General features: G+C 46.7%; 10 non-coding genes across 10 annotated transcripts; 4 read left to right on the forward strand and 6 right to left on the reverse strand.

Moving 5' to 3' along the window:
• Positions 1–33,564: 33,564 nt before the first annotated feature.
• Positions 33,565–33,638, reverse strand: trnat-agu (transfer RNA threonine (anticodon AGU)). Its single transcript has one exon. It is a non-coding gene; the product is annotated as a tRNA-Thr (tRNA).
• Positions 33,639–35,390: 1,752 nt separating this feature from the next.
• On the forward strand, positions 35,391–35,472 carry trnas-uga (transfer RNA serine (anticodon UGA)). The gene has a single exon. It is a non-coding gene; the product is annotated as a tRNA-Ser (tRNA).
• A 1,207-nt stretch (positions 35,473–36,679) lies between these two features.
• Positions 36,680–36,753, reverse strand: trnat-agu (transfer RNA threonine (anticodon AGU)). Its single transcript has one exon. It is a non-coding gene; the product is annotated as a tRNA-Thr (tRNA).
• A 1,959-nt stretch (positions 36,754–38,712) lies between these two features.
• Positions 38,713–38,794, forward strand: trnas-uga (transfer RNA serine (anticodon UGA)). The gene has a single exon. It is a non-coding gene; the product is annotated as a tRNA-Ser (tRNA).
• Positions 38,795–40,000: 1,206 nt separating this feature from the next.
• trnat-agu (transfer RNA threonine (anticodon AGU)) lies at positions 40,001–40,074 on the reverse strand. The gene has a single exon. It is a non-coding gene; the product is annotated as a tRNA-Thr (tRNA).
• Positions 40,075–42,034: 1,960 nt separating this feature from the next.
• On the forward strand, positions 42,035–42,116 carry trnas-uga (transfer RNA serine (anticodon UGA)). The gene has a single exon. It is a non-coding gene; the product is annotated as a tRNA-Ser (tRNA).
• Positions 42,117–43,322: 1,206 nt separating this feature from the next.
• trnat-agu (transfer RNA threonine (anticodon AGU)) lies at positions 43,323–43,396 on the reverse strand. The gene has a single exon. It is a non-coding gene; the product is annotated as a tRNA-Thr (tRNA).
• A 1,948-nt stretch (positions 43,397–45,344) lies between these two features.
• Positions 45,345–45,426, forward strand: trnas-uga (transfer RNA serine (anticodon UGA)). The gene has a single exon. It is a non-coding gene; the product is annotated as a tRNA-Ser (tRNA).
• A 1,206-nt stretch (positions 45,427–46,632) lies between these two features.
• trnat-agu (transfer RNA threonine (anticodon AGU)) lies at positions 46,633–46,706 on the reverse strand. Its single transcript has one exon. It is a non-coding gene; the product is annotated as a tRNA-Thr (tRNA).
• A 3,248-nt stretch (positions 46,707–49,954) lies between these two features.
• Positions 49,955–50,028, reverse strand: trnat-agu (transfer RNA threonine (anticodon AGU)). The gene has a single exon. It is a non-coding gene; the product is annotated as a tRNA-Thr (tRNA).
• Positions 50,029–50,801: the final 773 nt, after the last annotated feature.

Below are 50,801 nucleotides of genomic sequence, written 5' to 3' on the forward strand. Positions count from 1 at the left end.
GCAAACCAATTAATCCCACTCCCCTGCGATTTCAGTATTATTTTTAAAGTATTTATTCAATTACCTTTTGAAAGTTAGTATTGAATCTGCTTCCACTACCCTTTCTGGCAGTGCATTACAGATCATAAAAATCACTGTGTATTAATGTTCCCTCATCTCTACACATAACAGAAGTCTTTCATCCCTTGTGCCATTCTAGTAAATGTCTACTGCAGACTCTCTGAGGCCTTGACATCCTTCCTCACTGTGGTGCCCAGAATTTGCCACAATACTCCAGCTTGTGCCTCAATGGTGTTTTATGAAATTTGAGCATAGATTCCTTGCTTTTGTACTTTATTTCCCTATTTATAAAATCAAGGATCCCGAATGCCGAATACTGTCCTGCTCAATATTTACAACGTTGCCAACCCATCAGCAAACTTTGAAATTTGCTCCCGATACCCAAGTCCAGGTCATTTATATAACAAGAAAAGCGATGGTGATAATACCCACCGCTGTGGGACCCCACTGCAGCGAATGCAGCGCATTGCTGTCCATCCTTGGGAAGTACAATACAATATGGCCCAGCGAAGCCTCCTCATACACCGAGCACAGCGACAGTAATATCCATGGAGATTGAATCCAGGTCACTCGGCCTTCCAGCAACAGTTGGTGAGGGCCGAATGAAATGAAACATTTTGCTTGCCTCAGTGAGGAAATCACTGGATAATGTTGCAGGAATAAAAACAGAAAATGCTGGAAATACTCAGCAGGTCAGGCGGCATCTGTGAACGGAGAAACCGAGTTAACATTTCATCAGAAATGGAAAAAAAGTAGGAAATGGAACAGATTTTTAAGCAAGTGCAGGAGCTGGGAATGGGGGGAGGGAATGAAAGAACAAAACGGAATGTCTGTGTTAGGATAGGAGGCAGGAAAGGGTAAGAGGCATTAAGAGACATTAACCGATATTCAAGGCAAAATGCGATGGTAATGGGGCAGATTAAGAAACAAAAGATGGCACTGGATGAAGTGTAAATGGCGCTGGCAGAAGGAAAGACAGCTGCCATGTTGGAGCAAAGAAAACAAAACACAAATAAACAAAAAAAAAGCGTGGAAAAAACATATATGATCGGGCCACGGTTATGGTCTGAAATTGTTGAACTCTATGTTGAGTCCAGAAGGCTGTAAAGTGCCTAATGGAAAGATGACGTGCTGTTCCTCGAACTTACGTTGAGCTTCAGTGGAACAATGTAAGAGGCCTAGGATGGTGAGGTCTAATTGGGATTGTAGCAGAGAATTAAAGCAACAGGCGACCAGAAGCTCCGGGTCACCCTTACAGACTGAACGCAGGTGTTCCACAAAGTGGTCACCCAATCTGTGTTTCGTCTCCCCAATGTACAGAAGGCTGTTTCGTGAGCATCGAATGCACTAACCTAAATTGCAAGAAGTACAAGTAAATCGCTGTTTCACCTGGAAGGGGTGTTTGGGGCCCTGGACAGTGGGAAGGGGGTAGTATAAGGGCAGGTGTTGCATCTCCTGTGCTTGCACAGAAAGGTCCCAGGTGAAGGGGAAGGGGTGCTGGGGGTGATAGAGGAGTGGATTAGGGTGTCTCGGAGGGAGCGGTCCCTTCGGAATCCTGAAAGGGGAGCTGAGGGGAACATGTGTTTGGTGGTGGGATGAAGCTGGAGGTGGCAGAAATGGTGGAGGATGATCCGTTGAATGTGGAGGCTGGTGGGGTGAAAGGCGAAGAGAAGTGGAACCCTATGGTGGTTGTGGGAGGGAGGGGCAGAGGTGAGGGCAGAAGTGCGGGAGATAGAACGAACACGGTCAAGGGCCATGTCAACCACAGTAGAGGGGAATTCTCGGTTGAGGAAAAAGGAAGACATGTCGGAAGCACTGTTATGGAAGGTGGAATCGGCAGAGCAGATGCGGTGCAGATGGAGAAACTGGGAGAATGGAATAGAGTCCTTACAGGAAGCAGGGTGGGAGGAAGTGTAGTCCAGGTAGCTGTGGGAGTCAGTGGGCTTGTAGTGAATGTTTGTCAATAACCTATCCCCAGAGATGGAGACGGAGAAGTCGAGGAAGGGAAGGGAAGAGTCGGAGATGGACCATGTGAAGGTGAGGGAAGGGTGGAAATTGGAAGCAAAGTGAATAAAATTTTCTAGTTCAGGGCGAGCGCAGGAAACAGCACCAATGCAGTCATCAATGTACTGGAAAAAGAGGTGAGGGAGGGTACCTGAGTAGGATTAGAACAGGAAGTCAGGATGGCCGAGCGTTTTAAGACGTTTAACATAGAAACATAGAAACATAGAAGATAGGAGCAGGAGTAGGCCATTCGGCCCTTCGAGCCTGCTCCGCCATTCAATGAGATCATGGCTGATCATCCAAATTCAGTACCCTGTCCCTGCCTTCTCCCCATATCCCTTGATCCTTTTAGCCTTAAGAAATATATCCAACTCTCTCTTGAATATATTTAATGAACTGGCCTCCACCGCCCTCTGTGGCAGAGAATTCCACAGGTTCACCACTCTCTGGGTGAAAAAATTCCTCCGCATTTCAGTCCTAAATGGCTTACCCCTTATCCTTGGACTATGACCACTGTTTCTGGACTCCCCAGCCATCATAAACATCCTTCCTGTATCTCGTCTGTCCAGGCCTGACAGAATTGTATAGGGTTCCATGAGATCCCCTCTCAATCTTCTAAGCTCCAGTGAGTATAAGCCCAATCGACACAATCTCTCCTCATACGTCATTCCTGCCATCCCAGGTATCAGCCTGGTGAATCTTCGCTGCACTCCTTCCATGGCAAGAACGTCCTTCCTCAGGTAAGGCGATCAAAACTGCACACAATACTCAAGGTGCGGTCTCACCAAGGCCCTGTACAACTGCAGCAAGACATCCTTGTTCCTGTACTCGAACCCTCTTGCTACGAAGGCCAACATACCATTTGCCTTCTTAACCGCCTGCGGACAACCGTAGCAGTCCGTGTGGTGAAGGCACTCCCACAGTGTTATTCGGGAGGATGTTCCAGGATTTTGACCCAGCGACAATGAAGGATTGGTGCTACATTTCCAACTGAGGATGGTGTGTGTCTTGGAGGGGAACTTGAAAGTGATGGTGTTCCCATGCTGTTGCTGTCCTTGTCCTTCTAGGTGGGAGAGTTCACGGGTTTGAGGGGTGCTGCCGAAGAAGCCTTGGTGAGTTGCTGCAGTGAATCTTGCAGATGGTACACACTGCAGCCACGGTACACCGGTGGTGGAGGGAGTGAATGTATAAGGTGGTAAATGGGGTGCCAGTCAACCTGGCTGCTTTGTACTGTTGTCGAGCTTCTTCATTGTTGTTGGAGGTGCACTCATCCAGGCAAGTGGAGAGTATACCCTCACACACATGACTTGTGCCTTGTAGATGGTGGAAAGGCTTTAGGGAGTGAGGATGTGCGACATTCGCCACAGAATACCTAGACTCTGACCTGCTCTTGTAGCCACAATGTTCAGCGGTTCCCAGACACGGCTCAGGCCGGGGACAGCAGCGGCTGGATTAGAGAGCGGGGATCCTGCGCTGTTGTTGAGGTGGTCCGGCTGCTGCTGCCTCCGCCTCTCGCACTCCGAGAGCCCGGGCGGCGGTCCACACCGATCTCCCTTCTCTGGACCCTGTGTCTCTTGCAAACTGTGGACCTAGTGGTGGAACGGCCGCGTATCTGCATTTGCAGTAAAATGCTGTTTGTTTGAATCACTGCGGGATCACTGAGCTTTCATAGTGTTTGGTCCTCAGTTTATATCAGAGAAGCGTTTGAAGTATTTAATGTCCAGTTTTGGGGCAATAATTATTTTCAGAATTAAATGCGCTTTTTCTGTTACTTTTGATTAAACTCTCAGTTTTTCTGTTCGAGAGTGTTTTTTAAATTTTATATCGGAACAATGTTTAAAGGATGTGATGCGCTCACTTATTGTAGAATAACACTCTTTCCCACTTGATAGAGTTTACTGATGCGGTAACAGAGAGGGTTGATGAGGGCAATGCGGTTGACGTGGTGTACATGAACTTCCAAAAGGCGTTTGACTATGTGTCACATAATAGGCTTGCCAACAAAGTTAAAGCCCATGGAATAAAAGGGACAGTGGCAGCATGAATACGAAATTGGCTAAGTGCAGGAAACAGAGAGTTGAGGTGAACTGTTGTTTATCGGACTTGAGGAAGGTGTACAGTGGTGTTCCCCTGGGGTCGGTTCGAGGACCACTGCTTTTCTTGATATATATTAATGACTTGGGCGTGGGTGTTCAGGTCACAATTTCAAAAGTTGCAGCTGATGCAAAACATGGAAGTATAGTGAACAGTGAGGAGGATAGTGATAGAGTTCAAGAGGTCATAGATAGGCTGGGGGAATAGGCGGACACGTGGCAGGTGAAATTTAACATTGAAAATTGCGATTGATACATTTTGGTAGAAATAATGAGGAGAGGAAATGTAAACTAAAGGGTACAATCCTAAAGGGAGTGCATGAACAGAGAGACCAGTGGGTGTATGTGCACAAATCGTTGAAGGTGGCAGGGCAGGTGGAGAAAGCAGTTGAAAAAAACTTACAGGATCCCGGGCTTCCTAAATAGAGGTATAGTGTACAAAAGCGTGGAAATTATGATGCTCCTGTATAAAACACTGGTTCTGCGCCAACTGGAGTATTGTGTCCAATTGTGGGCACCACAATTTAGGAAGGATGTGAAGGCCTTAGTAATGGTACAGAAAAAGATTTACAAGAATGATTCCAGGGATGGAGAGACTTCAGTTACGTGGATAGTCTGGCGAAGCTGAGGTTGTTCTCTTTGGAGCAGAGAAGATTGAGTGGAGATTTGATAAAGGTGTTCAACATCATGAAGGTCTGGACAGAGTAGATAGAGAGACACTGTTCCCATTGCCAGAAATGTCGAGAACCAGAGGGCACATAAGATTGGCAAAAGAACCAAAGGCGACATAAGAACAAACTTTTTTTATGCAGCGAGTTGTTAGGATGTGGAATGCACTGCCTGAAAAGTTGGTGGAGGCAGATTCCATCACAGCTTTCAAAAGGGAATTGGATAAGTAACTGAAGGAAAAAAATGCCGGGCTCCGGGGAAAGGGCGGGAGCATGGGAGTAGCTGAAGTGCTCTTGCTGAGAGCCGGCACGGGCTCGATGTGCCGAATGGCCTTCTTCCGCGCTGTAACCATTCCAGTCTATGATTCTGTGAAAGGCGCTATACATATTCAAGTTGTTGTTGTATTACGGTTTGTTATAATATTCGTAACATGCAAAATCCAAACTTTACAAAATTAAATCCACACAAAATGCCACGGGGAATTTATTTTGAATAACATCCATTGCACCTTGCAACACATCTTTACATTTATGTGTCTTTCCTCCGTTTGCTGATAAACGTTTATCTTGCGGCCTGTTCTCGTTAATGGTCACAAGCAGGAACAGATAGACACAGCGTGTCTGACCGCCCCGAGATGTGCCAAAGGCATCATAGAGTCATAACGGCACAGCAGGAGGCCAATCGGCTCATAGAGTTGGTGCCGGCTCTCTGTAGAGCAATCCAGTCCATCCCATTCCCCCACTCTATCCCCGTAGCCTGCAAGTTAATTTCCCTCAGGTGCCTATCCAGTCTCCCATTGAAAACGTTGAGTATCTCTGCTTCCACCGCTTGTGCCGGCAGCGAATTCCAGGTCATCACCACTCGTTGCATAAAAAAGTTTTCCGCTTCTACTGATAGTTTGTCAGCTTCTACCTGCTTAGTAAACACCAATACAAAGTACTCATTGAGTATTCTAGCCTTGCCCTGCGCCTCTAAGCATACATCACCTTCTATTTCCCTAACAGGCCCCACCCCTCCTCTTACTACCGGCATACTGTGTACATGCCGGTAGAAGATTTTTGAGTTCCCTTTTATGTTAACCGCCATTCTACTCTCATGTTCTCTTTGCCAATCTCATTTCCATCTTCAGTTCCCCTCTCAACTTATTGTATTTGTTCTGGCTCTCCGTTGCAGAATTCACCTGTCACACATCATAAACCCTCTTTTCTGTTTCATCATCTTCTCTATCTCCCTCTTCATCCAAGGGGCCCTTGCTTCGGTTCCCTTACCCTTCCCTCTTGTTGGAATGTATCTAGCTTGTACTTGGAAAATTTCCTCCTTAAAGATCACCCATTGTTCCATTACAGATTTTCCTGTCTGTCTTTGGTTCCATTTTATCCTGGCTGGATCCTTTCGCATCCCATTGAAGTTAACCCAATTCCACTTTAGAAAATCCACTCTAGATTGTTCCTTGCTCCTCTCCATTGCTAATCTAGATCTTATGATCCGATGATCACTCATACCCAAGTGTCCTCCCACAGACACTTGGTCGACCTGCTCCATTTCATTCCCCAGCACCAGATCCAGAAATGCTTCCCTCCTAATTGAGCCAAGAACATATTGGTCAAGGAAATTCTCCTGAACACGTTTCAGAAATTCCTCCCCCTCCTTTCCCTTTACCCTAGCATTATCCCAATCGGTATTTGGGTAATTAACGCCCCCCAATATCACCACTTTATAGCTCTATAGCATCAGTTTAGGACAAATGCATCAAATCAAATGTTCACCCGTCACAGAGAGAAATAAAAACAGAGAAAAGGGTAGAAGGAGATAGGGAAACAAATCTAAATACAGAAAATATAAATATTTCCCATCCTTGATTTCTCTCTATTACAACCCAATACTCCAGTGGCGGATAAATAACTTCAGTGTACATTGCTCAGTTCGAGAATCGGAACAAAGAAAAAGACACAAAATAACTAAAAATGTCCGAAACCAGGGACCTTAGGGTATTCAGTCGAACGCTCTCCCAATTGAGGTATTCTGGCCCCTCGGTAATGAAGCTTTGTGTCAATCTTTCAGAAGAAAATCTAACCCCGGGTGGACGCCGCTCATTCCTCACTCCGGGGGAATGGGACCCGACCAGATCTCGGAGCTCAGGTAATGTTAATGATCTGCTGAAGCATTTATAAACACAGAAAACTGACACACCAGTGGAGACCTCACAGTGTTGGGCACGGAGTGGAATACACTGAAGTTTTTTTTGGAGCATTTACAGAGCACACTAACCCCGAGCTGCAGGGGAAATTATATGAAGTTCAATGTTCAGCAGCGAGATGCTGGAGAGATAAGAGTCCCGAATCAGGGAGAAATTTTCTGATACCGCTGCTGAATTTCATTTATGTCAAACACTCCCTGAACTCACTGCAGGAATTCAGAGCTGGGGACCGCCTGTGAAATCAGCCTAATAAATAAAATAATACACTCGCCCAACGTGGGGCTCGGACCCACGACCCTGAGATTAAGACTCTCATGCACTACCGACTGAGCAAGCCGGGCCAACACACTATTTCACACTCTCTGCCTGTTATTGCAGAGCGGCAGCTGTTGGCTCCGCCCCAGGGGCCCGTCTTGATCTACAAACCATGAACCAGCTTCCTCTCAATTCCCAGGTTTATCAGTAAACTGACCCACACAAGCCCGAGAGAGCGATGGATTCCTCTCATTGATCGACAATAAAACTCAGATTTTCTGCTCTTTTCACCTTCCAAACATTCACATCCATTTTGCTCAGTATTTATTTCGCTTTCCTTTTTATGCTGTTTCTGCTTTTCTTTGTAAACATTTCATTGTAATTATTTATGAGAGGGAAGAAATGAACAGAAGAGATTTACTGGAATGGTTCCAGGGATGAGGGACTTCAGTTATGTGGAGAGACTGGAGAAGGTGGGGTTGTTTAGAGCAGAGACGGCTACGAGGAGATTTGACAGAGGTGTTCAAAATCATGAACGATTTTGAAATCGTAAATAAGGAGAAACTGTTTCCAGTGGCAGAATGGTCGGTAACCAGAAACTACAAATTGAATCTCATTGGCAATAGAACCAGAGGTGACATAACGGACCATTGCTTCATACGGCGAGTTGTTGTGATCTGGAATGCACTGTCTGAAAGGATGGTGGAAGCAGATTCAATAATAACTTTCAAAAGGAAATTGGATTAATACTGGAAGGGAAATATTTACATGGCAATAGAAAAATATCAGGGTATTGGAACTAATGGAGAGTTCCAACAAAGTGGCAGCACAGGCGCGATGGAAAGTCCCAGGCTTCATTTCTGCCTGCACTGAGATCGATTATCTCACCCAGTGTGCTGCCGGGCTCCACAGAATGTAGGAAGGGCCGATGTTCCTACACGGGCCTGTGCTTCATCAGCTGATCTCACCCGGCATCATATTGAGCCGCACAAAGCAGGATGGGCCCAGGATTCATCATCGGCCTGTGGTGTGTTAGATCATCTCATGATGTGTGCTACTGAGCCATCCAATTCAGTAAACTCTCTGTATACATCCCCGGTTTGTGCTGAGTTAGCATATATCACCCGCTGTGGTACCGAGCCCCAAACAGACCAGGATAGGCCCAGGATCATTCCACGGCTTGTGGTGCGTTCGCTGATCTTATTTGGTGAGTTACTGAGCCTAAAGAAGAGGAAAGATCCAGGCTTCATCTCTGGTCTAAGCTGAATTCACTGACCTCATCTGCTGTCTGGGCCTGTGTTGGGCAACTGTCCGAGTAGTAGGTCATGGTCTGTGCAGGAGTTGTTCAGGTCTTTGTAGAAGCTACCTGGGCCTGTGTAAGATATTACTGGGTTTGTGCTGGAGCTACCTGGGTCTGTGTAACAGCTGTATGTGTCAGGGTAGGAGCTGTCTGGGCCTGTATGTTGTATTTGAGTCTGTGTAAGAGCGCTTTATTTCAGGGTGGGAGCTGTCTGTGCCGGAGTAGGAGCTGTCAGGTTCTGTATATTATATCTGGGTCTGTGTAAGAGCTGTCTGTGTCAGGGCAGGAGCTGTCTGGTCTGTATGTTATATCTGTGTCTCTGTAAGTGATGTCTGTGTCAGGGTAGGAGCTGTCTGGGTCTGTATGTTATATTTGGGTCTATGTAAGAGCTGTCTGTGTCAGGGAAGGAGCTGTCTGGTCTGTATGTTATATCTAGGTCTGTGTAAGCGCTGTCTGTGTCAGGGTAGGAGCTGTCTGTGACTGTGCGTTATATCTGAGTCTGTGTACGAGCTGTCTCTGTCAGGGGAGGAGCTGTCTGGCTCTGTATCTTTTATCTGAATCAGTGTAATTTCTTTCTAGGTTTGTGTAGAAACAACCAGGGCTTATGAAGAAGCTGGTGAAAGGCAGTCAACCAGCAACATTAACTGTTTCTCTCTCCACAGATGCTGCAAGACCTGCTCAGTATATCCAGCATTTACTGCTTTTATTTCAGATTTCCAGCATCAGCAGCATTTTGCTTTGGTTTTTTTAAGAAGATGTCTGGGTCTGTGTAGGAATGTCTGGGTCTGTGCAGGAGCTGTCTGGATTTTTGTATGAATGTCTGGGTCTGTGTAGAAGCTGTCTGGGTCTGTGTAGGAATATCTGGGCCCGTGTAGGAACATTCTGTGCCTTTCTTGGAACTGTCCGTTCCCTGCAGGAAATGTCCATGGCTGTATATGGGGCTCATGTATAGATGCTGGCTGTGTTATTGTAGGAATTGTCTGGGTCTATGTAGGAGCGAATGAATCAGTGCAGGATTTCTTGGATCTGTACAGATACTCCCTGAATCGGGGTAGGAGCTATCTGTGTCTGCGTAGGAACGTCTGTGCCATTGATGGTGCGCCCTCACAGGCACAGGCTTTCCTAGACGGGCCCAGACAGCTCCTACCCTGACACAGGGAGCACCAGCAAAGGCACAGACTTTCCTAGACGGACACAGGCAGCTCCTACCCTGACACATGAAGTACCACCACAGGCAGACTTTCCTACACGGACCCAGGCAGCTCCTACCCTGACACATGAAGCACCACCACAGGCACAGACTTTCCTACACGGACCCAGGCAGCTCCTACCCTGACACATGAAGCACCACCACAGGCACAGACTTTCCTACACGGACGCAGGCAGCTCCTACCCTGACACATGAAGCACCACCACAGGCACAGACTTTCCTACATGGAAAGATAGGAGCTGACTGGGTCTACACAGGAAAGTCTGTGCTTGTGCTGGTGCTCTCTGTGTCGGGGTAGGAGCTGCCTGTGTCCGTCTAGGACGTGGGTTAGTGCAAATATTCCGGATCAAAGGCAATCTCTACGGCCTACACTTTCTATCAACGAGTTTTTTTCTGGAAGTTGAATGCGATATTCAACCAGTTCTGGATTTTCATCTCACTGAAGTAGATAAATGAACGAAAGACTTGAATTTATTGGGCGCCTTTTCCCACCACCGGACGTCCCAAGCACTTTACAGCCAATGAAGTACTGTTGTACATCACTGTTGTAATTTAGGAAACATGGTAGCCAATTTGCACACATCGAGCTCCCACAAACAGCAATGTGATAATGACCAGATCATCTGCTATTTTTTGTTATGTTGATTGAGGTATAAAAATTGGCCAGAATGATTGATGTCCCAGGTTTATTCAGTATACAGACAGTCATTAAGATAAATAATGATTGAGCCTGGGAAGGACACCGTTTTCACACCTACCCACAATGATCACAAGCTCCTTGAGGAAGGCCATTCAGCCCATTCTAATACAGCCCTCCAGAGCAACTGTAGTCTTCACCTCATTGCTTAATCCAGTTTTCTCCAAAATCATTCAGTGGTTTTCACCACCACCGCTCTGCTGGAGTCCATTCTAAGAGTTGATCATTCTCCTGATATCAGTCCTAAAAAAGTTCCCTTTCACTTTTGAGGCAGTTTCTCCTTGTTATTTCTCCCACAATGTAAGCTGGTATTCCACACGAGTTACTTTCTTGTAGGTCGCTGCAATACCAAATCGCAGATGCCTCCGTTCTAGGCTGAAAATTTCGATTATAACTCCCAGCGAGTAGGGTTAAAATCTTTCCACCCGTGTATGTTTGTTCTACAGTATCCAGGTGTGTCTGGTACTGCTGCTGCCTCCTCTGGCCGCTGTGCAGTATTTTACAACCTTGTACTGCTGCTCCCTCCACTGGCCGGTGTGCAGCATTGCACCACCTGCTCCCTCTGCTGGCTGCTGCGCAGTATTGCTGTGTACGGTTGAACCTGGTACAACTTCGACCTCCTCTGCTTCTAGCTGTGCCAGAACTGGGCGAGGAGAATGGAGGGTGGAGTTGCTTCCTGAGAAGCGACCCTACAGAATAGGAGTGAAAGATGATTTCTTGATCCAGTCTGTTGACAGCTAATGTAGGGTAATGTTATCTGAGAAGGAAGAGAACAGGATTCACGACCTTAGAGCGCGAGTAGTCCTTTCAACCTTCTACCTGCTCCGACATTACATTAGATCATGGCTGATCTGCACCACACCTACATATAACTTGATCCCCTTTCCTAACAACAACGCGTCGATCTCAGTCTTGGTAGCAACAATTGACCCTCAGCATCCACGGACTTATCGGGGAGAGAGTTCCCGATTCCTACAAACCTTTATGTGAAAAGATGCTATCGGATTTGACTTTTGAATGGACTGGCTGTAGTTTTAAGTTTTTCCCCTTTGTACTTTTTTCCTCGTCAGAGGAAGTTGTTTAACTCTATCTACACTATTAAACCTTTTAATACTTAAAACACCATGATCTGATCACACATCAGTCTTCTAAATTCAAGAGAACAGAAGCCAAATTAATCATCATAATGGAACCCTGTACGCCTCGGTATTAATCTGGTAAATCTGCGCTGCACCATTCCAAGGCCAATATATCCTTCCTGCGTACGGTACCCAGAAGAGAACACAACCAACTTGACGATTCCAATGGACGCCTGGCCGGCCTTCTACGTTCTATCCTTCGGAAAACTCAAGTAACTCTGCCTGCCCGTTTCCTTACTCACACCAAGTCCCGTCCAGCCATCACCCCTGCGCTTACTGACCTGGATTGGCATGGCAACAATTTCTGTGTGAATAACTGGGAGAATCGGACATTTTCGGCTCGTGGGAGGCTATTGAAACCCGGAGCGAACCAGGACTTTTTCATTTTGAGTCTAACTTTAGAAAAAAACATAATCGCTGAATGGCAGCTTATGATCAATTATGATTATGGAGCCTGACATTGCTGGGAAATAATGATGCATTAAAGGCGTGCGTCATTATTAATACATAAATGTGCCAGCAAGCACGAGGCGAGATGTGTTGCGCTGCACTATAAACTGATGGTTTTTCACTACAAATGGGAACATATTGCACGTGTCCGTGATTTGTACATGAGACCTCTCACATATCAATCAGTGAAACCCCATAGCGAGAATCACACCACCAAAACAACGAGCCGCTGGCACCGTAGTCGTTCAGCCATTATAGAATTTCTCTGCCACCAACACCCCATCAGCCGGCCTTTCAGACAGCTTGTGTCCATTTCATCTCGGTTTCTGTTCGGGGAAATTCCTCTCTGACCCATCTAGGTGAGCGGAATTAGCCCAGGAAATCACCCTGGCCCTGTATTCCTCGCAGGACCGAGCTGTTGTACGAGGTGAATCTGCCCCAGTCAGAAACAGGTCCAGCTCTCGCTTGAAGAAATTCAGCGAATCGGTGTCCGCTGCCCGAGCCGGCAGATTGTTCCAGAGTTCCACTATTCTCTGGGAAAGGAACCACCTCCAGACATCTGATCAAGATCTGGCCTTATACAACTTAAAATTGTCACACTGGTCCTCCCTCAAATATTTAATTGGAACGAATTGTGAACTGGAACTAAAGCTACTCTTCATCATCTTATAAACATCGATCAGATCAACCCTCAGTCTAGGCTTCTGTAAAGTGTCGACACGCAACTCGTTCAGCCGATCTTGACAACTAAACTGCTTTATACTGGGAATTAGTCTAGTGGTTTTCCTCTGCACACTTTCCAAAACAGGTTGGCCTTTACCTCAAGAGGGCTGGAATACTAAAGAGGAGGATGATATTCTCCAGTTTACAAAGTTCTAGGTGGCCCACATCTGGAGTATTGTGTTCTGTTCTGGGCACAGCATGCAGGAAGGATATATTGGCCTTGGAGTTGTGCAGCGCAGATTTCCCAGATTAACACCGAGACTTACAGCGTTAAATTATGAGGATTGATTGTATAAAGCTGCCTTTTGTTCACGTGAGTTTAAAAGATTGAGGGGTGATCGGATTGTGGTGTTTAACATGTTAAATGGATTAATAGGGTACATGGAGATCAACTATTTCCTCTGGTTGTGGAATCAAAGACAAGGGTCATAACCTCAAAATTAGAGCCGGGCCATTTAGACATTAAATCCGAAAGCAACTTCTCTCTCATAGGTTTTAGAAATCCAGAACTCCCTATCCGAAAAGGCTTTGGATGCTGGGGGTCAATTGTTGCTTCCAAGACTGAGATCTGTCGGGGTTGGGGAGCCACGGGGCCGTATAAATACGAGGCCGTGCTCTCCGGGCGAGGTAGGTTCTGGACCCAAGTGCAGAAACCAGACAAAAGACAAATATACAGTACTTTGTTTGAACTTTACTAAATTCACACATAACCAGATTAACACAAGAGACACAGCAATATACATAAGAACTAGAGACAAGAGAACTCGAGACAGAAACATAAAAACTAGAGACAAGTTACAAGACAGCTAGTCAAGATAGGAACTCAGGACAGCTTCCATGAGGAAGCCCACTTGTCTATACTGAGCTTGCGACAAGCTACCACAAGGGGCAACCGGCTTGCTGAGGCTAAACTCCAGACAAGCTACCCCAAGGGTAATCGGCTTACCAATGCAAAGCTCAAGACAAGATCCCAACGGCTCCCACATAGCAACACGCTAGTCCAAACAGCACCTTACCAAGACAAGCAGCTCAACAGAACAAGACTTAAATACATCTTAAATCCAGAGACAAGAACACAGACTTAGATACATAGCTCGAGAGAACTAGAACACAGACTTAGGTACATAGCTCGAGAGAACTAGAACACAGACTTAGATACATAACTCGAGAGAACTATGGCACAGACTTAGATACATAACTCGAGAGAACTAGAACACAGACTTAGATACATAGCTCAAGAGAACTATGGCAGCCAGCTTGTGAAGGCAAGCTGCCATAGAGGAAAGGCTAGTCACACAGAGAACCTAGTCAAGACAAGGAACATTGTCAAGACTAACTCCCTGGTTCACCCTAGTGAGGACTGAGCAAAGAGTGAAATAACAACAGAACTTATATACCAAGAAAACCAGGTGCCACCCATAAACAGCTAACAGGCTGTTTAAAAACTAACACAGGGTTAGGAACAATTAACACCAGAGACTAGGACAATTAACAAAGGAACAAAACAAGTGAAGGCGCCATCTAGAGGTTACAAAAAGGAACTGACTGGCACCCTCACAGATCTACACGGTGTTGCTGGGAAGGGAATCAAGTTATATGGAGGAAAAGAAGAAAAATGGAAGAGAACTGCAGATAGCCAATTTCTTATCCAAGCTGTCACCGACCCACCTATTCCACGAGCCTCAATTTTGTCAACTAGCCTTCTATATGGTACTTTGTCAATTGCCTTCTGTAAATCAATGTAGACAACATCCATTGCATTCCCTTCACCAATCCTCCCTGTTACTTCATCAAAAAATTCAATTAGATTACGCAAACACGATCTGCCCTTTACAAATCCGTGTTGGCTCTCCTTAATTAGCTTAAACCTCTCCATGTGCCCGTTAATTTTAGACTGGATTATTGTTTCTAAAGCTTTACCCGCCACTGATGTTAAAGTGGCCGGCCTGTAGTTGTTAAGCTTGTCCTTAGACTTTTTCTTGAACAATGCTGCCACATTTGCCAATATCCAATCCTCTGGCACTTCCACCGCATCTAGGGAAGATTGTAAAATTATGGCAAGCACTTCCGCTAGCTCCTCCCCCAATTCCCTTAGCAACCTGGCATGCAGGCCATCTGGACCAGGCGACTTATCCACTGTAAGAAGACCCAGCCTATCTAGTACATCCTGTTTATCAATTTTCACCCCTTCCATTGCTTGTACCTTTTCCACTTCTACTGATATTTTGTCAGCATCGACCTCCTTAGCAAACACAGATACAAATGACTCATTGAGTATTCTAGCCTTGCCCTGCGCCTCTAAGCATATATCACCTTCATTGTCCCTAATAGGCCCCACCGTGCCTCTTACTACCCGCTTACTGTTCACATTCTGGTAGAAGAATTTTGGGTTTCGCTTTTATGTTAACCGCCATTCTACTCTCATATTCTCTCTTTGCCAACCTTATTTTCATCTTCATTTCCCCTCTCAACTTATTGTATTTGGTCTGGTTCACCGTTGAAGAATTCACCTGACATTCATCATACACACTCTTTTTTTGTTTCATCATCTTCTCTATCTCCTTCATCATCCAAGGAGCCCTTGCTTTGGTTCCCTTACCCTTCCCTCTTGTTGGAATGTATCTAACCTGTATTTGGAACATCTCCTCCTTAAAGTTCACCCATTGTTCCGTTACAGCTTTACTGTTATCCTTTGGTTCAATTTTAATCTGGCTGGATCCTTTCGCTTCCCATTGAAGTTTGCCCTATTCCAATTTAGAAGTTCCACTCTAGATTGTTCCTTGCTCCTCTCCATTGCTAATCTAAATCTTATGATACAATGATCACTCCTACACAATTGTTCTCCCACAGACACTTGGTCGACCTGGCACACCTCATTCTCCAGCATCAGATCCAACAAAGCCTCCTTCCTACTTGGGCCAAGAACATATTGGTCAAGGAAATTCTCCTGAACGCATTTCAGAACTTCCTCCTCCTCCTTTCCCTTTACTCTGGCATTATTCCAATCGATATTTGGGTAATTAAAGTCCCCCAATATCACCACTCTATAGCTCTTGCATATCTCTGCAACTTCCCTGCAGATTTGCTCCTCTGCCTCCCTCTCACTATTTGGGGGCCTGTAGAATAACACCAATACCGTGATCACACCTATTTTGCTTCTCAACTCTAACCAAATGGATTCTGTCCCTGGCCCCTCAAGAACATCTTCCCTTTCCAACACTACAATGTCTTCCTTAATCAGCACTGTCACCCCATCTCCCATTTTTCCTTCCATATTATTTCTGAACACCTTGTCTCCTTGAATATTAAATGCCAAGTCCTTACCGTTTTTAAGCCATGTTTCGGTTGTTGCCGCAACATCATTTTGCCACACGACTAATTGTGCTTGCATTCACCAACCTTATTCACCACACTTTGTGCTTTTATGTACATGCATTCTAAACCAATTTTTAACTTTTTCGTAGTCTTGCTTAGTCGGCTCCTATCTAAAATTGTACTTCTTCCTCCTCTAGTACTACTTTCATCTCTAGGACTATCCAACACACTCAATTTTTATGCACCTTATTCCTCTTTTGTACTCTTATATTCTGGTGCCCATCCCTCTGCCAAGCTAGATTAAACACTCCCCAACAGCACTAGCAAACCACCCCACGTGAATATTGGTTCTGGCTCTCGAGGTGTAACCCATTCAGCTTGTACAGATCCCACCTTCTCCAGAAATGGTGCCAATGCCTCAGGAATCTAATCCCCCTCCCTCCTGCACCATCTCTCCAGCCAGGCATATAGGGCAAGGAATGGTGTAACTTCGTGGCCAATGTCTCTACTCAAATGCTTCTTCGCTGCCACAGTGAAATAACGCAACATTTTCAGTACAGTTGACTATTCCAGAGTATATTATATCAGGATGCTGAGACAGACGACAATGCTGAGCTATTAATTCTGCAATATCTTATTTGATAATATAAGTCGTAGATTCAAAACTAGTTTTGTAAAGAGAGTCTAATATTGTTGACTTGAACTAGTCAGCAATGTTCGCACGGCAGTTGGATGCTTGTGTCCAGTTGGAAAGCTGTCTGAAAGAACATGCAGTCTGGCAGAGCTGGACGTCCAGCAGATTGACTTTTCTGCTTAGCAGACGATGAGCCTCTTTCTTGAAAATATTTCGTCAGTCCATCTCAGAGGGGATTAAGCATCATTAATGTGGAATGTGACTGGGGCCGATTGTGTGACAGGAAGTGTAGGGGCAGTTTCCCATCCTTCAAGAACATTAATGATTCAGTTGCAGAATTTGATTGCACCACTCGCCACTCAGCCCAAGGATGAGCCAAGCTGATCCCGTCGAGTTAAAGCGATTCTGCCAGTCAGTTAATTCAGGGGAATTTCAAGATCAATAAGAAATCAGATAATAATAATCGCATCACATAATGGATAAGGTGTTTAACATTGATGTGTATTATAATGTTATCAGAAATTTGTAGTTTCCAGTCTTCCACGGTCGGTTTGCACACTGGGTTCCAACCTGGATCGGACCTGTTTTACATCTGACCATTTCTAACAATCACTGACATCATGTAACGGAAATATCTAAATTTATTTTGTGCACAGAAGCTGGCTGTACTTTTTCAACGTTGTGGATCCGGGTGTAATGGGCAGGACTTGCGGTGAAGAGGACTTACGTGCACATTGTTTCTGTTTGGATGTCATCTTTTTTTATCTCCGTTATTTCACTCCAGTCGAACGAACTGACGGAAGAAGGAAAAAGTGCTCTCTCTGATTCACGATCTCTGTCTCACCTTCATTCGAGAAGGTGAAGAATTCCAATGGTCCGTGTTAATTTAAAGAAGATATGAACAATGAAGGGGCCAAGACCAGTGGTTTGGACGAGATTAGAATTGAAAGCTAATTTTATGTAAGATTCAGTCAAATGCTGGGAAGGTTTATCAGCATGAAACATTCAACACAATAAATAAGCACAATGGATTAGAATTCCATCGTCTTAACCTCTCGTCTCCCGTCCACATCAACTCAGCCATTCCATTTCCTGCTTTTTGCATCCAAACAGAAATACGCCACAGGGACGTCCCCTTTACTGCTTGTCCTGCCCGTGCACCTAGATCGACAATGCTGAAAATGTAGAATCAGCTTCTGCATTCAAAATGCATTCCGATCTTCAGGAAGGCAGTAATGTCCCTGATCGAAAGATGAGGTGTGCACCCCTTTTAGTCAGACCAGGAAGGCTGGTCAAGCCGGTTTGATTCCCGGCCAGTACAGAACCCTGTACGGTTTGAATTCAGCACCCATAGGACCAATTCACCAGCCAGCTTCTCACATCCTTTCAGCGCTAGAGAAAGCAGGACTGACTAATATTCAGGGAAGAGGGTGTTTCAAGAAGATTGACGCTGAATGTAAGTTTATCCCAATTCAGGCGAGCTCATGGGTGCAGAAAGCAAAATGTAAAGTTCCTGCATTGGCCGGAATCGAACACGGAGTCCAAGACGTCCAATGATACACCGAGCAGAATACACCTGGGAGACTTTAACTTTTCTCAGTTGGTTGGTTTTCAGTTGCTTCTGTGAAGCTCTATGATTTCGAAAGATATGGGCAAAATGACAAGAAATCGCATGTTTTTAATGGAAAGTAATTTTGTTTTCTGCAATGTCGATTGGCTGTAAGAAGCTGAGTTTTGACTAAAATTTAGCGGGGCTCGTCCGGGATTTGAACCCGGGATTTCTCGCAACTATAAAACACCAAAGCAAGAATCTGAGCAAACCCGTTTTAGACAGACATAGAATGATCCATGACTGGCAGCAATCCTGATTACGATTAGCAACAACGTCAGACGCCTTATCCATCAGGCCAAGAAAATGTCTCGTGCAATCAGGTTATTTTGCTTCCAAAGGCCAGCCCTGCTTTCGAAATACTTGTCTGTCGAGCGGTCCCGCAGGTCTAAATGTATCGACTGGTTTCAAAGCATCAATTCAGATTGCTGCGAATGGGACATGTGCCGCCAGGGACAGTGGTGGTAGCAGAGCAAACTTAACAGTGTAAATAGGTGAAAGTGAATGTTAGATTAAGGTAATGCCGCAGGAAAGTGACAAAGAAACGGAAGGAGGAAACTAAAGAAGGTCTATAGATTGTGGACGGAAGAAAAAGCTGGGAGAAGAGGCGGGTTTAAATTATGGAGCATCAAGCTCAGTCGTGTGAGAGCGCGGGGTTTGAAGGAGTAAATAGCTTCTCACTATCAATAAAAAAAATGCAGTTTGATGTAGTGAAGATTGATTTTTCGCTGTGTTCTATCAGCAGGCGCCACAGAGAACAGCATATATAAAGCGAGCTATACCATGATTTGGATTTGAACCGAGTTTGCTATGGCCACATTGCGGAGTACTAGACCATTATACGATCCTGGCGTCACACATCAACTGCTTCAGCGCTACCCCAACCACAGCCAATTCACGAATGGTGCTGCTTGGAAAAGGTAGATTTTTGGTGAAGATGCCAAAATCAGTACTGACAGAAATTTTGACAGCGGTGAAATTTGACCCACGTTCCACAGCGACTGGAGCCGTAATCCAGAATGGGAACTAGTGCAACCGCAGTTACATTTAAAAGGATTGTAGCCCTTTCACAAGAGAAGAAACGACCCCCTGAAGATTCATTAGGACAAAAAAGCCTCATGGGAGTCAAACCCAGAATTTACTAGGTACCCAGCTAAGCCACGGAACCAAATCAAACCTCAACTAACCCACCTCCTCTCACTGATATCTATCAGCTACCTGTCACTGCCTCTTGGAGCCTGAGGCTGTTTTGTATTGATTAATCTCTCCTGTCTATTCCGCCAGGTATTCCGATGTTGTCTTTATCTCACTGTGTTTATCTCAGTTTCAATCTGCGGGTTGATTCTAAATGAATAGCTGTGTCTGTGTCTTACATGAAATAAATGAGGGGTCAGACAATTCTTCCTCTGACACTGGGGAACTAATGAGCCAACATTTATAACAAGATATTGTTTATTGTGATGCACCAATTACATTGTTCCATTTTGCATTATATAGGTTCAATTCTGAGCAAAAAAATTGTGATCCCAACGTGTTTCCAATAGGCCGCTTTTTAATTTGACGTCACAGGCACCACCATTACACTCAAGGTGATTCATCTATATATATAAAAGAGCTCTTCTGTCTGTCCTGATGTCTGTCTGTCTGTCTGTCCGTCCGTTCTCTATACGTTTGAAAGTTACAGAGCGTACCGACGCGCGTGCCACGTCAAAAGGAAGCTTGCAATTCCGGACCGGTCATAGGCGTATTTACGTTTCGGCCGGACAAAAAACGTGCCCGCAGTATCCAAAAAACGTTCAACGTTCCGCTCATTAGCATCTCATTAGCGACCGTGTGACATCGAGGTCGACCAATCGTACGGCGGCTTCCTGGCGCGTGCCATCCTACAGTTGCGTGTTGAGTGACTTGACGATTGACCAATCCTACGCTTCGGTGACCTGACGGTCGACCAATCGGTGCGTGTGTGGGCGGGCCTTATCGTTCTGAACCGAGGTGAGTGGCCGCCATCTTGCTTCCATTCTTTTTCCTGCTTTCTGCGTCTTTCTTTTCAAATATACATTTCCAGCAAAATAAAATTGAATTTATTAAATTGTTGTAAAAAAAACTTCATTCATTTGTAAATATTTTTTCTGACCTGAACATTCCTTTTCCTACATATTCCAGTTTTTTTGTTAGGCCTGAAAGCCTGGGCCTTTCTTGCCCAGCCAGGCCCGAGCTAGGGCTTCTGCTCAGCTCCTCACCAACCCCCCCACCAACCCCCCCGGCCCCCCGTCACGTTACCCGGGGCAACGGCGTCAGCCACGAGGATCAGGGTGCGCGCGCAGCAGGAGCAGCTGAGACGCGACGTCTCTCTGTTCCGCGCTCGGCTCGGGCGGCGGGCGGGTCTCTCAGCCGCAATCGGCGATCTGGAGGGCGGGGCTCCGGAGAGCGGGAGGGCGGGGCTCCGGAGAGTGGGACGCCGCTGCTCGGGAGGGCGGGGGGCGGGGCTCGGGACATCGGGGGGGGCGGGGGGCGGGACATTGGGAGATCGGGGGGGGCGGGAGATCGGGGGGCGGGACATCGGGAGATCGCGGGGCGGGACATCGGAAGATCGCGGGCCCGGACTACAGATCGGGGGGGGCGGGGCTCGGGAGATCGGGGGGGCCACCCTCAGGGGGGGCGGGGCTCCGGAGATCGGGGGGGGCGGGGCTCCGGAGATCGGCGGGGGCGGGGCTCGGGGGGTCGGGGGTCGGGGCTGCGGAGATCGGGGGGGCGTGGCTACGGAGATCGGGGGGGGGGCGGGGCTCGGGAGATCGGGGGGCGGGGCTCGGGATATCAGGGGGGGCGGTGCTCGGGCGATCGGGGGGGGGCGGGGCTCGGGAGATCGGGGGAGGCGGGGCTCGGGAGATGGGGGGGCGGGCCTCGGGTGATTGGGGGGGCGGGGCTCGGGGACTCTACCCCTGCCCTCCCCCCTCCCCTCCCCCCACCCTCCCCCTCCCCTTCCCCTTCCCCCCTAGCCCCTCCCCTCCCCCTCCCCCCCTCCCCCCTTCCCCCTCCCCCCTCCCTCGCCTTCCCCCCTCCCCTTCCGCTCCCCCTTCCCCCTCTTCCCCCCTCCCCTTCCCCCCTTCCCCTCCCCTTCCCCCCCTCTCCCCCTCCCCTTCTTCCCCCCGTCTTCCCCCCCTCTTCCCCCCAGTCGCTCTCTCTCTTCCCCCCAGTCGCTCTCTCTCTTCCCCCCAGTCGCTCTCTCTCTTCCCCCCACTCGATCTCTCTCTTCCCCCCCCACTCGATCTCTCTCTCCCCCCCACTCGCTCTCTCTCTTCCCCCCCACTCACGTGGAGTGTGAGGGAGGGGGGGGAGTGTGAGGGAGGGGGGGAGTGTGAGGGAGAGGGGGGAGTGTGAGGGAGAGGGGGGGAGTGTGAGGGAGAGGGGGGGAGTGTGAGGGAGAGGGGGGAGTGTGAGGGAGGGGGGAGTGTGAGGGAGAGGGGGGGAGTGTGAGGGAGACGGGGGGAGTGTGAGTGGGGTGTGTGAGGGAGAGGGGGAGGGAGTTCTCTTCCCCCCAGTCGCTCTCTCTCCCCCCCCACATTCGCTCTCTCTCCCCCCCAGTCGCTCTCTCTCCCCCCGTCGCGCTCTCTCTTCCCCCCCAGTCGCTCTCTCCCCCCCAGTCGCTCTCTCTTCCCCCCAGTCGCTCTCTCTTCCCCCCCAGTCGCTCTCTCTTCCCCCCCCAGTCGCTCTCTCTTCCCCCGCTCTCTCTCTTACCCCCAGTCGCTCTCTCTTCCCCCCCAGTTGCGCTCTCTCTTCCCCCCAGTCACTCTCTCTCTTCCCCCCAGTCGCTCTCTCTCTTCCCCCCAGTCGCTCTCTCTTCCCCCCAGTCGCTCTCTCTTCCCGCCCCCAGTCGCTCTCTCTTCCCCCCCCAGTCACTCTCTCTTCCCCCCCAGTCAAATTCAAATTCAAATCGCTTTATTGGCATGATAAGGTACATCTTATGTTGCCAAAGCATCAAAATACATTTATGGTTGAACACATAAACGCAGTTCTATTCATACAGTGTATAAACAGTTATATCCCTGAGTGTATAAATATACATTCGCATTGTTTATATATACTCTTTTCTTAGTTTACTGGTTGTCCCTCTGTTCATGGCAAGCTGTAACATAGTGTGCCACCAGTGTTATACATCTTCTCTCCTCCCCCAGTAGGTATGGGAGTTTTTGGTTGTCATTCAGGTTTCTGAATTCAGGGCATATTTGTGAGAATTTTTGGTAGAAATTCTCCCTGATGCCCTGATATTTTCCACAGGCTGTGAGGAAGTGCATCTCTGTCTCCACTACTCCCTGACTGCAGTGAGAGCATATCCTGTCCTCTCTTGGCAGCCTGGTCTGTCTGTGTCTGCCTTTTTCGATCGCTAGGCTATGTTCGCTAAGGTCTGTACCTTGCCAAGGTTCTTCTCAGTTTGTTATCCTTTACCATGGTCAGGTAATCAGCTATGTTGTATTGTCTGTTTAGGGCCAGGTAGCAATTGAGTTTGCTTTGGGTTTTTGTTGTTTCTGCCCAATAGGTCAGATATTTTTCCTTTTGCTTAGCGACGATTGTGTTGGGTCGAATTCTTTGTGTTACGCTGTCACTGTCCTGGTGCTCGTTATTGTTAGTAGTGTTAGTAGTTACTTCACTGAGTCCCCAGGACTAGTTGACTGAGGGTATTCTTCTTTATGGTCAGCTCTTGGCATTTCAGGGCGTCGTAGTGATAGCATTGGGGGTTGCTCATTTGTAGGTGATTCCAAAATTTGGTGGCTCTTTTTTGGATAGTGATTATTAATGGATATTGGCCTAGTTCCACCCTGCATGCATTGTTTACTGTTTTCCTTTGAGTCCGGAGGATACTTTTACAGAATTCTGCATGTAGGATCTCAATTGGGTGTTTGTCCCATTTTGCAAATTCTTGTTGTGTTAGCGGTCCCCATACCTCACTGCCATCGAGTGCAATTGGTTCAATTACTGATTTGAAAATTTTTAGCCAAATGCTAATTGGGATATCTATTTGGATTGATTTTTTAATGGCATAGAAAGCCCTTCTTGCTTTCTCTTTCAGTTCATTCACAGCCAGTTTGAAGTTTCCCGTAGAACTGATTTTTAAGCCCAAGTATGTGTAGTTAGTGGTTTGTTCAATTTTGGTTGTTCCTAGTGTGAAATTTATTTTGGGTCCCTGATGTTTGGATCTTTGCTGGAACACAAGGACTTTGGTTTTTTGGGGATTTATTGTCAGTGCCCAAGTCTGGCAGTACGACTCCAGCAGGTCCAGGTTCTGCTGTAGACCCTCCTTAGTTGGTGACAGCAGAACCAGGTCGTCTGCATAGAGGAGGAATTTAACCTTGGATTCATATAGGGTGAGGCCGGGTGCTGTAGATTGTTCAAGTAGTTTTGCCAATTCATTTATGTAAATATTAAAGAGTGTCGGTGAGATTGGTGAGCCCTGCGTCACCCCCCGCCCCTGTGGGAAGTATTTTGTTTGTTTGTCTCCAATTTTAACTGCACATTTGTTGTTTGTATACATTGATTTAATTACATCATATGTTTTTCCCCCTACCCCGCTTTCGATAAGTTTCAGGAATAAACCGTCATGCCAGATGGAGTCGAAAGCCTTCTGGAAATCTATAAAGCATGCGTAGATTTTGCTTTTGTTATTGTGAACTTCCCCCCCAGTCGCTCTCTCTTCCCCCCCCAGCCACTCTCTCTCTTCCCCCCCAGTCGCTCTCTCTCTTCAACCCCAGTCGCTCTGTCTCTTCCCCCCTGCTCTCTCTCTCTCCCCCCCACACTCTCTCTTCCCCCCCGCTCTCTCTCTTCCCCCCCCGCTCTCTCTCTTCACCCCCAGTCGCTCTCTCTTCCGCCCCAGGCGCTCTCTCTTCCCCCCCAGTCGCTCTCTCTTCCCCCCCAGTCGCTCTCTCTTCCCCCCCAGTCGCTCTCTCATCCCTCCCCCAGTCGCTCTCTCTTCCCTCCCCCAGTCGCTCTCTCTTCCCTCCCCCAGTCGCTCTCTCTTCCCTCCCCCAGTCGCTCTCTCTTCCCTCCCCCAGTCGCTCTCTCTTCCCCCCCGCCAGTCGCTTTCTCTTCCCCCCCCAGTCGCTCTCTCTTTCCCCCCCAGTCGCTCTCTCTTTCCCCCCAGTCGCTCTCTCTTCCCCCCCAGTCGCTCTCTCTTCCCCCCCCAGTCGCTCTCTCTTCCCCCCCAGTCGCTCTCTCATCCCTCCCCCAGTCGCTCTCTCTTCCCTCCCCCAGTCGCTCTCTCTTCCCTCCCCCAGTCGCTCTCTCTTCCCTCCCCCAGTCGCTCTCTCTTCCCTCCCCCAGTCGCTCTCTCTTCCCCCCCGCCAGTCGCTCTCTCTCCCCCCCCCAGTCGCTCTCTCTTTCCCCCCCAGTCGCTCTCTCTTTCCCCCCAGTCGCTCTCTCTTCCCCCCCAGTCGCTCTCTCTTCCCCCCCAGTCGCTCTCTCTTCCCCCCCAGTCGCTCTCTCTTCCCCCCCCGTCGCTCTCTCTTTCCCCCCCAGTCGCTCTCTCTCTCTCTCTGCCTCCCAGTCTCTCTCTCTCTCTCTCTCCCGTCTCTCTCCCCCAGTCTCTCTCTCTCCCCCAGTCTCTCTCTCCCCCAGTCTCTCTCTCTCCCTCCCCCCAGTTTCTCTCTCTCTCTGCCTCCCAGTCTCTCTCTCTCTCTCTCTCCCGTCTCTCTCCCCCAGTCTCTCTCTCTCCCCCAGTCTCTCTCTCTCCCCTGTCTCTCTCCTCTCTCTCCCCCAGTCTCTCTCTCTCCCTCCCCCCAGTCTCTCTCTCTCTCTCCCCCAGTCTTTCTCTCTCTGTCCCCCAGTCTCTCTCTCTCTCTCCCCCAGTCTCTCTCTCTCTCTCCCCCAGTTTCTCTCTCTCTCTCCCAGTCTCTCTCTCCCCCCCAGTCTCTCTCTCTCCCCCCAGTCTCTCGCTCTCCCCCCAGTCTCTCTCTCTCCCCCAGTCTCTCTCTCTCCCCCAGTCTCTCTCTCTCCCCCCAGTCTCTGTCTCTCCCCCCCAGTCTCTGTCTCTCCCCCCCAGTCTCTCTCTCTCCCCCCCAGTCTCTCTCTCCCCCCCAGTCTCTCTCTCTCCCCCCAGTCTCTCTCTCTCCACCCAGTCTCTCTCTCTCTCCCCAGTCTCTCTCTCCCCCCAGTCTCTCTCTCTCTCACCTCCAGTCTTTCTCTCCCCCAGTCTCTCTCTCCCCCAGTCTCTCTCTCTCTCTCTCCCCAACTCTCTCCCTCTCCCCCCAGTCTCTCTCTCTCTCTCTCTCCCCCACTCTCTCCCTCTCCCTCCACTCTCTCCCTCTCCCCCCAAGTCTCTCTCTCTCCCCATCTCTCTCTCTCTCCCCTCAGTCTCTCTCTCTCTCTCCCCCCACCACCCGGTCTCTCTCTCTCCCCCCGTCGCTCTCTTGCTCTCTCTATCTCCCCAGTCTCTCTCTCTCTCCCCAGTCTCTCTCTCCCTTCGCCCATCTCTCTCTCTCTCCCCCAGTCTCTCTCTCTCTCTCCCCGTCTCTCTCCCCCAGTCTCTCTCTCTCTCCCCCTCAGTCTCTCTCTCTCTCTCTCTCCCCATTCTCTCTCTCTCTTTCCCCATTCTCTCTCTCTCTTTCCCCAGTCTCTCTCCTCTCTCTCCCCCCGTCTCTCTACTCTCTTTCTCTCCCTCATCTCTCTCTCTTTCCTCCAGTCTCCCTCTCTCCCCCTCAGTCGCTCTCTCTCTCCCCCTCAGTCTCTCTCTCTCTCTCTCTCTATCTCCCCATTCTCTCTCTCTATCTCCCCATTCTCTCTCTCTCTCCCCAGTCTCTCTCCTCTCTCTCCCCCCAGTCTCTCTCTCTCTCACTCCCAATCTCTCTCTCTCACACTCCCAATCTCTCTCACACTCCCAATCTCTCTCTCTCACACTCCCAATCTCTCTCTCTGACACTCACAATCTCTCTCTCTCTCACACTCCCAATCTCTCTCTCTCTCACTCCCAGTCTCTCTCTCTCACACTCCCAATCTCTCTCTCTCTCACACTTCCAATCTCTCTCTCACGCTCCCAATCTCTCTCTCACACTCCCAATCTCTCTCTCACACTCCCAATCTCTCTCTCTCTCACACTCCCAATCTCTCTCTCTCACACTCCCAATCTCTCTCTCTCTCTCACACTCCCAGTCTCTCTCTCTCACGCATTCCCAGTCTCTCTCTCACACTCCCAGTCTCTCTCTCTCACACTCCCAATCTCTCTCTCTCACACTCCCAATCTCTCTCTCTGACACTCACAATCTCTCTCTCACACTCCCAATCTCTCTCTCTCTCACACTCACAATCTCTCTCTCTCTCACACTCCCAATCTCTCTCTCTCACACTCCCAGTCTCTCTCTCTCTCTCACTCCCAATCTCTCTCTCTCTCACACACTCCCAATCTCTCTCTCTCACACTCCCAATCTCTCTCTCTCTCACTCCCAACCTCTCTCTCTCTCTCACACTCCCAATCTCTCTCTCTCTCACTCCCAGTCTCTCTCTCTCACACTCCCAATCTCTCTCTCTCACACTTCCAATCTCTCTCTCACACTCCCAATCTCTCTCTCTCTCACTCCCAATCTCTCTCTCTCACACACTCCCAGTCTCTCACTCTCTCTCTCTCTCACTCCCAATCTCTCTCTCTCTCACACTCCCAATCTCTCTCTCTCACACTCCCAATCTCTCTCTCTCACACTCCCAATCTCTCTCTCTCTCTCTCTCCTTCCCTCTCTCTCTCTCCTTCCCTCTCTCTCTCTGTCTCTCTCTCCTTCCCTCTCTTTCTCTCTCCTTCCCTCTCTCTCCTTCCCTCTCTCTCCTTCCCTCTCTCTCTCTCCTTCCATTTCTCTCTCTCTTTCCTTCCATCTCTCTCTCTCTCTCCTTCCCCCTCTCTCTTTCTCTCTCTCCTTCCCTCTCTCTCTCTCCTTCCCTCTCTCTCTCTCTCTCTTTCCCTCTCTCTCATTCCCTCTCTCTCTCTCTCTCTCCTTCCCTCTCTCTCTTCCCCCCAGTCGCTCCCTCTCCCTCCTCAAACAACAACAACATGCCCTCAAAAAGCCTCGGCACCGCCGGGCTCCCCCAGCTAGTAACTAATAAACAGAGAAGTCAAGCACTGAAAGGGTATTTGTAGAAAGGGTTGTGAGACTGTGGAATGCAATGGCCCAGCAAGCAGCAGATTTAAAACAAGGTTTAAAAACCGGCAGCCTGTGGGAGAAAGGGGGCAGAGAGGCAAGAGAGACACAGGAAAGATCAACTTGGAAACTATTGGCCACGAATCCACTTTAAATCCCCCCACTGTATTTAAACCCATTTAATGTCAGATTCACAAATTGATGCATGTGAGCAATATAGGACATTTATCGCTGTCTCTGGTCTAAAATAACTGCTTTATTATTTGATCACACCCGCTGTGTTTAGGCTCTACCCTGAATATTTATCTCCGTCCTAGAATCAGTTTGTAATCTGGAGACAAGGTTTCTGCAGCCGCCGGGCAGGGAGCAGAGGCTGCGGCTGATCTGTGTCATGTGGGAGCAGAACACAATGTTTCTGCTGTTTATTTTCATTACCCTGCAGAATATTCCATACTGTTCTCAACATCTTACATACCGTTAAATATCGGAAGTTTCCTTTTATTGTAATGATCGCTGCGATTCTTCTGGACTTGCTGAATTTGCAGCAAATTAAATATCACGAAACCGTCATCGCCAACAATAAACAGGGTCAGCGATTTGAGAATTTAGTATCTTGGAGCCGACTTTTTCGCGGCTGCGATGGCCGAGTGGTTAAGGCGGTGGACTTCAAATCCAATGTGGTTTCACCGCGCAGGTTCGAACCCTGCTCGCAGCGGGTTTTCTCATTATGATAATTAATTACTTCAAATAAATTATTTTCTTCAATCTGCTCCCTCTGGGAGGATTTTGGAATTTTCAATGCCGGTTTTAAGGAAACTAAAGGATTGCCGAAACAACTGGATCATTTGCTTCAAGAAGGTTTGCTGACCGAATTCCAAAAGTTTTCTGCAGATTGTCTGGAAGCGCCAGATAAGGAGGCCTCGACAGTCTCTGAGGTACCTTCACATACACTCGGTGCTGTCCGATAGCATCAGTCTGTGTAACCATGGGAGAGAGAGAATGGAAAGTCACTGGAAGGCTTGTTTCTGTCAGCAGCAATGGTACAAGAGCACCCATTCTCAAGTGAAAAGCAGAACACATTCCAGGAGACAGGCCAGGAGACAGACAAACGGAGTGGAGATCTGGAAGACTGACCAGAAAAAAAACAAGGAGGACACCAACTCATAATTCATCTCTCCCTCTCCCGAAGCAGAAGAATTGAACATTCTGAGTTTTGAGTTGCACCACTGAGGTTGTACAAGTCTCTCTCTGTAACACTTGTATTATTATGTCAATAAAACGATTTGTTTGAAAAGTTTGAAGCTTCATTTCCCATGGAATTTTCTGAATCGGGCTGCATTGGTTCCGAAGGCCGGCTCTGCTTTCGCAGAGCTTGACTGTCGGGAGGTCCCGCAGGTCTAAATGTATCGACTGGTTTCAAAGCACCAACTCAGATTGGGGCGTATGGGATATGTGGCCCAGGAAGAGTGGTGGTAGCAGAGCACACTTAGCAGTTTAAGTGGCTGAAAGTGAATGTTAGATTAAGGAAATACCGCAGGAACATTATAATGAAATTGAAGGGGGAAAGTAAAGGAGAGGTATTGATTGTGGAAGGAAGAAAAGTCTGCGTTTTGTTTCGGTTTGGAGCCGAAGTTGCTGCGGCCAGAATGCAGATAATTAATCACTATACGAGGATTATTAATCTCTGTACGAGCACGGCACCACACATCAACAACTGGAGCTCTGCAAAGTATCGCATGGCACTGCATAGGAAACATGGATTTTTGGTGAAGAATCCAAAATCAGCACCGCCAGAAATACAGAAGCGGTGAAATTCAACGCAGGCCTCGCAGCCACTGGAGCCTTCATCCAGAATGGGAACTGTTGCAGGCACAGTTACATTTAAAAGAATTGTAGCCTTTTTACACGAGAAGAAACTCACCCCTGGAGATTCTTTAAAGGATTACCTCGCTGGGAATCGACCCCAGAATGTCATGTTCACTAGACAAACGCTTTGACCAGCTAAGCCACGGGACCGAATGCTGATGCAATTCCTCGCCCCCACTCACTGATGTCTATCAGCTTCCGGTCACTGTTTTCTGGACTCTCAGGCCGTTTCTTATTTCTCCAGCTCTCTTGTCCATTCCGCCATATGTCCCATTGCTCTCCGTATCTCCCGCTTAATTTATCTCAGTGTCAATCTGTGAGGTGATTCTGAATGATTACCCTATGTTTGTGTCTTATATGAAATAAATGGGAGGATCAGACAACTCTTCCTCTGACACTGGGGAACAAATAAGGCAACAGTTATAACACGATATTGTTTACTGTGATGCAGCAAATACAATATTCCATCTAAAAAGTTTCAGTTTCGATTCTGTGCAAAAGAAACTGTGACTCCAACGTGTTTCCAATAGCCTGCCTTTTAATCTGACGTCACAAACGCCACCATTGCACCTCAAGGTGATTCATAACTAATAAACAGAGAAGTCAAGCACTGAAAGGGTATTTGTAGAAAGGGTTGTGAGACTGTGGAATGCACTGGCCCAGCAAGCAGCAGATTTAAAACAAGGTTTAAAAACCGGCAGCATGTGGGAGGAAGGGGGCAGAGAGGCAAGAGAGACACAGGAAAGATCAACTTGGAAACTATCGGCCCCGAATCTACTTTAAATCCCCCCACTGTATTTCAACCCATTTAATGTCAGATTCACAAATTGATGCATGTGAGCAATATAGGACATTTATCGCTGTCTCTGGTCTAAAATAACTGCTTTATTATTTGATCCCGCCAGCTGTGTTTAGGCTCTACCCTGAACATTTATCTCCGACCTAGAATCAGTTTGTAATCTGGAGGCAAGGTTTCTGCAGCCGGCGGGCAGGTAGCATAGGCTGTGGCTGATCTGTGTCATGTGGGAGCAGAACACAATGTTTCTGCTGTTTATTTTCATTACCCTGCAGAATATTCCACACTGTTCTCAACATCTTACATACCGTTAAATATCGGAAGCTTTCTTTTATTGTAATGATCGCTGCGATTCTTCTGGACTTGCTGAATTTGCAGCAAATTAAATATCACGAAACCGTCATCGCCAACAATAAACAGGGTCAGCGATTTGAGAATTTAGTAACTTGGAGCCGACATTTTTGCAGCTGCGATGGCTGAGTGGTTAAGGCGTTGGACTTGAAATCCCATGCGGTTTCCCCGCGCAGGTTCGAGCCCTGCTGGCAGCGGGTTTTCTCATTATGATAATTAATTACTTCAAATATATTATTTTATTCAATGTGCTCCCTCTGGGAGGATTTTGGAATTTTCAATGCCGGTTTTAAGGAAACTAAAGGATTGCCGAGACAACTGGATCACTTACTTCAAGAAGGTTTGCTGACCGAATTCCAAAAGTTTTCTGCAGATTGTCTGGAAGCTCCAGATAAGGAGGCCTCGACAGTCTCTGAGGTCCCTTCACATACACTCGGTGCTGTCCGGTAGCATCAGTCTGTGTAACCATGGGAGAGAGAGAATGGAAAGTCACTGGAAGGCTTGTTTCTGTCAGCAGCAATGGTACAAGAGCAGCCATTCTAAAGTGAAAAGCAGAACACATTCCAGGAGACAGGCCAGGAGACAGACAAACGGAGTGGAGATCTGGAAGACTGACCAGAAAAAAAACAAGGAGGACACCAACTCATAATTCATCTCTCCCTCTCCCGAAGCAGACGAATTGAACATTCTGAGTTTTGAGTTGCACCACTGAGGTTGTACAAGTCTCTCTCTGTAAAACTTGTATTATTATGTCAATAAAACGATTTGTTTGAAAAGTTTGAAGCTTCATTTCCCAAGGAATTTTCTGAATCGGGCTGCATTGGTTCCGAAGGCCGGCTCTGCTTTCGCAGTGCTTGACTGTCGGGAGGTCCCGCAGGTCTAAATGTAACGACTGGTTTCAAAGCACCAACTCAGATTGGGGCGTATGGGACATGTGGCCCAGGAAGAGCGGTGGTCGCAGAGCACACTTCGCAGTTTAAGTGGCTGAAAGTGAATGTTAGATAAAGGAAATACCGCAGGAAAATTACAATGAAATTGAAGGGGGAAAGTAAAGGAGAGCTATTGATTGTGGAAGGAAGATAAGTCTGCGTTATGTTTCGGGTTGGAGCCGAAGTTGCTGCGGCCAGAATGCAGATTAATAATCACTATACGAGCACGGCACCACACATCAACAACTGGAGCTCTGCAAAGTATCGCATGGCACTGCTTAGGAAACATGGATTTTTGGTGAAGAGTCCAAAATCAGCACCGCCAGAAATAGAGAAGTGGTGAAATTCAACGCAGGCCTCGCAGCGACTGGAGCCTTCATCCAGAATGGGAACTGGTGCAGGCACAGTTACATTTAAAAGAATTGTAGCCTTTTCACACGAGAAGAAACTCACCGCTGGAGATTCTTTAAAAATAGGCCCCGCTGGGAATCGAACCCAGAATCTGTTCGCTTACTAAACATACGCTTTGACCAGCTAAGGCACGGGAAAGAATGCTGGCGCAATTTCTCGCCCCCACTCACTGATATCTATCAGCGTCCGGTCAATGTCTTCTGGACTCTCGGGCCGTTTCTTATTTCTCCAGCTCTCTTGTCCATTCCGTTTATTTTCATTACCCTGCAGAATATTCCATACTGCTCTCAACATCTTACATACCGTTAAATATCGGAAGTTTTCTTTTATTGTAATGATCGCTGCGATTCTTCTGGACTTGCTGAATTTGCAGCAAATTAAATATCACGAAACCGTCATCGCCAACAGGGTCAGCGATTTGAGAATTTAGTATCTTGGAGCCGACATTTCCGCGGCTGCGATGGCAGAGTGGTTAAGGCGTTGGACTTAAAATCTAATAGAATTTCCCCGCGCACGTTCGAACCCTGCTCGCAGCGGGTTTTCTCATCATGATAATTAATTACTTCAAGTAAATTATTTTCTTCAATTTGCTCCCTCTGGGAGGATTTTGGAATTTTCAATGCCGGTTTTAAGGAAACTAAAGGATTGCCGAGAGAACTGGAGCACTTACTTCAAGAAGGTTTGCTGACCGAATTCCAAGAGTTTTCTGCAGATTGTCTGGAAGCTCCAGATTAGGAGGCCTCGACAGTCTCTGAGGTACCTTCCCATGCACTCGGTGCTGTCCGGTAGCATCAGACTGTGTAACCATGGGAGAGAGAGAATGGAAAGTCACTGGAAGGCTTGTTTCTGTCAGCAGCAATGGTACAAGAGCAGCCATTCTAAAGTGAAAAGCAGAACACATTCCAGGAGACAGGCCAGGAGACAGACAAACGGAGTGGAGATCTGGATGACTGACCAGAAAAAAAACAAGGAGAACACCAACTCATAATTCATCTCTCCCTCTCCCGAAGCAGAAGAATTGAACATTCTGAGTTTGGAGTTGCACCACTGAGGTTGTACAAGTCTCTCTCTGTAAAACTTGTATTATAATGTCAATAAAACGATTTGTTTGAAAAGTTTGAAGCTTCATTTCCGCAGGAATTTACTTGTATAATCGGGCTGCATTGGTTCCGAAGGCCGGCTCTGCTTTCGCAGAGCTTGACTGTCGGGAGGTCTCGCAGGTCTAAATGTATCGACTGGTTTCAAAGCACCAACTCAGATTGGGGCGTATGGGACATGTGGCCCAGGAAGAGTGGTGGTAGCAGAGCACACTTAGCAGTTTAAGTGGCTGAAAGTGAATGTTAGATTAAGGAAATACCGCAGGAAAATTATAATGAAATTGAAGGGGGAAAGTAAAGGAGAGCTATTGATTGTGGAAGGAAGAAAAGTCTGCGTTATGTTTCGGTTTGGAGCCGAAGTTGCTGCGGCCAGAATGCAGATTATTAATCACTATACGAGCACGGCACCACACATCAACAACTGGAGCTCTGCAAAGTATCGCATGGCACTGCTTAGGAAACATGGATTTTTGATGAAGAGTCCAAAATCAGCACCGCCAGAAATACAGAAGCGGTGAAATTCAACGGAGGCCTCGCAGCCACTGGAGCCTTCATCCAGAATGGGAACTGGTGCAGGCACAGTTACATTTAAAAGAATTGTAGCCTTTTCACACGAGAAGAAACTCACCCCTGGAGATTCTATAAAAATAGGCCCCGCTGGGAATCGAACCCAGGATCTCCTGTTTACTAGACAGACGCTTTGACCAGCTAAGCCACGGGACCGAATGCTGGCGCAATTTCTCGCCCCCACTCACTGATGTCTATCAGCTTCCGGTCACTGTCTTCTGGACTCTCAGGCCGTTTCTTATTTCTCCAGCTCTCTTGTCCATTCCGCCATATGTCCCATTGCTCTCTGTATCTCCCGCTTAATTTATCTCAGTGTCAATCTGTGAGGTGATTCTGAATGATTACCCTATGTTTGTGTCTTATCTATATATATAAATCGGTACTTCTGTCTGTCATTCTGTCTGTCATTCTGTCTGTCATCCTGTCATCGCCTGTGCGTCTGTCGGGCTATGCGCTCGAAAGTTACAGGGCGTACCTACGCGCGCGTTACCTCCAAAGAAAGCTTACGCTTCAGAGACGGTTTTAAGCATATTTACTTTTCAGTCGGACGAAAAGTGTTCGCGCCTTATGCAAAAAACGTTCAGCAAAAAACCTTCAAAATTAAACTCATTATCTGCTAGCATTGATTGACTGACATCAAGGTTCCACCAATCCTGTTCGGTCACGATTGACCAATCCTACAGTACGGTCCCCTGATGGTTGGCCAATCGGTGTGTGTGTGGGCGGGACTATTCATTTTCATCTCGGGGATGTGGCAGCCATTCTTTCACTAAGCTTCCAGCTCAAATGACTTCAGCTTCCAGCTATAACGACTTTCAAAGTTAGTATCTCTTTTAAAAATAACATAAGATTTACCAAAAACGTTTTATAAGTACTTTCACTTTCATTTTTCAACCTTTTAAAAGGTAGTCATACAGGGACACAGACAGGGCCCTAAGCCTGGCACTCGATTTAAACCGCCTGCCCCAAAACATCCCCAGCAACGCCGGGCTCCCCAGCTAGTATGAAATAAATGGGGGGATCAGACAACTCTTCCTCTGACACTGGGGAACAAATAAGCCAACAGTTATACCACGATATTGTTTACTGTGATGCAGCAAATACAATATTCCAGCTTAAAAGTTTCAGTTTCTATTCTGTGCAAAAGAAACTGTGACTCCAACGTGTTTCCAATAGCCTGCCTTTTAATCTGACGTCACAATCGCCACCATTGCACCTCAAGGTGATTCATAACTAATAAGCAGAGAAGTCAAGCACTGAAAGGGTATTTGTAGAAAGGGTTGTGAGACTGTGGAATGCACTGGTCCAGCAAGCAGCAGATTTAAAACAAGGTTTAAAAACCGGCAGCCTGTGGGAGGAAGGGGGCAGAGAGGCAAGAGAGACACAGGAAACATCAACTTGGAAACTATTGACCCCGAATCTACTTTAAATCCCCCCACTGTATTTAAACCCATTTAATGTCAGATTCACAAATTGATGCATGTGAGCAATATAGGACATTTATCGCTGTCTCTGGTCTAAAATAACTGCTTTATTATTTGATCCCACCCTCTGCGTTTAGGCTCTACCCTGAATATTTATCTCCGACCTAGAATCAGTTTGTAATCTGGAGACAAGGTTTCTGCAGCCGGCGGGCAGGGAGCAGAGGCTGTGGCTGATCTGTGTCATGTGGGAGCAGAACACAATGTTTCTGCTGTTTATTTTCATTACCCTGCAGAATATTCCATACTGTTCTCAACACCTTACATACCGTTAAATATCGGAAGTTTTCTTTTATTGTAATGATCGCTGCGATTCTTCTGGAGTTGCTGAATTTGCAGCAAATTAAATATCACGAAGCCGTCATCGCCAACAATAAACAGGGTCAGCGATTTGAGAACTTAGTATCTTGGAGCCGACATTTTCGCGGCTGCGATGGCCGAGTGGTTAAGGCGTTGGACTTGAAATCCAATGGGGTTTCCCCGCGCAGGTTCGAGCCTTGCTCGCAGCGGGCTATCTCATTTATGATAATTAACTACTTCAAATAATTTATTTTCTTCAATCTGCTCCCTCTTGGAGGATTTTGGAATTTTCAATGCCGGTTTTAAGGAAACTAAAGGATTGCCGAGACAACTGGATCACTTACTTCAAGAAGGTTTGCTGACCGAATTCCAAAAGTTATCTGCAGATTGTCTGGAAGCTCCAGATAAGGAGGCCTCGACAGTCTCTGAGGTACCTTCCCATACACTCGCTGCTGTCCGGTAGCATCAGTCTGTGTAACCGTGGGAGAGAGAGAATGGAAAGTCACTGGAAGGCTTGTTTCTGTCAGCAGCAATGGTACAAGAGCAGCCATTCTAAAGTGAAAAGCAGAACACATTCCAGGAGACAGTCCAGGAGACAGACAAACGGAGTGGAGATCTGGAAGAGTGATCAGAAAAAAAACAAGGAGGACACCAACTCATAATTCATCTCTCCCTCTCCCGAAGCAGAAGAATTGATCATTCTGAGTTTTGAGTTGCACCACTGAGGTTGTACAAGTCTCTCTCTGTAAAACTTGTATTATTATGTCAATGAAACGATTTGTTTGAAAAGTTTGAAGCTTCATTTCCCAAGGAATTTTCTGAATCGGGCTGCATTGGTTCCGAAGGCCGGCTCTGCTTTCGCAGAGCTTGACTGTCGTGAGGTCTCGCAGGTCTAAATGTATCGACTGGTTTCAAAGCACCAACTCAGATTGGGGCGTATGGGACATGTGGCCCAGGAAGAGTGGTGGTAGCAGAGCACACTTAGCAGTTTAAGTGGCTGAAAGTGAATGTTAGATTAAGGAAATACCGCAGGAAAATTATAATGAAATTGAAGGGGGAAAGTAAAGGAGAGCTATTGATTGTGGAAGGAAGAAAAGTCTGCGTTATGTTTCGGTTTGGAGCCGAAGTTGCTGCGGCCAGAATGCAGATTATTATTCACTATACGAGCACGGCACCACACATCAACAACTGGAGCTCTGCAAAGTATCGCATGGCACTGCTTAGGAAACATGGATTTTTGATGAAGAGTCCAAAATCAGCACCGCCAGAAATACAGAAGCGGTGAAATTCAACGGAGGCCTCGCAGCCACTGGAGCCTTCATCCAGAATGGGAACTGGTGCAGGCACAGTTACATTTAAAAGAATTGTAGCCTTTTCACACGAGAAGAAACTCACCCCTGGAGATTCTATAAAAATAGGCCCCGCTGGGAATCGAACCCAGGATCTCCTGTTTACTAGACAGACGCTTTGACCAGCTAAGCCACGGGACCGAATGCTGGCGCAATTTCTCGCCCCCACTCACTGATGTCTATCAACTTCCGGTCACTGTCTTCTGGACTCTCAGGCCGTTTCTTATTTCTCCAGCTCTCTTGTCCATTCCGCCATATGTCCCATTGCTCTCTGTATCTCCCGCTTAATTTATCTCAGTGTCAATCTGTGAGGTGATTCTGAATGATTACCCTATGTTTGTGTTTTACCTATATCTATAAATCGGTACTTCTGTCTGTCATTCTGTCTGTCATTCTGTCTGTCATTCTGTCATCGCCTGTGCGTCTGTCGGGCTCTGCGCTCGAAAGTTACAGGGCGTACCTACGCGCGCGGTACCTCCAAAGAAAGCTTACGCTTCAGAGACGGTTTTAAGCGTATTTACTTTTCAGTCAGACGAAAAGTGTTCGCGCCTTATGCAAAAAACTTTCAGCAAAAAACCTTCAAAATTAAACTCATTATCTGCTAGCATTGATTGACTGACATCAAGGTTCCACCAATCCTGTTCCGTCACGATTGACCAATCCTACAGTACGGTCACCTGATGGTTGGCCAATCGGTGTGTGTGTGGGCGGGACTATTCGTTTTCATCTCGGGGATGTGGCAGCCATTCTTTCACTAAGCTTCCAGCTCAAATGACTTCAGCTTCCAGCTATAACGACTTTCAAAGTTAGTATCTCTTTTAAAAGTAACAAAAGATTTACCAAAAACGTTTTATAAGTACTTTCACTTTCATTTTCAACCTTTTAAAAGGTAGACATACAGGGACACAGACAGGGCCCTAAGCCTGCCACTCGATTTAAAATGTTGCCCAGCACCAGATTCACAAAGGGACACAGACAGGGCCCCAAAGCCATAAGTAGTTTCACTTTCATTTTGCAAACTTTTAAAAGGTAGACAGACAGGGACACACACAGGGCCCTAAAGCCTGCCACTCGATTTAAAATGTTGCCCAGCAGCAGATTCACAAAGGGACACAGACAGTGCCCCAAAGCCTGGCACTCGATTTAAACCGCCTGCCCCAAAACAGCCCCGGCAACGCCGGGCTCCCCAGCTAGTATGAAATAAATGGGGGGATCAGACAACTCTTCCTCTGACACTGGGGAACAAATAAGCCAACAGTTATACCACGATATTGTTTACTGTGATGCAGCAAATACAATATTCCAGCTTAAAAGTTTCAGTTTCAATTCTGTGCAAAAGAAACTGTGACTCCAACGTGTTTCCAATAGCCTGCCTTTTAATCTGACGTCACAATCGCCACCATTGCACCTCAAGGTGATTCATAACTAATAAGCAGAGAAGTCAAGCACTGAAAGGGTATTTGTAGAAAGGGTTGTGAGACTGTGGAATGCACTGGTCCAGCAAGCAGCAGATTTAAAACAAGGTTTAAAAACCGGCAGCCTGTGGGAGGAAGGGGGCAGAGAGGTAAGAGAGACACAGGAAAGATCAACTTGGAAACTATTGACCCCGAATCTACTTTAAACCCCCCCACTGTATTTAAACCCATTTCATGTCAGATTCACAAATTGATGCATGTGAGCAATATAGGACATTTATCGCTGTCTCTGGTCTAAAATAACTGCTTTATTATTTGATCCCACCCGCTGCGTTTAGGCTCTACCCTGAATATTTATCTCCGACCTAGAATCAGTTTGTAATCTGGAGACAAGGTTTCTGCAGCCGGCGGGCAGGGAGCAGGGGCTGTGGCTGACCTGTGTCACGTGGGAGCAGAACACAATGTTTCTGCTGTTTATTTTCATTACCCTGCAGAATATTCCATACTGTTCTCAACACCTTACATACCGTTAAATATCGGAAGTTTTCTTTTATTGTAATGATCGCTGCGATTCTTCTGGACTTGCTGAATTTGCAGCAAATTAAATATCACGAAACCGTCATCGCCAACAATAAACAGGGTCAGCGATTTGAGAACTTAGTATCTTGGAGCCGACATTGTCCCGGCTGCGATGGTCGAGTGGTTTAGGCGTTGGACTTGAAATCCAATGGGGTTTTCTCGCGTAGGTTCGAGCCCTGCTCGCAGCGGGCTGTCTCATTATGATAATTAACTACTTCAAATAATTTATTTTCTTCAATCTGCTCCCTCTTGGAGGATTTTGGAATTTTCAATGCCGGTTTTAAGGAAACTAAAGGATTGCCGAGACAACTGGATCACTTACTTCAAGAAGGTTTGCTGACCGAATTCCAAAACTTATCTGCAGATTGTCTGGAAGCCCCAGATAAGGAGGCCTCGACAGTCTCTGAGGTACCTTCCCATACACTCGCTGCTGTCCGGTAGCATCAGTCTGTGTAACCGTGGGAGAGAGAGAATGGAAAGTCACTGGAAGGCTTGTTTCTGTCAGCAGCAATGGTACAAGAGCAGCCATTCTAAAGTGAAAAGCAGAACACATTCCAGGAGACAGTCCAGGAGACAGACAAACGGAGTGGAGATCTGGAAGACTGACCAGAAAAAAAACAAGGAGGACACCAACTCATAATTCATCTCTCCCTCTCCCGAAGCAGAAGAATTGAACATTCTGAGTTTTGAGTTGCACCACTGAGGTTGTACAAGTCTCTCTCTGTAAAACTTGTATTATTATGTCAATAAAACGATTTGTTTGAAAAGTTTGAAGCTTCATTTCCCAAGGAATTTTCTGAATCGGGCTGCATTGGTTCCGAAGGCCGGCTCTGCTTTCGCAGAGCTTGACTGTCGGGAGGTCTCGCAGGTCTAAATGGATCGACTGGTTTCAAAGCACCAACTCAGATTGGGGCGTATGGGACATGTGGCCCAGGAAGAGTGGTGGTAGCAGAGCACACTTAGCAGTTTAAGTGGCTGAAAGTGAATGTTAGATTAAGGAAATACCCCAGGAAAATTATAATGAAATTGAAGGGGGAAAGTAAAGGAGAGCTATTGATTGTGGAAGGAAGAAAAGTCTGCGTTATGTTTCGGTTTGGAGCCGAAGTTGCTGCGGCCAGAATGCAGATTATTAATCACTATACGAGCACGGCACCACACATCAACAACTGGAGCTCTGCAAAGTATCGCATGGCACTGCTTAGGAAACATGGATTTTTGATGAAGAGTCCAAAATCAGCACCGCCAGAAATACAGAAGCGGTGAAATTCAACGGAGGCCTCGCAGCCACTGGAGCCTTCATCCAGAATGGGAACTGCTGCAGGCACAGTTACATTTAAAAGAATTGTAGCCTTTTCACACGAGAAGAAACTCACCCCTGGAGATTCTATAAAAATAGGCCCCGCTGGGAATCGAACCCAGGATCTCCTGTTTACTAGACAGACATTTTGACCAGCTAAGCCACGGGACCGAATGCTGGCACAATTTCTCGCCCCCACTCACTGATGTCTATCAGCTTCCGGTCACTGTCTTCTGGACTCTCAGGCCGTTTCTTATTTCTCCAGCTCTCTTGTCCATTCCGCCATATGTCCCATTGCTCTCTGTATCTCCCGCTTAATTTATCTCAGTGTCAATCTGTGAGGTGATTCTGAATGATTACCCTATGTTTGTGTCTTATCTATATATATAAATCGGTACTTCTGTCTGTCATTCTGTCTGTCATTCTGTCTGTCATTCTGTCATCGCCTGTGCGTCTGTCGGGCTATGCGCTCGAAAGTTACAGGGCGTAACTACGCGCGCGTTACCTCCAAAGAAAGCTTACGCTTCAGAGACGGTTTTAAGCGTATTTACTTTTCAGTCGGACGAAAAGTGTTCGCCCCTTATGCAAAAAACCTTCAGCAAAAAACCTTCAAAATTAAACTCATTATCTGCTAGCATTGATTGACTGACATCAAGGTTCCACCAATCCTGTTCCGTCACGATTGACCAATCCTACAGTACGGTCCCCTGATGGTTGGCCAATCGGTGTGTGTGTGGGTGGGACTATTCGTTTTCATCTCGGGGATGTGGCAGCCATTCTTTCACTAAGCTTCCAGCTCAAATGACTTCAGCTTCCAGCTATAACGACTTTCAAAGTTAGTATCTCTTTTAAAAGTAACATAAGATTTACCAAAAACGTTTTATAAGTACTTTCACTTTCATTTTTCAACCTTTTAAAAGGTAGACATACAGGGACACAGACAGGGCCCTAAGCCTGCCACTCGATTTAAAATGTTGCCCAGCACCAGATTCACAAAGGGGCACAGACAGGGCCCCAAAGCCATAAGTAGTTTCACTTTCATTTTGCAAGCTTTTAAAAGGTAGACAGACAGGGACACACACAGGGCCCTAAAGCCTGCCACTCGATTTAAAATGTTGCCCAGCACCAGATTCACAAAGGGACACAGACAGGGCCCCAAAGCCTGGCACTCGATTTAAACCGCCTGCCCCAAAACAGCCCCGGCAACGCCGGGCTCCCCAGCTAGTATGAAATAAATGGGGGGATCAGACAACTCTTCCTCTGACACTGGGGAACAAATAAGCCAACAGTTATACCACGATATTGTTTACTGTGATGCAGCAAATACAATATTCCAGCTTAAAAGTTTCAGTTTCAATTCTGTGCAAAAGAAACTGTGACTCCAACGTGTTTCCAATAGCCTGCCTTTTAATCTGACGTCACAATCGCCACCATTGCACCTCAAGGTGATTCATAACTAATAAGCAGAGAAGTCAAGCACTGAAAGGGTATTTGTAGAAAGGGTTGTGAGACTGTGGAATGCACTGGTCCAGCAAGCAGCAGATTTAAAACAAGGTTTAAAAACCGGCAGCCTGTGGGAGGAAGGGGGCAGAGAGGCAAGAGAGACACAGGAAAGATCAACTTGGAAACTATTGACCCCGAATCTACTTTAAATCCCCCCACTGTATTTAAACACATTTAATGTCAGATTCACAAATTGATGCATGTGAGCAATATAGGACATTTATCGCTGTCTCTGGTCTAAAATAACTGCTTTATTATTTGATCCCACCCGCTGCGTTTAGGCTCTACCCTGAATATTTATCTCCGACCTAGAATCAGTTTGTAATCTGGAGACAAGGTTTCTGCAGCCGGCGGGCAGGGAGCAGAGGCTGTGGCTGATCTGTGTCATGTGGGAGCAGAACACAATGTTTCTGCTGTTTATTTTCATTACCCTGCAGAATATTCCATACTGTTCTCAACATCTTACATACCGTTAAATATCGGAAGTTTTCTTTTGTTGTAATGATCGCTGCGATTCTTCTGGACTTGCTGAATTTGCAGCAAATTAAATATCACGAAACCGTCATCGCCAACAATAAACAGGGACAGCGATTTGAGAACTTAGTATCTTGGAGCCGACATTTTCGCTGCTGCGATGGCCGAGTGGTTCAGGCGTTGGACTTGAAATCCAATGGGATTTCTCCGCGCAGGTTCGAGCCCTGCTCGCAGCGGGCTATCTCATTATGATAATTAACTACTTCAAATAATTTATTTTCTTCAATCTGCTCCCTCTTGGAGGATTTTGGAATTTTCAATGCCGGTTTTAAGGAAACTAAAGGATTGCCGAGACAACTGGATCACTTACTTCAAGAAGGTTTGCTGACCGAATTCCAAAAGTTATCTGCAGATTGTCTGGAAGCTCCAGATAAGGAGGCCTCGACAGTCTCTGAGGTACCTTCCCATACACTCGCTGCTGTCCGGTAGCATCAGTCTGTGTAACCGTGGGAGAGAGAGAATGGAAAGTCACTGGAAGGCTTGTTTCTGTCAGCAGCAATGGTACAAGAGCAGCCATTCTAAAGTGAAAAGCAGAACACATTCCAGGAGACAGTCCAGGAGACAGACAAACGGAGTGGAGATCTGGAAGACTGACCAGAAAAAAAACAACGAGGACACCAACTCATAATTCATCTCTCCCTCTCCCGAAGCAGAAGAATTGAACATTCTGAGTTTTGAGTTGCACCACTGAGGTTGTACAAGTCTCTCTCTGTAAAACTTGTATTATTATGTCAATAAAACGATTTGTTTGAAAAGTTTGAAGCTTCATTTCCCAAGGAATTTTCTGAATCGGGCTGCATTGGTTCCGAAGGCCGGCTCTGCTTTCGCAGAGCTTGACTGTCGGGAGGTCTCGCAGGTCTAAATGTATCGACTGGTTTCAAAGCACCAACTCAGATTGGGGCGTATGGGACATGTGGCCCAGGAAGAGTGGTGGTAGCAGAGCACACTTAGCAGTTTAAGTGGCTGAAAGTGAATGTTAGATTAAGGAAATACCGCAGGAAAATTATAATGAAATTGAAGGGGGAAAGTAAAGGAGAGCTATTGATTGTGGAAGGAAGAAAAGTCTGCGTTATGTTTCGGTTTGGAGCCGAAGTTGCTGCGGCCAGAATGCAGATTATTAATCACTATACGAGCACGGCACCACACATCAACAACTGGAGCTCTGCAAAGTATCGCATGGCACTGCTTAGGAAACATGGATTTTTGATGAAGAGTCCAAAATCAGCACCGCCAGAAATACAGAAGCGGTGAAATTCAACGGAGGCCTCGCAGCCACTGGAGCCTTCATCCAGAATGGGAACTGGTGCAGGCACAGTTACATTTAAAAGAATTGTAGCCTTTTCACACGAGAAGAAACTCACCCCTGGAGATTCTATAAAAATAGGCCCCGCTGGGAATCGAACCCAGGATCTCCTGTTTACTAGACAGACGCTTTGACCAGCTAAGCCACGGGACCGAATGCTGGCACAATTTCTCGCCCCCACTCACTGATGTCTATCAGCTTCCGGTCACTGTCTTCTGGACTCTCAGGCCGTTTCTTATTTCTCCAGCTCTCTTGTCCATTCCGCCATATGTCCCATTGCTCTCTGTATCTCCCGCTTAATTTATCTCAGTGTCAATCTGTGAGGTGATTCTGAATGATTACCCTATGTTTGTGTCTTATCTATATATATAAATCGGTACTTCTGTCTGTCATTCTGTCTGTCATTCTGTCATCGCCTGTGCGTCTGTCGGGCTATGCGCTCGAAAGTTACAGGGCGTAACTACGCGCGCGTTACCTCCAAAGAAAGCTTACGCTTCAGAGACGGTTTTAAGCGTATTTACTTTTCAGTCGGACGAAAAGTGTTCGCCCCTTATGCAAAAAACCTTCAGCAAAAAACCTTCAAAATTAAACTCATTATCTGCTAGCATTGATTGACTGACAGCAAGGTTCCACCAATCCTGTTCCGTCACGATTGACCAATCCTACAGTACGGTCCCCTGATGGTTGGCCAATCGGTGTGTGTGTGGGTGGGACTATTCGTTTTCATCTCGGGGATGTGGCAGCCATTCTTTCACTAAGCTTCCAGCTCAAATGACTTCAGCTTCCAGCTATAACGACTTTCAAAGTTAGTATCTCTTTTAAAAGTAACATAAGATTTACCAAAAACGTTTTATAAGTACTTTCACTTTCATTTTTCAACCTTTTAAAAGGTAGACATACAGGGACACAGACAGGGCCCTAAGCCTGCCACTCGATTTAAAATGTTGCCCAGCACCAGATTCACAAAGGGACACAGACAGGGCCCCAAAGCCATAAGTAGTTTCACTTTCATTTTGCAAGCTTTTAAAAGGTAGACAGACAGGGACACACACAGGGCCCTAAAGCCTGCCACTCGATTTATAATGTTGCCCAGCACCAGATTCACAAAGGGACACAGACAGGGCCCCAAAGCCTGGCACTCGATTTAAACCGCCTGCCCCAAAACAGCCCCGGCAACGCCGGGCTCCCCAGCTAGTATGAAATAAATGGGGGGATCAGACAACTCTTCCTCTGACACTGGGGAACAAATAAGCCAACAGTTATACCACGATATTGTTTACTGTGATGCAGCAAATACAATATTCCAGCTTAAAAGTTTCAGTTTCAATTCTGTGCAAAAGAAACTGTGACTCCAACGTGTTTCCAATAGCCTGCCTTTTAATCTGACGTCACAATCGCCACCATCGCACCTCAAGGTGATTCATAACTAATAAGCAGAGAAGTCAAGCACTGAAAGGGTATTTGTAGAAAGGGTTGTGAGACTGTGGAATGCACTGGTCCAGCAAGCAGCAGATTTAAAACAAGGTTTAAAAACCGGCAGCCTGTGGGAGGAAGGGGGCAGAGAGGCAAGAGAGACACAGGAAAGATCAACTTGGAAACTATTGACCCCGAATCTACTTTAAATCCCCCCACTGTATTTAAACACATTTAATGTCAGATTCACAAATTGATGCATGTGAGCAATATAGGACATTTATCGCTGTCTCTGGTCTAAAATAACTGCTTTATTATTTGATCCCACCCGCTGCGTTTAGGCTCTACCCTGAATATTTATCTCCGACCTAGAATCAGTTTGTAATCTGGAGACAAGGTTTCTGCAGCCGGCGGGCAGGGAGCAGAGGCTGTGGCTGATCTGTGTCATGTGGGAGCAGAACACAATGTTTCTGCTGTTTATTTTCATTACCCTGCAGAATATTCCATACTGTTCTCAACATCTTACATACCGTTAAATATCGGAAGTTTTCTTTTGTTGTAATGATCGCTGCGATTCTTCTGGACTTGCTGAATTTGCAGCAAATTAAATATCACGAAACCGTCATCGCCAACAATAAACAGGGACAGCGATTTGAGAACTTAGTATCTTGGAGCCGACATTTTCGCTGCTGCGATGGCCGAGTGGTTCAGGCGTTGGACTTGAAATCCAATGGGATTTTCCCGCGCAGGTTCGAGCCCTGCTCGCAGCGGGCTATCTCATTATGATAATTAACTACTTCAAATAATTTATTTTCTTCAATCTGCTCCCTCTTGGAGGATTTTGGAATTTTCAATGCCGGTTTTAAGGAAACTAAAGGATTGCCGAGACAACTGGATCACTTATTTCAAGAAGGTTTGCTGACCGAATTCCAAAAGTTATCTGCAGATTGTCTGGAAGCTCCAGATAAGGAGGCCTCGACAGTCTCTGAGGTACCTTCCCATACACTCGCTGCTGTCCGGTAGCATCAGTCTGTGTAACCGTGGGAGAGAGAGAATGGAAAGTCACTGGAAGGCTTGTTTCTGTCAGCAGCAATGGTACAAGAGCAGCCATTCTAAAGTGAAAAGCAGAACACATTCCAGGAGACAGTCCAGGAGACAGACAAACGGAGTGGAGATCTGGAAGACTGACCAGAAAAAAAACAAGGAGGACACCAACTCATAATTCATCTCTCCCTCTCCCGAAGCAGAAGAATTGAACATTCTGAGTTTTGAGTTGCACCACTGAGGTTGTACAAGTCTCTCTCTGTAAAACTTGTATTATTATGTCAATAAAACGATTTGTTTGAAAAGTTTGAAGCTTCATTTCCCAAGGAATTTTCTGAATCGGGCTGCATTGGTTCCGAAGGCCGGCTCTGCTTTCGCAGAGCTTGACTGTCGGGAGGTCTCGCAGGTCTAAATGTATCGACTGGTTTCAAAGCACCAACTCAGATTGGGGCGTATGGGACATGTGGCCCAGGAAGAGTGGTGGTAGCAGAGCACACTTAGCAGTTTAAGTGGCTGAAAGTGAATGTTAGATTAAGGAAATACCGCAGGAAAATTATAATGAAATTGAAGGGGGAAAGTAAAGGAGAGCTATTGATTGTGGAAGGAAGAAAAGTCTGCGTTATGTTTCGGTTTGGAGCCGAAGTTGCTGCGGCCAGAATGCAGATTATTAATCACTATACGAGCACGGCACCACACATCAACAACTGGAGCTCTGCAAAGTATCGCATGGCACTGCTTAGGAAACATGGATTTTTGATGAAGAGTCCAAAATCAGCACCGCCAGAAATACAGAAGCGGTGAAATTCAACGGAGGCCTCGCAGCCACTGGAGCCTTCATCCAGAATGGGAACTGGTGCAGGCACAGTTACATTTAAAATAATTGTAGCCTTTTCACACGAGAAGAAACTCACCCCTGGAGATTCTATAAAAATAGGCCCCGCTGGGAATCGAACCCAGGATCTCCTGTTTACTAGACAGACGCTTTGACCCGCTAAGCCACGGGACCGAATGCTGGCACAATTTCTCGCCCCCACTCACTGATGTCTATCAGCTTCCGGTCACTGTCTTCTGGACTCTCAGGCCGTTTCTTATTTCTCCAGCTCTCTTGTCCATTCCGCCATATGTCCCATTGCTCTCTGTATCTCCCGCTTAATTTATCTCAGTGTCAATCTGTGAGGTGATTCTGAATGATTACCCTATGTTTGTGTCTTATCTATATATATAAATCGGTACTTCTGTCTGTCATTCTGTCTGTCATTCTGTCTGTCATTCTGTCATCGCCTGTGCGTCTGTCGGGCTATGCGCTCGAAAGTTACAGGGCGTACCTACGTGCGCGTTACCTCCAAAGAAAGCTTACGCTTCAGAGACGGTTTTAAGCGTATTTACTTTTCAGTCGGACGAAAAGTGTTCGCCCCTTATGCAAAAAACCTTCAGCAAAAAACCTTCAAAATTAAACTCATTATCTGCCAGCATTGATTGACTGACATCAAGGTTCCACCAATCCTGTTCCGTCACGATTGACCATTCCGACAGTCCGGTCCCCTGGTGGTTGGCCAATCGGTGTGTGTGTGGGCGGGACTTTTCGTTTTCATCTCGGGGATGTGGCAGCCATTCTTTCACTAAGCTTCCAGCTCAAATGACTTCAGCTTCCAGCTATAACGACTTTCAAAGTTAGTATCTCTTTTAAAAGTAACATAAGATTTACCAAAAACGTTTTATAAGTACTTTCACTTTCATTTTCCTACCTTTTAAAAGGTAGACATACAGGGACACAGACAGGGCCCTAAGCCTGCCACTCGATTTAAAATGTTGCCCAACACCAGATTCACAAAGGGACACAGACAGGGCCCCAAAGCCATAAGTAGTTTCACTTTCATTTTGCAAGCTTTTAAAAGGTAGACAGACAGGGACACACACAGGGCCCTAAAGCCTGCCACTCGATTTAAAATGTTGCCCAGCACCAGATTCACAAAGGGACACAGACAGGGCCCCAAAGCCTGGCACTCGATTTAAACCGCCTGCCCCAAAACAGCCCCGGCAACGCCGGGCTCCCCAGCTAGTATGAAATAAATGGGGGGATCAGACAACTCTTCCTCTGACACTGGGGAACAAATAAGCCAACAGTTATACCACGATATTGTTTACTGTGATGCAGCAAATACAATATTCCAGCTTAAAAGTTTCAGTTTCAATTCTGTGCAAAAGAAACTGTGACTCCAACGTGTTTCCAATAGCCTGCCTTTTAATCTGACGTCACAATCGCCACCATTGCACCTCAAGGTGATTCATAACTAATAAGCAGAGAAGTCAAGCACTGAAAGGGTATTTGTAGAAAGGGTTGTGAGACTGTGGGATGCACTGGTCCAGCAAGCAGCAGATTTAAAACAAGGTTTAAAAACCGGCAGCCTGTGGGAGGAAGGGGGCAGAGAGGCAAGAGAGACACAGGAAAGATCAACTTGGAAACTATTGACCCCGAATCTACTTTAAATCCCCCCACTGTATTTAAACACATTTAATGTCAGATTCACAAATTGATGCATGTGAGCAATATAGGACATTTATCGCTGTCTCTGGTCTAAAATAACTGCTTTATTATTTGATCCCACCCGCTGCGTTTAGGCTCTACCCTGAATATTTATCTCCGACCTAGAATCAGTTTGTAATCTGGAGACAAGGTTTCTGCAGCCGGCGGGCAAGGAGCAGAGGCTGTGGCTGATCTGTGTCATGTGGGAGCAGAACACAATGTTTCTGCTGTTTATTTTCATTACCCTGCAGAATATTCCATACTGTTCTCAACATCTTACATACCGTTAAATATCGGAAGTTTTCTTTTATTGTAATGATCGCTGCGATTCTTCTGGACTTGCTGATTTTGCAGCAAATTAAATATCACGAAACCGTCATCGCCAACAATAAACAGGGTCAGCGATTTGAGAACTTAGTATCTTGGAGCCGAATTTTTCGCGGCTGCGATGGCCGAGTGGTTAAGGCGTTGGACTTTAAATCCAATGGGGTTTCCCCGCGCAGGTTCGAGCCCTGCTCGCAGCGGGCTATCTCATTATGATAATTAACTACTTCAAATAATTTATTTTCTTCAATCTGCTCCCTCTTGGAGGATTTTGGAATTTTCAATGCCGGTTTTAAGGAAACTAAAGGATTGCCGAGACAACTGGATCACTTAATTCAAGAAGGTTTGCTGACCGAATTCCAAAAGTTATCTGCAGATTGTCTGGAAGCTCCAGATAAGGAGGCCTCGACAGTCTCTGAGGTACCTTCCCATACACTCGCTGCTGTCCGGTAGCATCAGTCTGTGTAACCGTGGGAGAGAGAGAATGGAAAGTCACTGGAAGGCTTGTTTCTGTCAGCAGCAATGGTACAAGAGCAGCCATTCTAAAGTGAAAAGCAGAACACATTCCAGGAGACAGTCCAGGAGACAGACAAACGGAGTGGAGATCTGGAAGACTGACCAGAAAAAAAACAAGGAGGACAACAACTCATAATTCATCTCTCCCTCTCCCGAAGCAGAAGAATTGAACATTCTGAGTTTTGAGTTGCACCACTGAGGTTGTACAAGTCTCTCTCTGTAAAACTTGTATTATTATGTCAATAAAACGATTTGTTTGAAAAGTTTGAAGCTTCATTTCCCAAGGAATTTTCTGAATCGGGCTGCAATGGTTCCGAAGGCCGGCTCTGCTTTCGCAGAGCTTGACTGTCGGGAGGTCTCGCAGGTCTAAATGTATCGACTGGTTTCAAAGCACCAACTCAGATTGGGGCGTATGGGACATGTGGCCCAGGAAGAGTGGTGGTAGCAGAGCACACTTAGCAGTTTAAGTGGCTGAAAGTGAATGTTAGATTAAGGAAATACCGCAGGAAAATTATAATGAAATTGAAGGGGGAAAGTAAAGGAGAGCTATTGATTGTGGAAGGAAGAAAAGTCTGCGTTATGTTTCGGTTTGGAGCCGAAGTTGCTGCGGCCAGAATGCAGATTATTAATCACTATACGAGCACGGCACCACACATCAACAACTGGAGCTCTGCAAAGTATCGCATGGCACTGCTTAGGAAACATGGATTTTTGATGAAGAGTCCAAAATCAGCACCGCCAGAAATACAGAAGCGGTGAAATTCAACGGAGGCCTCGCAGCCACTGGAGCCTTCATCCAGAATGGGAACTGGTGCAGGCACAGTTACATTTAAAAGAATTGTAGCCTTTTCACACGAGAAGAAACTCACCCCTGGAGATTCTATAAAAATAGGCCCCGCTGGGAATCGAACCCAGGATCTCCTGTTTACTAGACAGACGCTTTGACCAGCTAAGCCACGGGACCGAATGCTGGCACAATTTCTCGCCCCCACTCACTGATGTCTATCAGCTTCCGGTCACTGTCTTCTGGACTCTCAGGCCGTTTCTTATTTCTCCAGCTCTCTTGTCCATTCCGCCATATGTCCCATTGCTCTCTGTATCTCCTGCTTAATTTATCTCAGTGTCAATCTGTGAGGTGATTCTGAATGATTACCCTATGTTTGTGTCTTACCTATATATATAAATCGGTACTTCTGTCTGTCATTCTGTCTGTCATTCTGTCTGTCATTCTGTCATCGCCTGTGCGTCTGTCGGGCTATGCGCTCGAAAGTTACAGGGCGTACCTACGCGCGCGTTACCTCCAAAGAAAGCTTACGCTTCAGAGACGGTTTTAAGCGTATTTACTTTTCAGTCGGACGAAAAGTGTTCGCGCCTTATGCAAAAAACCTTCAGCAAAAAACCTTCAAAATTAAACTCATTATCTGCTAGCATTGATTGACTGACATCAAGGTTCCACCAATCCTGTTCCGTCACGATTGACCAATCCTACAGTACGGTCCCCTGATGGTTGGCCAATCGGTGTGTGTGTGGGCGGGACTATTCGTTTTCATCTCGGGGATGTGGCAGCCATTCTTTCACTAAGCTTCCAGCTCAAATGACTTCAGCTTCCAGCTATAACGACTTTCAAAGTTAGTATCTCTTTTAAAAGTAACATAAGATTTACCAAAAACGTTTTATAAGTACTTTCACTTTCATTTTCCAACCTTTTAAAAGGTAGACATACAGGGACACAGACAG

Source organism: Somniosus microcephalus, unplaced genomic scaffold, assembly GCF_052327205.1.
Source record: "Somniosus microcephalus isolate GS21.2 unplaced genomic scaffold, FLI_Smic_1.0 unresolved_chr1, whole genome shotgun sequence".
NCBI classification, from domain to species: domain Eukaryota; kingdom Metazoa; phylum Chordata; class Chondrichthyes; order Squaliformes; family Somniosidae; genus Somniosus; species Somniosus microcephalus.